Below are 72,089 nucleotides of genomic sequence, written 5' to 3'. Positions count from 1 at the left end.
CTCATGTACAGTCCCCTCCCAAGCTCTCTCTCTCTCTCTCACACACACCATTAAGTGGTATTTATCTAATGATGATATCAGCAAACTTTCTCCTAGATTTTCAGCTCTTTGGGGAAGTGTTCTGCAATGTTCTGTATCTGGCTATTAATTGTATATTTTATATAGTTTACCTGCTGCATTCTCCCCATCTGCACATACATCAGTATGAATTATGTGGTCCACTGAGACAGACAGAAGATCTTTCTCATACAGTATAATTAACCTAATTTCCAATTGTGAAGGAGGTAAGGATGGTCTAAGCTGATGGTGGGAAGTGGCTCAGGGCATTTCAGTTATTGGAGTGGAAAGGGTGGGTTTTCCATTAAGAGACTGGGCAGTTGGGGTAGAGTGATGGGGACTGGGCAGCAATGTATGTGCAAACACTTCACCTGCTTTCCATGCAAGTAAAACATTTCCTGCAAAATGACATGTGCTACTTCTCAGTCCTTCCTAAATATGACCTCCTAAATGCAGCTGATAGTACCTGTGTGGAGAATGTATGTGTGTGTGTGCTTTTGGACATGGTTACAGGACTCCTGTTCTTCTATATTCCTCTGAGACTCCCAGCCCTCTCTCTGGTTCCTAGCATTTGTCAGGAATGGAAGGAAGATGGCTGAGGCATAGGATCTACTCATCCTTCATCTGAGACAAGGCATGGGATATCCTGTAGGGGTGTGCATTTGTATTGAACATAAATGTAAAACGCTACTTATTTTTTTTTTTTTACTTAAAAAAGTGATGAGACATAAACGATCGGATTTCCAACTTATTCAACATAGCTATGTTGAATATGTTGGAAATCGCGATTGTTGATCCAAAATAAAAATTTAAACCCCTCACCCTCCTTAATCCCCCCCCCCCCAAGACTTACCACAACTCCCTGGTGATCCAGCGAGGAGTGAGGACGCCATTTCTGAAATCCTTTGCGAGGAGCACGTGACGTCGGCGCCACGTCGGAGTAACGTGGCGTCACGTGATTCCCCGCGGGTTCGCGCCGGAACGCTCGTTCGGCCCAAAAGGAACTTTTGGCCAGCTTGGGGGGGGGGTCAGGAGGCCCCCCCCCCAATCTGGCCAAAAGTTCCTTTTGGGCCGAACGAGGATCCCGGAAGCGACCCCGCGGGGAATCACGTGACGCTGCGTCACTCTGACGTGACACCAACGTCACGTGCTCCTTGCAAAGTTGGTCAGAAATGGCGTCCTGACCCCGCTGGATCACCAGGGAGTTGTGGTAAGTCTTGGGGGGGGGGGGGATTAAGGAGGGTGAGGGGTTTAAATTTTTATTTGCACATATGGACATATACTCAACTCATTGAATTCTGTTTATGTCCATATTGACCGCAAATAGGACCCCCTTTGGACATATGGACATATGGACATAAACTTTTGCTCTGCACATCCCTAATATCCTGTACCTTCTTCTCAGATGGGGCATGAGATCTACTCTACCTTCATCTTAGAAGAGGCATGGGAATCTCCTCTACGTTACTCTCTGCTCTGGTCCATGCCACACAGAGAGTCTTCATTACATTTGGAAGTAGATTTACCTTTTAATCATATCCAAGCAGAAACCTTAGCCTGACAGAGTAGATTATTGACTTAAGGAATGGCCTCTGCTATTACTGGCATCAGTAGCATGGGATCTTCTTAGTGTTTGGGTACTTGCCAGGTTCTTGTGGCCTGGTTTGGCCTCTGTTGGAAACAGGATGCTGGGTTTGATGGACCCTTGGTCTGACCCAGCATGGCAATTTCTTATGTTCTTATGTTCTTATTATATGATATAGGATCAGAATACAGGTGTCTGTCTCCTAGGATCATTTCCGAGGGTACCTGAGTCTGAGGCTTGGGATGGGGGTAAGGGTAGTTTCTTTAGATGATCACGCTGGGACTTTGAGCATCCATGGAACAATCTAAATATGTTTCCCTGTTGCCTTTTGACATATTTTAATCTATTCTTAATTACAAGTTATCTTTATTCTGCCTGGTCAGAAAATATGAGAGGAATCATAGGAGGGAATTTCAATGGTGATTTTTACTTTTTTATTTCTGTAGGAGTGGAGAGATTTATGTGGGGTTTATTACAGGTGCTTTTAATTTACAGGAAATATTTCATGTTGTTTTATTTAATAATTTCAGTTTCTGCTTTATTGGTAGACCAAAGCAGGGACAAAATATTCGGCATAAAATTTATGAACCAGATTGTTTCAACAAACAAAACAATCCACCACCACCACCACGGCAGAAACAGGTTACAGTAAAACAACTTTACAGAGACTAAAAAGTCTATAAACTGTATTGACCCACATTGCACAAGTCAGGGATTAAAAAAAGAATGATCTCATGCTATCGGCAAGCAGATAGTAATGTACAAAGGAATAATCCAAGACCACCACTGTGTAATGAAGGAGAAGAGTGCAGCAGATCATAATTTTAACATTTCAAATATTCCATAACTTCCATTCGTAAGTCTAGTGTGGCTTATGTAAAATACATTTATAAAGTTAACTTAAACAATAAAATAAAAACAATCATAAAGCAAACATATATACCTAATAAATGTTTAAACAATATAATCACACAAGAAATAAAAAGGCTTATGATCCAACAATCCTGCCAAAGAGAATCCTCTTCTCTTGTTTTCTTGCAATGTTTAAGCTGCTGAGCACAGCTTGGGAGTGAATTCCATCATCTCCTCTGGGATGGAAGTTGAAGTCAGTATGCCCTGCAGAGCTTAAACACCTTATTGGAAAGCACCAGAGTAAGAGATTTCTTTCAGCATGCTGAGCTCTGACCAAAGAACACTTTGAATGCTAAAGACACAGGGATGGTAACTTTGCAGTGAGTGCATGGGCACATATGCAGGGATTTTAAATCATCCGGTGCTAGTGCACGCATATTTAAAATACACCTAGCATGCAAGTGTGCTTCTAATTTTAAGCAGTTACAGAAGCAATTGTTAATCACATATCTTCCTTAGGAATTTGTTGACTTTAAGGCGCACAGATAAGCAGATTTTAAAACATGTGCATGTGAAGGAAATAACCAGTTTGCCAGGCCTATCCCTAGTTCATCCAGACCCCTCTGGTTCTTCAGCCTGCACTTTTAGTAATAAACAATATATTATTTTGCACAGCTGCAGATTAATGAAATCTACAGTATATGCATTTCTAGAAAATGACACTTCTCTTTGGAAAACAGCTGTAATAACAGTGTCAGTGCTCAGTGATTTTCTGAAGAAGGAGCCCTTCCTAAAACCTTCACACACAAGATCAGCAGGAACTGAAAGTTAAGAGAGGATCTTTTTTCCTTCTTTCTTTCTTTCATTAATCTTAGGAGCATAAAGTGATATTCTGATGAAGGGGGGGAACTGCCTCTAACTCATCAGTGTCCCTTCAAACTCCATCCTACCCTGATACATCAGATCCATGTGGCTCCATCACACTTGGTACATTCAGTCATGATAAATGCATTTTATATTCTCTGGGAAAAATATATTTGTAGGAAAAAAGACACCAGTGATCTATCTTGGCTGCTCTTGGAGGGGAGGGTCTGAGCCTAATGGAAGCTTCTGAATAAAACAGTAAATTGTATCTGTTGAGATAATGCAGCTCACAGAAGGCATTAAAGTCACATGCTGAAGGATTGCTGGGGTTTCTCCTTACCTGTCCAGCAGTGCTGCCTCCTCTCCTCCACTGAGATCAGGTAGGGAGTTAGGGTACGTCAGGTGTCTTAAATGCATTAAGAAAGGGACCTAGAGAGACAACTCTGCTCAGTTCACCTGGGAAATGTAGAAGTCTCACAGACAATTAAGGGAAGTATTCTGCTGTGCCAGAGTTGTCTTGAGAGTTTAGAAGGGATTGATTCATAAGGAGAATAAGTTTTGGGTCTCTCAGTCTGACCTGCTCTAGCTCTGGTGAGGGAATATTCTGCTAGTTATAAAGAAATTTAGAAAATGTTTGATTAGGCCTTCACTTATACTGATCAATGGTAAACACTTAGGGTTCATAAATTAATTTAAATCCCTTCCTCATTTATGAAGTCCCCTCCCTGTCTTTCTCTCTCCCACTCACCAATTCCTATTCCAAGAGAACTTTTGAGCTGCCTCCTCTGAAATCTCTTCTCACAGTCCCTTCCCTGCTCTGTACCACATCCCTCATGGATCTTGTCTGTCATAACAAGCTTTCTTGTAGGTTTTGAGAAGGGTCTTGTCATGTTCTGTACTTGGTTATTATTTTTACATTTTAAACAGTTTACCTGCTGTGTTCTCTGTTCTGCACATTGATGTTCTGCACATTGATGTCTCTTTATAAATTGTAGTGAATAAAGCAGGACTCAAAGTTCCCCAGCAATGTAGGAGGGAATATTAATTGTAAAAGACCCAGGAAGAAAAACACCACATGTGACATAACAGCAGTTGGGGAGTTCAGAGGAAAACCTCAGACACAGCAAAATGGTAGAGAAGTGAACTGGTTTGTAGTCTCATTTTGAGCTTCATTTTCGGGGAACCACGGGAAACTTCATTTTTCCCGTGGTTCATTTTTTTTTTTGTGGGCTCCCGATTTTCGGGTTAGTGCGCGCTAACCTGAAATACAAATTTTTCTGAAATTTTGGAAAAATTCTTTTTGGGTTTCATTGCCTTCGGACCATGCCAAATTAGACAATTTTGTTGAAACTGTCTAATTCAGCAAAAATGAATGCACATCTCTAAAAATGGCTACCCCAGGATCCATCTTGTCCAGATGTGGATTTATTAAACAGTTTCATGAACTTTTGCTGGTTTATGTCATCAGTGGAGGTAGACAATCTAGTCTTCTCTATAATTCATCCCACACAGTCACTATAATAAAAACAAGCTTTCTTGTTTTTTAGTATGCACTCTAAAAGACAATCATCAACATAAGTCCAATGATGTTGGCAAACAAGTATTTTTATTTATTTATTTATTGTTTATTTATGATTTTTATATACCAATGTTCAATAAGCGATATCACACCGGTTTACAATAAGGTACAGTAGATATTTCCCTATCCCCTAAAGGGCTTACAATCTAAGTTTTTCTACCTGAGGCTATGGAGGATAAAGAAACTACAAAATAATAAAAAATCATCATAATGGTTTACAAAAATGAGAAGGTTACAAAACAAATTTATATGACTGTTAATAATGAGAGACAACTAGAGATGGCACTACGGATTGCACTAAGGGGTGCACAAAGGGGAGTGCCCCTTTGTTGCGCCCCTTCAGCGCGTGACGCAAGGAGTGTGATGCCTGGTGGCATGGCACCGTTTAACGGACCGGGACTATCTTCAATGATATTGGTGAGGCGGGTCTCCCAATCAGGAATCTCTCGTCGCCATTCCATCTCAGTTCCTGATGTAAATCTTCTTTTTCCTTTTCTCATTGCTGTGAGGTGTTTCAGGGTGCTCATTGATGGCAGGTGGTCTTCCTGTGTGCAAGTGCTTGGTGGCATAGCGCCGTTTAATGGACTGGGGCTGTCTTCAATGACGTTGGGGAGGCGTGTCTCCCGATCAGGGCTCTCTCGTCGCCATTCCATCTCAGTTCATGATGTAAATCTTCTTTTTCCTTTTCTAATTGCTGTGAGGTGTTTCAGGGTGCTCATCAATGGCGGTGGTCTCCCTGTGTGCGAGCGCTTGGTGGTATATGAAACTATGTGAACCCACAACACCCCCAACATCAACTAATGTTTCAGTACTGTTCTTTATCAGGGGGAATATAAAAGCAAACTTATCAGGCTATATGCTTCTACTTGGATGAGTGAGATGGGACTTGGATGGTCCCATCTCACTCACTTCATGAAAAGGAATCCAATGTATATATAGAGAAAAGAGATCTTAGAAATGCCAAGCCCTAGTGTCATTTATGGAAGGTGCCTTCTAGCTCGACATGTTGAAAGAGAAAACAATAACTTTATTCAAAATTTCTATGGACAATGTCATATAAGAACTGATAATATCACATTTCTAAAATGATAGAATCAAACCACCACTTAAAACTATAGATATACCAATAAATCTAGGTTTGTATTCAAATCAAAAGGGTGAACAGTGTGAAGGCAATGAATCCATCATTGTTCACATCATTGATCATACTATCTAATGGCATGGCAGTAGATTGTATGATTCATTCATAAGGGCATTGTTGAATCGGAGGTAGACCCTTGGGCTGAGGTGGGGTTGATGCAACCTGAAGGCAAGGACTTATGGGTCCCACCATTGGCAGATGGAGTGGGCTGACAGGCAGAGGCCACTGGAGCTTCATCTATTCCAGCCCTCGTTTCCCACGGATTGAGCCTTTGGGTTCTGGGCCAGCAGGACTTAGGTGGGCCTCGAGGTAGGATAGTGAGAGAAGCTGGTTCAGCACAGAGATAGCAGGCGAGGGATGGAGTAGTCCTACTCTAGACTGGGTAAGGTTCTGGAAGCTCTAACACCAATGAGACAAAGGCAGACTGGAGGTGCTCTAGCAAAGATAGGCCGAAGCCTAGTAAGTCCACGTTCAGGGAGTAGGCAGAAGAGCCATCCAATGGTAGGTTTGAGCCAGGGCCGGTGGCAATCCAGGGGCTGTTGATATATGGGCAGCTTAATATGGAGACTATTGCTAAGACTTTTGTCCACTCACCTTACCCAGAAGCCTTCATTGTCTGTGGCCTACCTGCAACTCTGGCCATAGAAAAATCTTTAACTGACCTTAGATTCAAGACTTTGGAAGACATCTGGAATACATTTAGGCTCCTCAAAGCCTATGCTAGAAGGTCATGAAGTTACAGATGGCAAATGGCTGAGGCCACATTCTCAGGCTACCGTCTCCAATTGAGGGGCCCAACTGAAATCAGAGTTTCCCAATGCCCCATGAAGATGGAAAACAGATTGGAAAGATTGACATATTGAAGAACAAAGAACCTTAGAAGATTGCTACACACATCTGGCAAAAGCAAGGCAGCTATTTAAGGGGGGGGGGGGGGAGCTTAACTTGGGTGGAGAGGTTTCAGGTTAATGTAGTTTTTAGTTTATTCTATTTCACTATGTCATACTGCATAAGTGATTATTAGAGATGTGAATCGTGTGCCAGATCATTTTAATGATCAAATTAGGCTGGGGGGGGGGGGGGGGAGAATCTGATCGTTAAGATATGTGAATTGGAATTGTTTCCGATTCCAATTCACATCGCTAATTTATTTTTTAGGGAGGCCAGCGCGCTAAAAAAAACCACCCCCACCTGACCCTTTAAATCGACCCCACCTTCCTGACCCCCCCAAAACCTTTTAAAATTACCTGGTGGTCTAGGGGGGCCTCGGGGAGAGATCTATGGGGGCCTTGGGGAGAGGAGAGATGCAGAGGGGCCTCGGGGAGAGATTTCCCGTTCCCAGGCATCAGCTGTTCTAAACAAAATGGTGCCGATGCCCCTTTGCCCTTACCATGTGACAGGGTATACGTGCCCTGTCACATGGGGCTGATGAGTAAAGATGGCACCGGCCATCTTTACTCATCAGCCCCTATTATACTATACTCTATAATAGGGGCTAATGAGTAAAGATGGCCGGCACCATCTTTAAAGATGACACCGGCCATCCAGTGCTCCTACCATGTGACAGGGGCCGGCCAATGGCACGGATACCCTGTCACATGGTAAGGGCAAAGGGGCATCGGCGCCATTTGTTTTTAGAACAGCTGATGCCTGGGAACGGGAAATCTCTCCCCGCGGCCCCCCTGGATCTCTCCTCTCCCCAAGGCCCCCCTGGATCTCTCGCTGAGGCCACCCTGGACCACCAGGTAATTTAAAAGGTTTTGGGGGGGTCGGGAGGGTGGGGTCAATTTAAAGGGTCGGGTGGGGTTTTTTTTTAGCGGCGCGGGCCTCCCTAAAAAAAAAGGTCGGGAGGGTGGGAGAGGCTAAGGGGGGTCGATTTAAAGGGTCGGTGGGTTTTTTTTTTTTTAATCGGGCCATCGGCGCCATTTTAATTAGTGGCAGCCAAAATGGTGCCGATGGCCCAAGAGCAGGAGATTGCGCCGGGACCCCCCCACTGGATCGCCAGGTAATTTAACATTTTGGGGGGTTCTGGAGGGTGGGGGAGGATAAGGAATTGGTTTTAAAGGGTCGGGGTGGGTTTAGGGGTTGTTTTGGTGTGCCGGTTTTCCCACCCTCCCCCAAATAATTCCCGTGCCCTATTTAACGATACAATACAAATGCCCCTGACGATAAATCGGGGGCATTTGTATTGTAACATGCACTCTAATGATTTAGGACAATATTAAAATTATCTGACGATAATTTTAATCATTCAAAAACGATTCACATCCCTAGTGATTATCATCATAGGCTCATAGGTATCTTTGTACTGTTTAAACCTATAAAACGCAGCCCTCACAATATACTAGGAGAGAGACAGGTGCTAATGCTCTACCTGTGTTGTAGGTCTGGCTGTCTGTATCTCCCAAGGATATGCAATAATAAATTTATATTTGTTCCTACTAAATTCTGTGTAATATCCTTGTGTCCTATATATGCAGAGAAGTGCTGTTACAAAGTGAGGTGATTTATACATTTTGGAGACTGCCCGAAGGGACTTAGCAATAGCTGAGGCTATTGTTATTTTGCTTAGTGTTGCATTGGATTCTGGTGCACAGGGTCTGAGTCCACACTAAGTTCTTGGACATCTAATTTGATTTTAAGTCCAAAGGGCAAGTATCCAGACTTAAGTGTTCTGGAGGAGCATTGTTGGAGAAGTAATGCCCGGAGGACACTGAGCCGAAAAGACGAGGCTTAAGGAAGTTTTCGCACTGACCCTGGTGGTATGCATATGATGAATCCATTTTTGTAAGTATGTTCATCAATCTTCAATGATCTGTGTATCTTCTTTTTATATATTTTTTTCTTTGTTTGATTGTTTGTGTGCACATGTACAGTATATAGTGATTGTGTGTTAAATCTCAAATCAGATATTGTGTCTTAGTTATGGCTTCTGTTTCTGCCTTTGTTTCCAGTGGAAACACTGAGAGGAGAGGGTCACCTTGCTGGTGGCTGAAAGGAACTTTGGACATTGACTTTTTTAAAAGTATTGGGGCAAAGTTAACTATTTGGGAATATTATTTAGTGAGTTTGTGCCTTTAATAGTCATAAAGACAGTGAATAAACAAGTTAGACTGTTTGCATTTTTAAATAGTCAGTCAATAAGGTAGCAGTAGGTAGGCAGCGAATAAACAAGTTACACTGTTTGTATTTTTAGTCAGTCAATAAGGTAGCAGTAGGTAGTGTGTTTATTTTTAAAAGTCTGCAGAACTGAGTGTTCTCCAGACTTTTAAAGAGCTGAGTATTTGTATTTAATACTGAGTGCTTGTATTGAAAAAAAAAAACACCCCCCCCCCAAAAAAAAAAAAAAAAAGTAGCCAAAAGCTAGAAATAAGCTTGGAGCAGTATATACCAAAGTAAAAAAGTTGAATAGTTCAGCTCATTTACTCACCTTGGAAAGGTATTGAGGTACTGTGATTGGGTTTGAATAGGGACCAACATTTGTTAATCAAGGGAGCAGTGAGTCACTCAGGCTGACTAACTGAAGTTAGTCTGTATTTCCCAACTCTCCCACCCCTCGCCCACCCACCCATAGCTCATACCTTAATTTATAGGCAGGTGCCACTTTCACAAAAAAACCCAAAAACATCAACAAAAACTTTATTGAGAATTCGATCAGACCCCGGAAGGCCACTACCAGACACATAGTGAATTCACTAATACATTTAAAGAAAGTTAGACACATTCCTAATCCCATAGCAACCTAAAACTTAACTAGGAACTGATAAAAATTGAGATGAAGGCAGCAGTCCAGCAGCAAGAAAGGGGCTTCCCAGTCTTTTGCATCGAGTGTCACATGTATGATTTTTTACCCACCGGTGAGAAGTTGTACATGTGCATGCGATGCAAAGAGCTCCTGGCTCTCAAAGAACGAGTCCGATCACTGGAGGCTAGAGTGGCAGACCTGGAGGAGGTGAGGCAGACAGAGAGGTATATAGATGAGACCTTCAGGGACATAGTAGTCAAGTCCCAACTTCAGACTGGCAGCCCTGGTGCTGCCTTGGAGGAAGAAGGTCTCATGATGGGAGAGCACCAACCAGGTGTAGCAGGAAAGGATCCTGTAGCAAGGACCTGCTCTCCAGGTGATGCATTATCCTTTCGCACTGAGGATATCTCCCCAAGGCCTACTGCCCAGGAGGGAAGGGTTGGGTCGGCCGTCATAGTTGATGATTTGATTATTAGGAATGTAGAGAGCTGGGTGGCTGGTGGGCATGAGGATCGCCTGGTAACATGCCTACCTGGTGCGAAGGTGGTGGACCTCACGCATCACCTAGATAGGATTTTAGACAGTGCTGGGGAGGAGCCGGCTGTTGTGGTACATGTGGGCACCAACGACATAGGAAAATGTGGGAGGGAGGTTCTGGAAGCCAAATTTAGGCTCTTAGGTAGAAAGATTAAATCCAGAACCTCCAGGGTAGCATTCTCTGAAATGTTCCCTGTTCCACGCGCAGGTGACCAGAGGCAGGCAGAGCTCTGGAGTCTCAATGCGTGGATGAGACGATGGTGCAAGGAAGAGGGATTCAGTTTTGTTAGGAACTGGAGAACCTTTTGGGGAAGGGGGAGTCTCTTCCGAAGGGATGGGATCCACCTTAAACAAGGTGGAACCAGACTGCTGGCGCTAAACTTTAAAAAGGAGATAGAGCAGCTTTTAAAATAGAACAAAGGGGAAAGCCGACAGTCGCTCAGCAGCGCATGGTTCAGAGAGAGGTATCTTTAAAGGATACTAATGATGCATTAGAATTAGGGCATCCCGACAGTGAGGTTCCAATAATTAGAAAAGTAGTCCAAGTGCATGTAACTAAAAACTCACTTGAGCTAAAAAATTCAAACTTATCCCTATCAATTAAAAAGCAGAATGAAAATACAAACAAAAAACAAACTTTGGAATGTTTGTATGCTAATGCCAGAAGTCTAAGAAGTAAGATGGGAGAATTAGAATGTATAGCAGTAAATGATGACATAGGCTTAATTGGCATCTCAAAGATATGGTGGAAAGAGGATAACCAATGGGACAGTGCTATACCGGGGTACAAATTATATCGCAATGACAGAGAGGAGCATTCGGGAGGAGGTGTGGCGCTTTATGTCCGGGATGGCATAGAGTCCAACAGGATAAACATTAGAGATGTGAATCGTGTCCTCGATCGTCTTAACGATCGATTTCGGCTGGGAGGGGGAGGGAATCGTATTGTTGCCGTTTGGGTGGGTAAACTATCGTGAAGATCGTTAAAATCGTGAGCCGACCCCCTAAAGCCCACCCCCGACCCTTTAAATTAAATCCCCCACCCTCCAGAACCCCCCCAAATGCTTTAAATTACCTGGGGATCCAGCGGTGGTCCAGAACGGCGGCGGTCCAGAACGGCCCCCTCAATTGAATCCTGTTGTCTTCAGCCGGCGCCATTTTGCAAAATGGCCGCCGCAAAATGGCGGCGGCCATAGACCAAAAATGATTCGCCGCAGGAGGTCGTTCCGGACCCCCGCTGGACTTTTGGCAAGTCTTGTGGGGGTCAGGAGGCCCCCCCAAGCTGGCCAAAAGTTCCTGGGAGTCCAGCGGGGTTCCGGGAGCGATTTCTTGCCGCGAATCCTTTTCCGTACGGAAAATGGCGCCGGCAGGAGATCGACTGCAGGAAGTCGTTCAGCGGGGGTTCCGGACCGCTGCTGAATGACCTCCTTCAGTCGATCTCCTGCCGGCGCCATTTTCCGTACGGAAAACGATTTGCGGCAAGAAATTGCTCCCGGAACCCCGCTGGACTCCCAGGAACTTTTGGCCAGCTTGGGGGGCCTCCTGACCCCCACAAGACTTGCCAAAAGTCCAGCGGGGGTCCGGAACGACCTCCTGCGGTGAATCGTTTTTGATCTATGGCCGCCGCCATTTTGCGGCGGCCATTTTGCAAAATGGCGCCGGCTGAAGACAACAGGATTCAATTGAGGGGGCCGTTCCGGACCGCCGCCATTCTGGACCACCGCTGGATCCCCAGGTAATTTAAAGCATTTGGGGGGGGGGTTCGGGAGGGTGGGGGATTTAATTTAAAGGGTCGGGGGTGGGTTTTAGGGGGTTTTAGTGTGCCGGTTTACCTGCCCTCCCCCTTCCCCCGATTTACGATTTTTTAACGATAAATCGGGGGAATTGGTATTGTATCGTGGCCCTAACGATTTTTGACGATTTAAAATATATCGGACGATATTTTAAATCGTCAAAAAACGATTCACATCCCTAATAAACATCCTGCATGAGACTAAATACAAAATTGAATCTTTATGGGTAGAAATCCATTGTGTGTCAGGGAAGACTACAGTGATAGGGGTATACTACCGTCCACCTGGTCAAGATGGTGAGATGGACAGTGAAATGCTAAGAGAAATTAGGGAAGCTAACCGAATTGGTAGTGCAGTAATAATGGGAGACTTCAATTACACCAATATAGACTGGGTAAATGTATCATCGGGTCACGCTAGAGAGATAACGTTCCTGGATGGAATAAATGATAGCTTTATGGAGTAATTGGTTCAGGAACCGACGAGAGAGGGAACAATTTTAGATCTAATTCTCAGTGGAGCACAGGACTTGGTGAGAGAGGTAAAGGTGGTGGGGCTGCTTGGCAATAGTGATCATAATATGATCAAATTTGATGTAATGACTGGAAAAAGAGCAGTGTGCAAATCCAAGGCTCTTGTGCTAAACTTTCAAAAGGGAAACTTTGATAAAGTGAGAAAAATTGTTAGAAAAAAACTGAAAAGAGCAGCTACAAAAGTAAAAAATGTCCAAGAGGCGTGGTCATTGTTAAAAAATACCATTCTAGAAGCACAGTCCAGATGTATTCCACACATTAGGAAAGGTGGAAAGAAGGCAAAACGATTACTGGCATGGTTAAAAGGGGAGGTGAAAGAAGCTATTTTAGTCAAAAGATCTTCATTAAAAAATTGGAAGAAGGATCAAACAGAAGAAAATAGGATAAAGCATAAACATTGGCAAGTTAAATGTAAGACATTGATAAGACAGGCTAAGAGAAAATTTGAAAAGAAGTTTGCTGTAGATGCAAAAACTCACAGTAAAAACTTTTAATAATATATCCGAAGCAGGAAGCCTGTGAGGGAGTCAGTTGGACTGTTAGATGATTGAGGGGTTAAAGGGGCACTTAGAGAAGATAAGGCCATCGCGGAAAGATTAAATGATTTCTTTGCTTCGGTGTTTACTGAAGAGGATGTTGGGGAGGTACCCGTAATGGAGAAGGTTTTCATGGGTAATGATTCAGATGGACTGAATCAAATCACGGTGAACCTAGAAGATGTGGAAGGCCTGATTGACAAACTGAAGAGTAGTAAATCACCTGGACCAGATGGTATACACCCCAGAGTTCTGAAGGAACTAAAAAATGAAATTTCAGACCTATTAGTCAAAATTTGTAACTTATCATTAAAATCATCCATTGTACCTGAAGACTGGAGGATAGCAAATGTAACCCCAATATTTAAAAAGGGCTCCAGGGGCGATCCGGGAAACTACAGAATGGTTAGCCTGACTTCAGTGCCAGGAAAAATAGTGGAAAGTGTTCTAAACATCAAAATCACAGAACATATAGAAAGACATGGTTTAATGGAACAAAGTCAGCATGGCTTTACCCAGGGCAAGTCTTGCCTCTCAAATCTGCTTCACTTTTTTGAAGGAGTTAATAAACATGTGGATAAAGGTGAACCGGTAGATATAGTATACTTGGATTTTCAGAAGGCGTTTGACAAAGTTCCTCATGAGAGGCTTCTAGGAAAAGTAAAAAGTCATGGGATAGGTGGCAATGTCCTTTCGTGGATTGCAAGACAGGAATCAGAGAGTAGGATTAAATGGGCAATTTTCTCAGTGGAAGGGAGTGGACAGTGGAGTGCCTCAGGGATCTGTATTGGGACCCTTACTTTTCAATATATTTATAAATGATCTGGAAAGAAATACGACGAGTGAGATAATCACATTTGCAGATGACACAAAATTGTTCAGAGTAGTTAAATCACAAGCGGATTGTGATAAATTGCAGGAAGACCTTGTGAGACTGGAAAATTGGGCATCCAAATGGCAGATGAAATTTAATGTGGATAAGTGCAAGGTGATGCATATAGGGAAAAATAACCTATGCTATAATTACACAATGTTGGGTTCCATATTAGGCAGGAGATGACTTGCATTTTGAAAGGGTAAATGCATCTGTCAATCCTTGTTCAATCCAGTCTGACTATAGATGAGCTAAGACGGTTTGGAGAGGTTCTTAAGCTTCCAATATCTGAAAGTGTAGAGGAGGAAGGAGACAGTGATAGCACTGAGGAGGAAGAGGACAAAAGCATATGGAAAAAGAGAAAGGGGAAAAAGAGCAGGCTAGGAAATGATTGTTGTAGAAAACAGCCATCCAGACAATGCAAAACTCAGGGATGTGTTATTATACATGTAGGAGCAGATGAGAAGAAAGCCTGTAGAGATGGAAATGGAGACCTGATCATGTTAGTCCAGAGTTTGCATAAACAGATACCAAAATAAATAGTGGCTGAGAGTGAAGACAGTTGTTATTATGTGGATCAATGGGTGGATAGTTTAGCCAAGTGGACTGAGGGAATGGGAGGAGATATGTCCCCTTATCAAGACAGGGCTCTTTATCTTCCTGAGATATGAATGTAGCCCGCCAGTATATTAGAGGTCCTGTTTATAGTCCCGAGGGTGGCTGTCTCGGGGACTATTTAGTTATTACCTGCCTTACCAGCAGGGCAGGGACTTTACTAGTTGTTATCTTTCTTACCTCACAAGAAGTTCCCAATTTACTAACTGAGGCATATGGCACTCAGAGGTTTCGCTGCGCAGGCTGGTTTGTTATAGAAAACACTCACAGTCTTTATATTTCTCAATAATACTATTTATTATAGAAAAGCAAAGTAAAAGGCAGAAGAAGAATTCAGGAAAGATACAGAGTTTCCTGGGAGTGACTTGTAGCATCTTAACAGTAGAGATGTGCTTCGTTTTTTTCTACCGGGTCGTTTTTTGACTCAGATACTTCGTGGTAAAATTTGGGTTTTCTCATTTAGTTTTTTTGAAAAACGAAATGAGGAAACCCGAAACCGGCCCAAAAAACGAAGCGGGAAACGAAGCTAAAACAAAAACCCACCCCAAGCATTTAAATTCATTTTAAGACATTACATACAAACCCCCCCCCCCCCACCATCCCGATCCCTCCCCAAGACTTACTAACATCCCTGGGGGTCCAGCGGGGTCCCGGGTTCCATTTGTCCCTCTGTGCCCGGTGTGCTACTGCAAGCCGTGCTCCTCAAAATGGTGCTGAATAGCCTCTGAACTACCATTTCACAGGGGCTACCGGCACCATTGGTCAGCTCCTGTCACATGGCCATCGGCACCATCTTGTGCTCATACCATGTGACAGGGGCTGACCAATGGCGCCGGTAGCCCCTGTGACATACTATGGGCAAAGGCTATTGGAGCCATTTTGATTCCTGGCAGCCGACAACGAAATCGCTCCTGGACCCCTGCTGGACCCCCAGGGATTATTGGCAAGCCTTGGGGGGGTCAGGAGGCCCCCCCAAGCTGGCCAAAAGTCCCTGGGGGTCCAGCGGGGGTCCAGGAGCGATCTCCTGCACTCGTGCCATCGGATGCCAGGAATCAAAATGGCGCCGATAGCATTTGCCCATACTATGTCACAGGGGCTACCAGCACCATTGGTCAGTCCCTATCACATGGTATGAGCACAAGATGACGCCGATGGCCATGTGACAGGGGCTAACCAATGGCACCGGTAGCCCCTGTGACGTAGTAGTTCAGAGGCTATTCGGCACCATTTTGAGTACGGCTTGCAGTAGCAAACCGGGCACGGAGGGACAAATGGAACCCTGGACCCTGCTGGACCCCCAGGGATGTTAGTAAGTCTTGGGGAGGGATCGGGATGGGGGGAGGATGGTTGTATTATACTTAATCTTAATGTTTGGGGTGGTTTTTAATTTTTAAAAAAAATGTGCCCCTCTCCCCGCGCAAACCTGAAAAATGAAATTTCCCCGAAGTTCGGGGAAAATCCTTTTTGGGTTTCGGGGTCCCCGAACCACAACGAATTAGGCAATTTTGTTGCAATTGCCTAATTCGTGATAAACGATTGCACATCTCTACTTAACAGTGACACTTCAAAGCCTGCTCAGTTTTCAAGTTACACATTACATTCTTATATACAGATTTTGCTAACAGTGTCTGATTTTTGTTTTGGGATGACTTCCTTATTTGGATTAAACCTTTTACCTAAACTAATGATGTAAAAGTACCGTTATCTTGGTACGCTAGGCCTTGAGCTGGCTCCACACAAACTGCTTGCGTCTCTCATGCAAATACTATTAAAAACAAAAACACATTCCTTCTCTTGTGCAAAACTGTTCCACTAATTTCATTATTTAGTTATTTAATCCAGGTTATCTTCATTCCCCTCTTGAAGAATTAGCGCTACTAATTCTTCATCCTGAATTGCCCGTACCTGGCTGTCTTAGGTTGCCCAGCACTGCCCATCCTAGTGATGGGCTCACCAGATCTTACCCGTCTTTGCCTTAGCATACTATTGTTACCACCAGGTTTTTATAGGGGATTATGGATTAGGAGCACATGGCTGTACTTATTGGGTTTGCACAATGGTATTCTGAGAGATAGGGAAAGGCATCCTTGGTCGGAGTTACAGGCATGAGCAAAGGCATGAGACACAGAAACATAAAAAATAATATTAACACCTAGAGAACCAGGAAAAGAGTCCCATCTGCACTGTTAATCTTCCCTCAAAATACTCTGAACTGTTTAAAAATAGTGCATAAGCCACCCTGTGCTGCAAGCATATAATCTAATACATGGAAACAATAGTAAGTCAACAGTTTGTTGCAAAGCTTTCACTACATGCACTACTGATTGCAATCTTCTAGTAGCCATTCCTAATTCCAGCAGCTATTGTGGGTTGAACAAAAGGTAACCATTACTAAGTGCATCTAATAATACTGATTGCAATCTTTGAGCAGAGGGGTAATACATTCTCATCTAAGCAAGGGAAACACATTTAGAGCAAAACAAACACAAAGAGAAAATCAGGCAAAAAGTAGCAACAGTTCATATAATGATGGGTGCAGGTGCAGGATGTCCTCTGTGGCAAAGGTATGACTTCTGTAGTAAAGGCATGATTTCTGTGGCAAAGGCATGGAAAAGGCTTGATGGGATGATTTCTGAAAATCAATGGCGTATTCATTTCTTTCAGTGTGGTGCATTTCTTTGACATCGAAGCATAGCCTCTTAATTCTTTATTAAGTGAGATATGTGTGTTTTATGGATCAAAAAAATCTAATATGAGAGATTCAAATTCAAATTAATTAATGAGACGATTTCATCATGACTATAACTCTACTATTATTAATCTATATAATGTTTTCCACTTTATTATTAGATAACAATGAATAGTCAGAACCAGAAACAAATTAAGTGTAGACATTTAAATAAAAACATATATTTCACTCACAGCATTCTTCAGGTGTCAGGACATATACATAACAGAAAAGACAAAAGACAAACAATGAACGCATATTTTTTAGCTAAAAAATTAAACCAAAAAGTGTTTGGAAAATGTTTGGCAAAAAGTGTGAAAAATGTTTGGAAAATGTTAAAATGTTTTGGAAAATGTTTGGATCGATCTAGTGTAAAACAAAAATCAGAATTCTGTTTAGAAATGAAAAAGAAAATACACTGGAAAATTTTCATCTTCACATCTCTCATGGCGGGAAGGCTGTCAATCTGGAAAATATTAAAATCTGGTATACAGCAAAAAAATAAAGGTAATGATTAAAGTGAAATTTTTACTCTTTAACCTTGGAGAATCAATTCTACTATACAATTTAATAAAATCAATCTGGATTTGCAAGAAAAAGGCTTGAGGGGGTTGCTTTAGATGTACCAACCCCTATCAGTGATTGCTTGCCAAAGAATAGGAATCATAACTTTTTCAATGTCTCTCTGTACTTTCAAAACAATCTCAATTCTCTGTCTTTGTCCCATAATTACCATTCACAACTCTGTCTTATTCACATCTCAGTTCTCTTTCTTTTCTCCCATAATTCACATTCACAACTCCATCTTATTCACATACGCACACCTTTTAAACAACTTCCAATAATGATGCTCTATTTAAACAAACAAAACTTATTAAAAAAAAACCAAAAAAACTTTTCAACTCCGCTCTTCCTGTACTGGCAAGACACAGATTTTTTATTCACTGTAAATTAAATTAAACTTTCTTGCTAAATTATGGCTATTATTATTCTTAATATCCTCTGTTTATTTTCTCTTGAGAAATGCTGTTCTGCATTCCTACACCAGCCCTGGCTCACACTCTTTCTTTCTGTTGTTAACCCTTAATTGCCTTTTGAACTTACTTGCTCTCTGCTCTCGTAAGGGGGGGAAGGGATACTTTTGGAAGACAAAACTTATACTTAGTACTGCTTGTAACTTTCCTGTATCTTATGGAATAATAAATTTAAATGTAGAATGCTTTAGGAAAAACAGTTTACCAACTTAAAGCTAACAGTCAGTAATGAAACAAGAATTCAGCGAAAGGTAAATGAAAATATAAGACAGATTACATATGCATATAAGATAAGCATCTCAGTTGTTGAATCTCGTCATTAATAAAAGCTTTACATTTGATTCACGCTTTAACTCTACACAAACTGCCTGCTCTGGGCTTCTAGTTTTTTTTTGTTTGTTTTTCCCACTACTAAGATAATTGAATTCCTAAGGATGGGCTATGGGCTAGCATAACTGCTCCTGTAGCTATGAAGGGAAAAAACCCCCCTCTAAATCTATTAAGGGCTCTTAGCGGGAGAAAACGTGTTCTCCTCTCTGCATCCCCAGGGTTTTAAATATATCTTACTTGTCTGTTTATGACACTCATGGGAGAAGTATCCTTGTTTGCCACAGTGCCAGCAAATCAATTTGGGGTTTCTCCTCTGAGGTGATATCCAAACAGGGATGGGGTGCCGTCGCTCCCCTCCATGTTGGCTAAAGCCTCGAGGTGGTCTTTTATAGGGGGTTTCGTAAGGAACAGCAGGAGTTGTGGTAGCATTATGCTGTTGCTCCTAGGATATCTCAGATGCTGTAACGTGATCATCTGCTATAGGGAGAAAGGGGACATCTCGGGGCTGGAATGTATTAGCTTGCTTTTCATAGCAATTAATAATTTGTGCAACCGGTGTGGGCGTTTGAGCCACTGGCGGGAAGGGGGCAGCTCTCTCTGAACAAAAGTGTATTATTTTAAGTAAGGAATGCGAAAGATAACAAATCACTAAACTAATAAGTAGAGTGCATAATAAAACAAAATTGAAACTTACCCCAGTGATGTCAACTGTCATTTCAGCAGCAAGTTCAATAGCCGCCAAACAATCCGAATCACGGCACCAATATGTTTATAGTCCCGAGGGCGGCTGTTTCGGGGACTATTTAGTTATTACCTGCCTTCCCAGCAGGGCAGGGACTTTACTAGTTGTTACCTTTCTTACCTCACAAGAAGTTCCCAATTTACTAACTGATGCTTATGGCATGCAGAGGTTTCGCTGTGCAGGCTAGTTTGTTATAGAAAACACTCACAGTCTTTATATTTCTCAATAATACTATTTATTATAGAAAAGCAAAGTAAAAGGCAGAAGAAGAATTCGGGAAAGATACAGCGTTTCCTGGGAGTGACTTGTAGTATCTTAACAGTGACGCATCAAAGCCTGCTCAGTTTTCAAGTTACACATTACATTCTTATATACAGATTTTGCTAACAGTGTCTGATTTTTGTTTTGGGATGACTTCCTTATTTGGATTAAACCTTTTACCTAAACTAATAATGTAAAAGTACCGTTATCTTGGTAAGCTAGGCCTTGAGCTGGCTCCACACAAACTGCTTGCGTCTCTCATGCAAAGCCTGTTAAAAACAAATACACATTCCTTCTCTTGTGCAAAACTGTTCCACTAATTTCATTATTTAGTTATTTAATCCAGGTTATTTTCAGACCTTATAGGGATCCTGATTGGGATGATCACTATATGAATGCTGGCTTAATGGTATGGGAAAAATATGAAAAACAAGCAGGGGCTGAAGCTACACAGTATTCCCTGTTGTTAGGGAGATGTAATGAGCGGGGTCAGGTCCTTCCTCATTATACTCCATGGCAATTTACTGATCTGACTAATTTAATCCTGCCACCTTTAACAAAAGGTGCAAGTGCATGGATTCATGAGTTTGAAATACTAACCAGTGGACTGACTCTAGCCATAGGAGATATTAAAGCGTTATTAGCTAGACTCCCTGGAATTGATGTAGATACATTGTCTAGACAGGCTAGAATGAGGGAAATCACATTAGCTAATTCAGAATATGATGGTAATCCTTTTAATCACTTTCGTCATAATGTTTGGGAAGCTTTACGGAAAAACTTCCCTACACAAAGAGATTTATCAACCCTTATGTCACATGCATGGGATGGTAAATCTGATATCAGGCTGCATGTGCAAGCAATGCAGGAGGAATGGTTTCAGCAAATGGAACAGCCAATTGATCAGCCTGGTATGTTACCGCTGTTTTACCAAGCATTAAGGAAAACTTTACCAAAAGGTGTTCAGCAAAAGTTAGATCAGGTTGTAGGGTTAGAAAGTAAATTGTGGCCCAGAAATGTTCCTTAATATATGCCACTATGGTGATTTGTATGTTAGGGAGAAAGGTAAAGGAGCTGATGATTTGACTAAAATCCAAACTAAATTATGCTCTATCTAGATCGAACAACTAAGTAAACAAAAAGATGGAGAGATAAATAAGGTGACTGGGACAGTGGGAGTTAATGTTGTGATCGTGGACCCTTGGGCTGGTTGGGACAGAGGATGGAGTGCTGTAGAGGTCCACAGTAAGTGTCCCAACCAGGAGGCAGTTCGGGGACTCGGAGCAAGCTGAGATACTGGACTAAGGTGAAGTCCTATGCGACCAAGGACTCTGTAACCCGAGGAAGGATGGACGACGTTGGGCCCTGGTGATTGAAGAGCTGTTTAAGCCACGGTAGTCTATGCAGGGGCGGAGTGACCCATCTTTCTTGGCCACGAAGAAAAAGCCTGGTCCTGCCAGGGACTTAGATGGCCGAATGAACCCTCGTTCCAAGTTCTCCCTAATGTATGCAGACATAGCTTGAGTCTCAGGAAGAGACAAAGGATATACCCGACCTCGTGGGGGTGTGGTACCAGGCAAAAGGTTTATCGCACTATCGAATGGGCGATGTTCGGGGAGAATCTCAACTTTCTCCTTGGAGAAGACATCATGAAACTCCTGATAGTGCGGAGGCAGCACCAAGGGAGTCGTCAGGAGCGGCACCTGGGCTCGAAGCACCTTAGTCAGGCAGGAGAGAAAGCAGGTCGGCCCCCAGGAAGTCACCTGGAGGGAGTCCCAATCAATGACAGGTGAGTGTTTCCGAAGCCAGGGTATTCCTAGAATGATTGGATGCATAGATTTCTCCAGAATGAGGAAGTAGATCTCCTCCTGGTGCAGAACGCCAGTACGTAAAGTGAGCGGTTGGGTGCACATAGAAATGGTTCCTGGAAGAAGTCCTCCCTGGATGGAGGAAATGTGAAGCGGAGGAGTTTGGGGTCGTACCCAAATCTGGAGTTGCCAAGCTAACTCCTGAAGGATGAAGTTATCTCCTGCGCCAGAGTCAATTAGGGCCTGAGTCTCAAACTCTCCCCCTGGGAGAAGCAAGGTCACCAGGATGAAGCACGGGGAGTCAGTAGTGGTATGACCTAGGGGGAGCTCCCCACTAATTCCTAGGTCTGAGCGTTTCCCGGGCGCTCACTACACTGGGCAAGGAAGTGACCTCTTCCACCGCAGTACAGGCAAAGGCCCAGTGAGCGACGTCTCCTTCTTTCCTGCTGGGAGAGAGGTCCTCGACCCACCTGTATGGGTTCAACGTCTTGGGTTCCAGAAGAGGCTGGCTGGGAACTTCCCTGGTGGGACGGAGCGGGTCCAGAGACGGCAGGTCTATGAACTGCCCTCCTCTCTCGGAAGCGACGCTGGATGCGGCGGTCCACCCTGCCGGCCAAGTCAATAAGTTCATTCAGATCATCCAGAAGATCGCGGACTGCCAGTTCATCTTGTAATCTTGGGGAGAGACTCTCCAAGAAGATACTATGTAAGCTGTCGCTTCCCCATTTTAACTCTGCAGCGAGAGTCTGAAACTCCATGGCATGTTCCGCTAGGGGCCGATTGCCCTGTCGCAGCTGGAGCAACTCGGAGGCAGCCTTGGGTTTACGGGCGGCCTCATCAAAGACTTGCCTAAAAGCAGAAACAAAGTGGACCAGATTGTTCAGGCGGGAATCCTGGCGTTCCAGGAGATTGGAGGCCCAGGCCAAAGGTTTCCCATCCAGTAGGGAAATAATATAGCTGGTCTTGACTCTGTCAGTAGGAAACTGAAGCGGGAGAAGGTCAAACCGAATGTAGCACTGGTTCAGGAATCCTCGTCAGCACCCTGCGTCTCCTGAGAACCGTGAAGGTGCCGGCATCTGGACAGGGACGGTAGCTGCAGCGAGGGCCCAGCTCCGGACAGAGTAGAACTGGCAGCAGTGGCTCCACTGACGCTGTCGGCTAAGGCTTGTACCGTTGCCGTCAACGTATCGAGACATGCTTGCTGTTGTTGTAGCCTCTAGGCTATACCGGGATGGCCTTCAAGCCTGCAAGGTCCGCTGGGTCCATGGCCTTGCAAACTGTTGTGAACATGGACCCTTGGGCCAGTTTGGACAGAGGATAGAGTGCTGAAGAGGTCCACAGAAAGTGTCCCAACCAGGAGGCGGTTCGGGGACTCGGAGCAAGCTGAGATAATGGACTAAGGTGGAGTCCTATGTGACCAAGGACTTGGTAACCCGAGGAAGGATGGACGACGTTGGGCCCTGGTGATTGAAGAGTCTTCACCCTGGAGACTGCCACTCCCCCGGGAGGAGCCCTTAGGAGTCCAGCCGCTGGGACTTTTGGAGATTCACCCTGGAAGCTGAAGCCCCCCCAGGAGGAGCCTGTAGGGGCCCGGCCGCTGGGACTTAGGCGAATCTTCGGGGCCGGTGAATACCAGGAACCAGAAGAGCAGCGAAGACCAAAGTCAAAGTCCAGGAACGAAGCCGAGTCAGAACCAGGAGTCGCCGGAGGAACCAAGCCAGGGATGAGGCGGATTGGAGTCGTGGACGGAGCCGGGTCAGAACCAGAGGTCGGAGGGTGCCAAGCCAGAGACGGAAGCTGAAGACGGAGTCGTGGACGGAGCCGGGTCAAGCCAGAAGTCAGAAGAGAACCGGAACCAAGAGACGAGGCAGAGGAGAGTCAGAAGTCAAGCTGGGTCAAAATGAAGAGCAGTCCAAGAACACAGCAACCAGAAGACAGACCTGTGGGACCTCGTTGCAAGGCGAAGAAGGAACCAGGAAGCAGGGCTGAAGTAGTCTGGGCGTCTGACATCATCCAGGGACGGCCCAGAGGTTTTCCCGCGCTGGCCCCTTTAAATCCCCAGCCCCTGCGCGTGTGCGCCTAGGGGGCGGGGCCAGCCGCGGCGAAACACCGGCGTCTCCCTCGAGGAGGGAGAGCCATGGCAGAGTCCTGAACAGGCACCAATGAGTTCTTCTTCAACCTCCACAACAAATTAGGAAACCTCCAGATTTCGTGGTTTTTTTGTGCGGTTGCCTTCTGTGGTCCAGCCCTTTAGTCTGACTGGCCACTTAGATGGCTTCCGTGTTTTATTCTTCAATTTTTATTCACAATATTTTAATGTGATTTTCTGCATTTTTTATTTTGTGCTGCTCAATTCCCATGTGAGGGTTTGTGCATTATTTCCCCGGTGCGCGGTTCGATCCATCATTGTTTATTCCACTTATCTTAAATTTATCCAATTGCCGCCGCTGTTAAGATAGGACCGCTTCCGCTTGCCCAACACTGGCCATGTTTCGGCAGTGGTCTGCCTGCTTCAGGGGCCTCGGGAAGGGATTTCTTAATCGCGGAGTCTCCGTCAAAAATGCACTGGCGTTTTAATATTTTTGTAATTCATTCATCAATGTGAGCAGTGCCTTCACGCTTGAGTTCTTGGCAGCCCAGAACGACCTCGGAGGAGGTAGGGGACCCGGGGTACGGCCCGGGGACGTAACAGTTGAAGCATGTCCAGATAAGGAATTTGAGTCAGAAATATGACATGGACAGGATGGGTGTAATGCCTGGTATCCCCAGAATCAATTAATAGGTACAGTAATTATACCTAGAGGAAATAATACCCATGGCAGAGGGATGTTGTGAGGCAGGAGAGGGACAGGTGGACGAGGAATGTATGGGAGTCCGTCACAAGGAGCTGGGAGCAGACCTGATAGAAGAGCAGGAGTAGATTGCTGGTATTGCAGAAAATTCAGGCATTTCGCACATGAGTGCAGGGCTAATCCTGATAGAAACAGTGCTGGTGGTAGAGGGAGACAAGGAGGATTTCCTCACTGGGACCCTGCAAATGAGATCCAGAGGTATAGAGCAGGAAATGGGTATAACCAATTACTTTTAAGAGTGTTGCAAATTAGGGCAGGAACAGCAGATCCCATGTTGACAATATATATTAACAAACCTACCTTTCTATTGGATTCAGGGGCAACCAAATCTGTGATTACCAGACTTCCTGAGGGTGTTGCATTGTCAGATGAAACTATTTGTACTATAGGATTTAATGGACAGAATAAGCTAGTACAGAGAACAGAAAAAACCCATGTGCAGTTAAAAGGAAAAGAAGTGATGAGTAAGTTTTTGTATGCTCCAGATTGTCCAGTAAATTTGCTAGGAAGGGATTTGTTACAAGCCTTAGAAATAGAACTTTTATTTGCACCAAACTCCTCAGCACTACATTTAGCTAGACAGTTTGTCAATCTAACACACAGACAGGAACAGTTTCCTCATGTGCCTACATCAGTATGGGCTATTGAAAAAGACCCGTATGGTAAGGTACAGAGTGTAGACTCTGTGGAAATCCAATTAAAAGCAGGTTATATGGGCCCTAAGTGTTGTCAGTACCCTTTATCCCAAGAAGCACAAGAAGAAATTAAACCAGAAATTGCATCTCTTCTTAAACATGATATAATAGAGCCTAGTGGGTCACCATTTAATAGCCCTTTGTTCACAGTTTTGAAACCTTCTGGGAAATGGCGATTAGTGCAAGACGTACGTGCGCTTAATGAAATGGTAGTAGTAGAGTATCCTAATGTTACAAATCCAGCTACTATTTTGCAAACTGAGCCATTAGGAAAATGGTACATGGTTTTAGATTTGGCAAATGCATATTATTGTGTGCCACTTGCTTTGCAAAGTAGGGAGTTAACTGCTTTCCAATACAATAAGCAGAGTTATCAGTGGGCTAGATTACCGCAAGGTTATGTAGAAAGCCCTTCTATCTTTTCTAAAATCTTGTCTCAAGATCTTCAGGCAGTTTGTACCCTTCCAGTGGGTGTGTCTCTGATCCAATATGTGGATGACATTGATTTCAGCATCAACCCATTCTGCCTGCATGCAAGCCAGTGAATTGCTGTTGCACACATTAGCACAGCAGGATATAAAGTGAATTCTGACAAAGCACAAATCTGTCAGTCACACGTTTCATTTCTAGGATTGAATCTAGGTATAGAGGGTAAGAACATTGGTTGTGCACTGCATGAACAAGTGTCAGAATTGGCAATTCCTCAAACAGTAAAACAGTTAAGAGGTTTATTAGGTCTGATGAATTTCTGTAGATTATGGATTCTCGCTTTTAGTACAAAAAGCAAGTTACTGAGATGACATCTTAAAGGCAGCCCAGCTAGTGATGATAAATTGACTTTAACTGAACAAGATCTGGAAATATTGCAGGACTTAGTGCAGTCAGCATTAAATGCTCCTAGTTTGGCTCTTGTTGATTTAAATTGTGCAGTCAATTTGTGGGTGTATCATGGTTCTTAAGGGTGGACAGCAGCTGCATCTCAGCATGATAACATAACTACCATTGTTTATTTTTCTGGCACCTTTGGGGTGGTAGAACAAGGAATTTCAGACTGTGAATTAGGGATTGTAGCTTGTGCCAAAGCTATATGTAAATTGCAGTCACATGTGCCAAGCATTCCAATTGTATTACACACTTTTCATGCAGTTAAAACACTTATGGGAGATGCCCATTTTTCATTTACCACTTCAAGGCTTGGTAAATATTCAGCCATATTATTGACTTCTACAGTGTTACATAGGACCATTACAAATGCTTCCAAATTTAATTTTCTCCAGGACCTTCTAGAGGGAGCGTCTGTGATTCCACATACTTGTGGAATAACTGTGCTGCCCTTACCTGATAAAGTTATTTTATCTAATGAACCCCTAGTAGAAGGAGATTTTGCTTTATAGATGGGTCCTGTACAAAAGCAAGCCCAGGGTTTACTGCTATTCAGTACAACTCTGCTGATCAAGTACTCTGATGTGAACAGTTTTCATTACCACTGGGAATGTCTGTACAGGGAGCAGAATTGTGTGCTGTCTCATGGGTATTAATGCATTGTGCACAGATGCCTTTGACTATTTTTACAGATTCACATTATATATTTTCATCTATTAATGAGCATCTAAGAAAATGGAATAAGAGATGATTTATCTCCACTTCTAGAGAACCTCTTTCACATGTACAGTTATGGGAATTAATTGTATCATGTCTACAGGAAAGAGGAAAGAAAGGATTATTAACAGCTATTTGTTGGGTGAAAGCCCACCATGCTAGTGATATGTGGATCTATAGAGGAAATGCATTGGCGGATTGTGCAGCACAAGAGGTTGCTCAGACAACTTGTCAGCCAGTAGTAAGGGAATTAGTGCAGACTAGAGCACAAAGGGAAACAGGATTATGAACAGTTCAGCAATTGCAGGAATCAGCAACAGCAGAAGAGATAGTGAAGTGGAAATCTGCAGTCTGTACATTCACTAAGAATGTGGGCTGGGTGCATCCAGCAGGAATGTTGTGTTGTGCTTTGAATATTTTAAATCTGGTGTTACACAAAACTCATTGGCCACTACTAACAGTGCCCATGCAATGTATATTCATTTGTCTCAAAGTATATGGGCTCCAAATTTACAGAGCCTTTGTTCGCAATTTGTGACCAGATGTCCAATATGTGCTACTGCAAATCCCTGTTGAGGTGCAGTGACCCCTAATGGACATATTCCAAAACTACAGGGACCTTATTTAGAATGGCATTGTGATTATACTGATATGATCCAATCCTGTTCTGGCTATCACTATCTACTGTGTGTCTGTCCATATACCCAATGGCTGGAGGCCATACCCTGTAAAGCAGAAACAGGTACTTGTATGGAAAAAGCATTACTGATCCACATTATACCCAGATTTGGGGTACCAGTGAAAATTGTGACATATAATGGATCACATTTCAGAAATGAATTAATGCATGTGTTAACATCAGATCTGAACATCATATGCCATCATGTATCTGTGTATAGACCAACCTCAAATGGCTTGGCAGAGAGAATGAATGGGATTCTTAAAACAGAATTAAGACAAATGATGTTGGCTTATGAGCAAAATTGGTTCACTGCCTTACCAGCTGCTCTGATGGCAATCAGAATGAGCCGAGTGAGATCTATAGGACTCACTCCTTTTGAGCTGTGTATGGGCAGAGCTATAAATTTACCCCAACAAGTTGAGTATCAGAAACATGCTAAGGTACCAGATAACCTGTTTGTTTTCCTTAAAAATCTGCAGGATGCAACTCAACAAATATATGCTGCCAGAGCTAAGCAATCCAAAGTGCTAGAACCTTCAAGGGTGTATGCAGTAGGAGATTTAGTCTATTGCCGCGACTTTACCCACCGAACGTGGAATGATCCGGTGTACACTAGACCATACAGAATAACAATGTTAACTCCTACAGCTGCTTGCTTAGATGCTGACACTACCTTCACACACTTAGCTGACTTGAGGCCGTGTCCAAGCACAGAGGCTACTTACTGAGACTTTACTTTTTCATATCTGCTTCTGCAACCTCACTGGTTTGAACTGACTTTATTTTATTCTGTAGGATTCTTAATAAGGACCTTTTTGTTCTTTGAAGGACTGATTTTTGAACAATTGAAGTATCATTTAGTAGGTGCATGTTTTCTTTCTTTATTATATTTTAATTAGAAAAGTTATTAAGTTTGCTAATCAATATTTTTGTTTTCTTCCTAATAGTTCCATTAGATTCATTGTTAGTGGTAATAATTTTTAGAAATCATGTATCTATCTGTCTTCTCTTTACTTTTTTTCCATCCTTTCTCCATTACGCTTCTTTCCCCTGACCTTTTACTTAATTTCTCATTACCCACACATACACCTTTTTCTACCAATATGTGTTATCAATTAATGTATAAACATTCTATTACATCATACCCTAACACTCCTTGTATCGCTTGTTCTCAACATTTCCATACCACTCAAATGGCAGGTTTTGTTCTGACAATACCACTATCTCTTTCAAATGTTTCCTGCTATTATCATGCTCTTGCCTGTCCAATTGCTGGTACTCCAGCACAAGACTCTTCCATTATTTCTTCTTCTGCAGCTTGTTTTTATGGTAATCACACCTTTGGAACTCCTTATTCTATTCCCCCTGCTTCTAACCATAATCAACACACTAAATTTGTTGTTTCCCCTTCTACTATGCTTTCCTTGTGGAATGCATCTCTTCTTAATGAGACTTCCCCTCCTTGTTCTCAGCATTTACTCCATCAGCTTAGTTATTTTACTTATGCTTCTAGAGAGAGAGAGAAAAATGGACTATTTGTGGAACTTCTGAAGCACCTACACTGTGTGTTTCTCCTATTCCTATACCCCCTTCACCTACCTGTACATTTTCTCATTTTGCTTCTGTTGTCAATACTTGGCCATCTCCTTTTCCAGGCCCTTTGTTTCATACTGTGCTTACCCATTTCCCCTTTTGTTTTTCACAAAATGGTACTGGACCTTTTTTAGGTATCTCTTCTTGTGATACTGTCTATCATGCTATATATTTAGAATTTGGTTCATAGCCTCTCATGGATGTTTTCTGACAATGTGGTATTTCTGGCTATCCGTTTCTTCCATTCCGATGGTGTGGTACTTGTGCTATGGTGATTTTAGCTGCTCCTGTGTTTATTTCTCCCCTTTTTTTGTTCTCACCTTCTGTATTTTCAAATCATGCATGTTGTTCTGCTTATCTTACTCCAACTGATGTACATGATGAATTTAAACTGTTTAGTCAAACTGAAATATTTTTTGCTTCTTGGCTGACACCTGGTGTCCAAGCTGCTGTAAATGCCAAATGGATTCAGACTATCCATTATCAATTTATGCAGTCTGTTAATTTAATTACTGCTGGACTTAATGCTATTAATGCTGAATTTTGGGCAACTGCAGTCACTGCTCAGCAGAATTGTCTTGCCTTCGATTCTATTCTTGCTTCAAAGGATGGATTCTGTGTTATCATTGGCACTGCATGTTGTATCTATACTCCCACTGCGGCTTATGAACATAACATGTCATATGTTTTTCAACACCTTCGCAATCTGTCTCATATTATGTATGCACAAGGTGGTATAAATCCTGATGCTGACTCTTGGCTTGACTCGCTATTCTCATTGCTTCCTTCAATCTCTTGGCTGCGTAAGTTACTGTTTTCTGTATTTGCTATCTTCTTTATACTGATTTTTGGCTGTCGTTTTCAATGTTCTTTCTCTCTTCTATCATATATTTGCACTCCTCCTTCTCTGCTACATCTATCTACTTCTATCCCTAGTTCTCAGTATTTATTTATTTATTTATTTAACAGTTTTATATACCGACCTTCATAGTAAATAACCATATCGGATCGGTTTACAATTAACAAGAATAAAACTGGGGTAACTATTCAAGTAAACGAAAGATAAACAGTAGGTAGGAATGAGTCAAAGTTACAATCAACAGGGAAGAGAACTTGGAAGCTTGCAACAAGCTGGAAAGAAGATAAGGCAGGAAATAAATATGAAGTGATACCATAGGGCATACGGGTTAAAGCTTAATGGTGCTTTAACCTGGGAGAGTCAGAGTCCATTCGTGAGTATAATCACCATAACTGGTAAGCGTGAAGGACAACTAGTGATTGTCTGGTGGGTCGGCGAAGGCTTGGTGAAAGAGCCAGGTTTTAAGTCTTTTTCTAAAAGTTAACAGGCAAGGCTCCACTCTGAGACTTGAAGGGATGCTATTCCAGATAGATGGGCCAGCTATCAAAAAAGCTCTGTCTTTGGTCATCGAGAGGCGTGAAGCTTTAGTAGGGGGAAATTTCAGGGTGCCTTTGAGAATATCTCTAGTTGGTCTGTTAGAGGAGTGGAGTTTGAATGGGATTTCCAGGTCGAGTTGAAGATGATGATGGATAGTTTTATGAATTACGGTGATTGATTTGTATAGAATTCTGAAATTAACTGGTAACCAGTGTAGGTTCCTGAGGATGGGAGAGATGTGTTCGCTGTGGCTGGTACTGGTCAGCAATCTCGCAGCCGCATTTTGTAACATCTGCAGTGGTTTGGTAGTGGATTTGGGAAGGCCTAGGAAAAGAGCACTGCAGTAGTCTATTTTGGCAAACAGTAGCGCTTGGAGGATTGTCCTGAAGTCGTGGAAGAATAAGAGTGGTTTAAGTCGTTTTAGAATCTGTAATCTGAAGAAACAGTCTTTGGAGGTTGTGTTGACCATTTTCTTAAGGTTTAGACGATTGTCTAGTATTACCCCAAGGTCTCTAACCTGCTTGCAAGTAATGTGAGAGATGTGTGGAGACGGTGGGGAGATATTGATTTCATTTGAGGATATGTGGAGCAGCTCTGTCTTGGAGGCATTAAGAACCAGGTTTAAACTGTTGAGTAGATTAGTGATGGATAGAAGGCAGTTGTTCCAATGGGTGAGCGCTTTTGAGATTGATTCTGTTATCGGTATTAGAATCTGCATGTCGTCTGCGTACAGATAGTGAATTAGGTTGAGGTCTGTTAACAGTTGGCAGAGGGGGAGGAGGTAAATATTAAAGAGGGTAGGAGATAAGGAGGAACCCTGAGGTACGCCAAGAGTTGATTTAATTAGGGGTGACTCTTTATTGTTGATTTTGACTTTGAAAGTCCTATTGCTGAGGAAGGACTTGAACCAGTTGTGGGCAGATCCAGAGATGCCGATATCTGTTAGGCGATCCAGCAGGATGGTATGGTTGACGGTGTCAAATGCCGCCGAGATGTCCAACAGGACCAACAGAAAGGAGTGTCCTTTGTCTAACCCCATGATAATATGGTCAGTAAGTGAAATGAGAAGGGTTTCCGTGTTGCGTGATTTACGGAACCCATATTGCGATCGGTATAGGATCTTGTGGTCTTCAAGATATTCAGAAAGCTGGGTGTTTACCAGTTTCTCCGTTAGTTTGGCAACAAATGGGAGGTTAGAGATGGGTCTGAAATTAGCTGGTACATTAGGATCTAAGTTGTGTTTCTTGAGGAGGGGCTTGAGTGAGGCGGTTTTTAGACTGTCTGGGTAGCTTCCTTGCGTTAGAAGGCTGTTTATGATGCCGGTCAGAGGTCCTGAGATCACATTTGGGATGAGAAGCAGGAGTCTCGATGGGATGTTATCAGCCGGATGGCTTGATGGTTTCTGCCTTTTTAAAAGGGATTCAATCTCTTTAGTGGAGATTGACTCGAAACTGTCAAATTTGGGTCTAGTAAGAGACTGGGGATTCTCACCTGGCTTGGGAGGTGTAGTATTTGAAGGCAGGAGGGCGAGTGTATTTAAGATCTTCTGTTGAAAGAATGTAGCGAGCTCATTAGCCTTGGAAAGAGCTTGTTCGTCTGGAATAGGTGGGGGGGTAGATTTGGTGATTTGTGTCACGTAGGCGAATAGGGCCTGGGCATCATATTGGAAATGGTGTATTTTGTTTGCATAGTATTCCTTTTTTTTCTGTAGAATGGCGGTCCTGTAGTGATGTAAGAATCCCTTGTATGTAGAAAGGGTAGAAGTGTTAGGAGTTTTTCGCCATCTGTTTTCCTTATGGCGTAAGGTCTGTTTCATTTGTTTAAGTTCAGCGCTGAACCAGGGTTGATTTCCCTTTTTTGTTGGGTTGATTGATTTGGAGACTAAAGGGCACCATTTGCTTGCGACCGCTTCTGTAATATTTTGCCAGAAGGATAGGGCTGAGTCGGGGTTAGCTAGGTCTAAGTTAGAAAGTTCTTTGGAGAGCTGATCGCTGAGTGTATCCGAGGGACATGCTTTCCTAAATTGAATGGTGGAAAGGAGTGGGGCGGTGTGTGTCTGTTTGTGTGTGGAGAAGGAAGATTCTATCAGGAAATGATCTGACCAAGGGATTGGGGTACAAGAAGGTTCTACTGTGCATGTGAAATTGGAGTTGATGAATATTTGATCCAGAGTGTGTCCAGCTTTATGTGTGGGGCTGTTGATGGTCTGAGTAAATCCCATAGCACTGAGGGTGGTGAGGAGGGCTTCGCAGTTTGCAGAAAGAGGTGTTGCATTTGTATGGAGGTTGAAATCCCCCATGATCATTGTCGGAAGGTCTGAGTTAATATGTTTCACGATGGATTCTATGAGGGGTGATGGGTCCGTTTCTAGAACTCCCGGGGGAGCGTAGACTAAGAGTATTTGTAGATGTTTTGACTTGACTAGACCCATTTCCAATTTGGACTTTGTCTTGATTGAGAGTGCGGTCAGTCTGAGTTCTTTCTTGGAGGCTAGGAGGAGTCCACCTCCTCTTTTTTTGTGTCTATGGAAGGTGAAAATGTCATATGTCTGGATGGGTAGTTGGTTGGTTAAGGCTATGTCCGAGTTTTTTAACCAGGTTTCTGTGATGGCACAGATGTCTGGGTTGGAATCCAAAAGGTAATCATTGAGGATATGTGTCTTCTTAGTTATGAAACAGTTCTCCTTGCAGAGACTCACCCATTATAAACAGTGTAGTAAGAATATGCATACTTTCTTCTTTAATGATTTTTAGTTCTCTCCTATCTTTATGCTAGTTATATTATTATGTGATTTAATAGTATGTGATTGGAAGTAGTTCTTTTATAAAACTATTCTATACTTTGTCTCTTCTTTCTGTTTAGCATACAGACAGTTTTGTTTTCTATTATGCTCTCTCTATACTTATTAAGAACAAGTCCTTTCTATTTAGACTATTAGTTTAAATATGGTATTTCTTCCTTATGCAATGTAATCTCTAGTTTAAGATTAACGTTATGATATTATTATCACACTTGCAGCTCAACTATAGAGATGGATGATCTCTATTGTAATTTAGTTTTAATGTTATTGTTTGATTAACTAGTGAATGCATATACTTATATGAATATCACTTACACCAATTAGGAATCTAGAGGGACACACATACCTGTTCTCTATACCTGATAAATACCAAGGTTAGTTGCTAGGAAACACTTTTAAGCCCCCTTTTCTATGACCTATCGTCACGGACCTGTTGGCATGCCACTCTTGCCATTTGAAGGTGGCACAAGAGGGAAATGATATATGGGCAGGCTAATATGGAGACTATTGCTAAGACTTTTGTCCACTCAGCTTACCCAGAAGCCTTCATTGCCTGTGGCCTACCTTCAACGCTGGCCATAGAAAAATCTTTAACTGACCTTAGATTCAAGACTTTGGAAGACATCTGGAATACATTTAGGCTCTTCAAAGCCTATGCTAGAAGGTCATGAAGTTACAGATGGGAAATAGCTGAGGCCACATTCTCAGGCCAAATTCTCAGGCTACCGTCTCCAATTGAAGGGCCCAACTGAAATCAGAGTTTCCCAAAGCCCCATGAGGATGGAAAACAGATTGGAAAAATTGACATATTGAAGGACAAAGAACCTTAGAAGATTGCTGCACACATCTGGCAAAAGCAAGGCGGATCTTTAAGGGGGGGGGGGCTTAACGTGGGTGGAGAGGTTTCAGATTAAAGTAGTTTTTAGTTTATCCTAAGAACATAAGAACATAAGAAAATGCCATACTGGGTCAGACCAAGGGTCCATCAAGCCCAGCATCCTGTTTCCAACAGTGGCCAATCCAGGCCATAAGAACCTGGCAAGTACCCAAAAACTAAGTCTATTCCATGTAACCATTGCTAATGGCAGTGGCTATTCTCTAAGTGAACTTAATAGCAGGTATGTCATACTGCATAAGTGTTTATCATCATAGGCTCATAGGCATCTTTGTACTGTTTAAACCTATAAAACGCAGCCCTCACGATATACTAGGAGAGAGACAGGCGTTAATACTCTACCTGTGTTGTAGTTCTGGCTGTCTATATCTCGCAAGGATATGCAATAATACATTTATATTTGCTTCTACTAAATTCTGTGTAATATCCTTGTGCCCTATATATGCAGAGAAGCGCTGTTACAAAGTGAGGTGATTTATACACTGTGGCTGAGGTCTGATCACGGAGATAGTTAGTAACATAGTTAATCAAAATTGAGGTTAAATCATACAGAAGTCAATAGCATAGTCAGGCGAAGTGGAGGTCTGGGTCTGGAGATAGGCAGTAGCATAGTCAGGCAAAAGGAGGTCAAAATCTGTCTAATCACTGAGGGACACTGTGTGAGTGGTGGCTTTTCTCCGTGGGCATTGTGGAGAGGCCTGACGAGTAATGGCATCAGGACCAGGAATGCTGGAAGCTGCAGCAGGGCCAGAGGCACCAGGAGAGGCCCGAGGACAGAGCTGGCGGGCCACCGCTGCCAGCAAGGAGGAAACAGAGGCTGGAGTCATTAAATAAAGGTGAGAGGGCCATGCTGCGGGTCTGCTGCGGCTGGCACGCATAACAGGCATCTCTTTAGGATATTGCCGAAATGGATTGTTCATAGCAAGGTGTGTAGAGTACCCAAATGTTTTCTACAGAGTTGGGTGATAAGGAGTTGTATGATGATAAGGAGCTCTTCTTTCCCTCTCCCCTGCACTGAGATGCAGGATGTACACAGATCTACAAGGGATATATGCAGTAAGTGTGTACCAAGGACAAATGTAAGGAGCTTTATTAAAGGTTAGAAAAAAATCACTCAAAACAGAGTGAGCACATAAAAACACAACAGTATTGCAGATTTACAAACCTGGTAAGACAACCAGAAGTCCAGTGAGCTCAACCATCTTCAAATTGCATTTCTGCCCCTCCTGATGTGATAATCCTGGGGAAAAGGCAATTTCTACAACGAGAAAATATTTCTCTTGACCCCAAACAAAGCAATAATCTGAAATCCCAGGATCAGCTGCTCCCCAGAGTCTGAGCACCTCAACATACCTACCATGTGGCAGTCTCTCTCCTAAAGAGGGAATAATTTGGCAGCACAGTAAAAGTGAGAGATTTCAATTACCCCAATATTGACTGAGTAAGTGTAACATCAGGACATACTAGACAGGTAAACTGGATAGAATAAATGACTGCTTCATGAAGCAATTGGTTCAGGAACCAATGAGAGAAGGAGCTATTTTATATCTAATTCTTAGTGGAACGTAGGATTTGGTGAGAGAGTTAATGGCGGTGGGGTCACTGGCTATAGTGATCATAACATGGTCAAATTTGAATTAATGATGAGAAGGGAGACAATAAGTAAATCAAGAGCTCTAGTACTAAACTTTCAAAAGGGAAACTTTGATAAAATGAGGAAAATAGCAAAGAATGAAAAGTGCAGCTGCAAAGGTTGAGTGTACAACAGGCAGGGACATTGTTTAAAAATACCATCTTAGAAGTGAAGTCCAGATGTATTCTACCCATTTAAAAAGTGGAAGGAAGGCCAAAGGCTGCTGGCATGGTTAAAAGATGAGTTGAAAGAGGCTATTTTAGCAAAAAGAACTTCCTGCAAAAATCAGAAGAAGGATCCATCTGAAAAAAATAAGAAAAAGCGTAAGCATTGGCAAGATAAATGTAAAACATTAATAAGAGGCTAAGAAAGAATTTGAAAAGAAGTTGGCCTCAGAGGCAAAATCTCATAATAAAAGCATTAAAAAAAATATTTGAAGCAGGAAGCCTGCAAGAGAGTCAATTGGGCCATTAGATGATAAAGGGATTAAAGGGGAACATAAGGAAGATAGATCCATCATGGGTGGTGGTGGTGGTGGTGGTGGGGGGGGGGGGGGGGGGGGGAAGGGGGTTACACAATTATTGAGTTTCATCTGATTGCCTTCCGATGCTCTTTCCTCCTGCAAGGTATCCCAGTCTGAAACGGAGGCCCTTCACTTTCCACCACCACTGAGACTCAGAGCCCGATATTCAAAATAGTTTCTCCAAGTAAATTTGGACTTATGCAAACAACTCTCAAGTTTTAAAGATCCCGCCACTCTCAGCAGAAACATTCTGGCCAGGTAAGTCATTTCCAGCTTTTCAGGGGCATGGGTAAAAGTTATTTGACTAGCACCAGTATTCAGCAGTAGCCAGATAATCTTAACTAGCTAAATCTGGTCAGGTAAATCAAATTTTATTTCATGTATTCTTGTATTTTTTTACCCATCCCTTTGCAAAAAGCATCTGGAATGGGGTACAAAATTATTTAAAAAAATTAACAAAGAACAGCACGATAACTCACAACCAAAGACCCTACAATCCAAAGAGCGTTGTTGCCAAACATTGACCCAGTGTGACCCAATTTAAAGCCCTACATTTATGACAAGAACAGCCTGTCTTTCACTTTACATTTAAAGGACTAAAGATCACGTCCCTGCCTAAGATGAAAAGGAAGCTTTTTCCAGAGAAAGGGAACCACCTTGGAGAAAGGCTGATTCCTTGTCTCAGCTTTGAAGACTGGCCAAAATCAGGACAATGTGCTCTAGCAGCGGTGCTCTCAGTCAGTTAATGTCCCTTCATCCCTTCCTGCAGTAACCCTACATGCAGTGTTCTACAATAAACCCACCTAGCACCAACTGGAGCATAGACTTAATGGAAAGGTGGTGCTGCTGGTGTAAGTACTAGAAATTTGTTCTCATTCCCAAAGAAATGTGTGCATGCAAAGACTCCCGATAAGCATTCTATAGAAATATTATCCTGCATGTTGGACTGCTCACAACTGCACAGTGACTGCTAACTCATCCCGTTTCCCTTTTCCAAGGCATTTCGAAGGGAGACACATTAAACTTTACATTTAAGAGTCACTTTTACCTCACTGACCTTAGAAAGTACCCCATCTAGGCTTAGTGGTGTCCAGTATCATTGTCTCACCCAACATTGCAGTGGAAAGTAGAAGCTTACAGTGGACAAATGTTTGATAAATTATGTACCAGGGATGTATACAATAAGTGAGTGCCAATTACAAATATAAAGAACTTTATTAAAGGCTGAGAAAACACAATAGGATTAGAGAGACAGCAAGGCTACCAGATCTCAGTGAGCCTAATTTTCTTCAAGTTGGGCTATTTCTCACAAAATAGATCATGTTGGGTTCTAACCAATGTCTCCTGTTAGATGTATGGGAAATGAATGACACATTTCTCCCTACCAGGCATGCCCCAGCCATACTGTGGTTTAAATCATGAAAGGTCCATAATCTCTGGGAACCTTGGCCCAGTGCTGTTCAAGCTAGGGCATAGCTAATAGGAAAAAGGTATTAATGGTCTCCCATGCATTAGGGAACTTTGATTATATCTCTTATGAGTGATGTCCCATGGAGCTGTATCTCTCAATGATGATGCATGTTGGGTTGTATATCACAATGGTGATATCATGTGCAGGTGTATTTCACAGAAGCAATGTCACTTGTGGCTGTCACTGCAGGGATATCACATGAGGCCATATATATCACATTGGTGATGTCACAGTGCTGTAAAACTGGCAGTATTGATATTATAATGGGTGTGTACAGGACTGAGAATACTGATCCTAGAAAATGAGGTCTGACCTTCCACAGGGTTCTCACCAAGATTATTTCTGGATTATGAATGAAAAATCTCTCTAAATTTTGCTGTGTCAGCACTGCAGGACCCTTTTTTTCTATTTTCATCCAGTTCCTTTGTATTTGCAGCTCATTTGGAACCAGGAATGGGATCATGGTACTATGATCTTTCATTCACAACTCTGCAGGATTATTTTCCCCTCTATTTTATCACATCTCCTTTCCTCCCCAGTGTTCTTAGTCTGGTCATTGCAGTGACAGTCCTGGACCGAGGGCCATTTACCAGGGCTCTTCCAGAACTCTGCTTTCATGATCCCCAAATCCAGCCACCTGGTGTCACCCTTGAGCAATGACCACAACTTTCTCCTCCAGGGGGATGTGAATGCTGTTACAGCCACATCTACAACTCTAGCTGAGCTGGGGAGTAAAAGACCCAACCCAAGGATCAAACCAGGGACCTTCCATTTCTCTTTTAAAGGGAGAATCATCTTGCACCCAACTAGAAATTGAAATCTCCTGTATTTGATAACCTGCTATGATTTATCACATGGTCTCACAATCTACTTCCCATGAATTTCCTCAATGCATTTTTCACCTCCTTATTCCTCAGACTATAAATGATGGGGTTAAGCATGGGGGTAACTGATGTATAAAACACAGACAAGAATTTACCCTGTTCCTGGGAATATGTTGAGCTGGGTCTCAGATACATGCAGAATAGTGACAAATAATAAATGAAGTACACAGTGAGGTGGGAGGAGCAGGTGTTGAAGGCTTTACGCTTCCCTTCCGCAGAGCGGATCCTCAGAATAGCTGAGATGATGAAGATATAAGATATAAAAGTCAGAAAGAAAGCAGGCATTTCCATCAATGCAACTACAACAAATAATATGGTTTGTGTGATTGTCGTGTCAGAGCAGGAAAGCTTTAACAGTGGCAAGAGGTCACAGAAGAAATGATTGATCACATTAGTGGCACAGAATGAAAGGCGGGTGACAGAAGAGGTGATCATTTCAGATGGTAGAAAGCCGATGATCCAGGAAGCAGCTGCCAGCAGGACACAGACTCTCTGATTCATAATGAGGGAATAGCGCAAGGGGTGGCAGACTGCAGCATAACGGTCAAAAGCCATGGCGGTAAAGAGAAAGTCTGAAGTGCAACCAAAGCCTATGTAAAAATAGAGCTGTGCAATGCACCCAGCATAGGAAATGGTCTTCTCCCTGGAGATGACGATCCCAAGCAGTTTTGGGATGATGTTGGAGGTTCCGCAGATGTCTATGATTGACAGGTTACTGAGGAAGAAGTACATGGGGGTGTGGAGGTGGGGATCTCCACAGGTGGATGCGATGATTACAAGGTTTCCCAGCAGGGTGATCAGGTAGATGAGCAGGAAGACCAGGAAGAGAGGAACCTGTAGCTGAGGGTTATCAGAAAGTCCCAGAATAATGAATTCCTCTACCATCGTCATGTTTTCTACATCCATTATCCTGTGTGTATAAAAAGACATTAGAAATGATTGTTAAGTGCAGATTTTTAAAACCCCACTAACTACTTATACCATTAATAGAGCTCGAAACAATGTTGATTATATATAGTAGATGTGTGAATCGTGTGCCCTATCATCTTAACGATCAAAATCGTCTGGCAGGAGAAGAAAATCGTGTTTGGCACGATTTTTTAGTTAAAAAATTGTTTTTTTCGATTAGTGCACACTAACCGGGTGTTAGTGCGCACTAACAGAAAATGATACAATTTGACACTTTTCAGGGCAGTTAAGGTCAGTTTAGGAATGAATATGTATTCCTATTGGCTGCCCTCTTATTTATTCATGTTACCAAGGTTCCCACTGACAATATATGGGGGATGGGAAATGGAAACAGTTGGTAGCTTGACAAAAAAAGTAATGTGATCAGTCAATGTGACTAGAACTTGTGCCCTAACCCTGATACCAGGGGTGTTGTGATCTTCCTGCACACAGTGCCCTATCCCTGATACCAGAGGTGTTGTGATCTTCCTGCACTCAGTGCCATATCCCTATTAATACCAGGAGTGCTGTGATCTTCCTGCACACAGTGCCCTAACCCTGATACCAGGGGTGTTGTGATCTTCCTGCACACAGTGCCCTAACCCTAATACCAGGGGTGTTGTGATCTTCCTGCACACAGTGCCCTAACCCTGATACCAAGGGTGTTGTGATCTTCCTGCACGCAGTGCCCTAACCCTGATACCAGGGGTGTTGTGATCTTCCTGCATGCAGTGCAATATCCCTAATAATACCAGAGTGTAGTGATCTTCCTGCACACAGTGCCCTAACCCTGATACCAAAGGTGTTGTGATCTTCCTGCATGCAGTGCCCTAACCCTGATACCAGGGGTGTTGTGATCTTCCTGCACAAAGTGCCCTATCACTGATACCAGGAGTGCTGTGATCTTCCGGCACACAGTGCCCTAACCCTGATACCAGGAGTGTTGTGATCTTCCTGCATGCAGTGCCGTAGCCCTGATACCAGGAGTGCTGTGATCTTCCTGCATGCAGTGCCATATCCCTGATACCAGGGGTTTTGTGATCTTCCTGCACACAGTGCCCTATCCCTGATACTGGGGGTGTTGTGATTTTCCTGCATGCAGTGCCCTATCCCGGTTACCGGGGGTGTTGTGATCTTCTTGCACACATCCCGGTATCAGGGATAGGGCACTGCATGCAGGAAGATGACAACACCCCTGGTATCAGGGTTAGGGCACTGTGTGCAGGAAGATCACAACACCCCTGGTATCAGGGATAGGGCACTCTGTGCAGGAAAATCACAACACTCCTTGTATTAATAGGGATAGGGCACTGCATGCAGGAAGATCACAACACCCCTGGTATCAGGGTAGGGCACTGTGTGCAGGAAGATCACAACACCCCTGGTATCAGGGATAGGGCACTGTGTGCAGGAAGATCAGAACACTCCTGATATTAATAGGAATAGGGCACGGCATGGAGGAAGATCACAACACCCCTGGTATCAGGGATAGGGCACTGTGTGCAGGAAGATCACAACACCCCTGGTATCAGGGATAGGGGCACTGTGTGCAGGAAGATCACAACACTCCTGGTATTAGGGTTAGGGCACTGTGTGCAGGAAGATCACAACACCCCTGGTATCAGGGATAGGGCACTGTGTGCAGGAAGATCACAACACTCCTGGTATTAATAGGGATAGGGCACTGCATGGAGGAAGATCACAACACCCCTGGTATCAGGGATAGGGCACTGTGTGCAGGAAGATCACAACACTCCTGGTATTAGGGTTAGGGCACTGTATGCAGGAAGATCACAACACCCCTGGTATCAGGGTAGGGCACTGCATGCAGGAAGATCACAACACCCCTGGTATCAGGGTTAGGGCACTGTGTGCAGGAAGATCACAACACTCCTGGTATTAATAGGGATAGGGCACTGCATGCAGGAAGATCACAACACCCCTGGTATCAGGGATAGGGCACTGTGTGCAGGAAAATCACTACACTCCTGGTATTAGGGTTAGGGCACTGTGTGCAGGAAGATCACAACACCCCTGGTATCAGGGTTAGGGCACTGTGTGCAGGAAGATCACAACACTCCTGGTATCAGGGTTAGGGCACTGTGTGCAGGAAGATCACAACACTCCTGATATTAATAGGGATAGGGCACTGCATGCAGGAAGATCACAACACCCCTGGTATCAGGGATAGGGCACTGTGTGCAGGAAGATCACAACACTCCTGGTATTAGGTATAGGGCACTGCATGCAGGAAGATCACATCACCCCTGGTATCAGGGTTAAGGCACTGTGTGCAGGAAGATCACAACACCCCTGGTATCAGGGATAGGGCACTGTGTGCAGGAAGATCACAACACCCCTTGTATCAGGGATAGGGCACTGAGTGCAGGAAGATCACAACACCCCTGGTATCAGGAATAGGGCACAAGTTCTTGTCACATTGACTGATCACATTACTTTTTTTGTCAACTACCAACAGTTTCCATTTCCCATCCCCCCAACCATCACCTCAGTGGGAACCTTGGTAACATCAATAGATAAGAGGGCAGCCAGCCAATAGGAATACATATTCATTCCTAACTGACCTTTACTGACCTGGAAAGTGTCAATTTGTATCATTTTCTGTTAGTGCGCACTAACGGGAGTTAGTGCGCACTAACTTGGGGTTATTGCGCACTAACTCCCGTTAGTGTGCACTAACATGATTTAACGATTTTTAACGATAAATCGTTAGAATTTCTATTGTATTGTGTTCTTTAACGATTTAAGACGATATTAAAATTATCGGACGATAATTTTAATCGTTGAAAAACGATTCACATCCCTAATATATAGATACCCATTGTCAGTCCTATAATGCTTATTTAACATGTGTCTTAGTTATAATCCTTGAGGTCAGTGCATGGAAACCTATTATAGTATTTTCCTTAACATTCAGTAAAATAACTTTTTTGGTATCAACTTTTTATATCCACAGCAATGATAATATTTCCAACTCTATGAATATCTCTTATGATTTGATACTCAATACTGATATTTATGCATCTTGCTCCATTATTATGCACATTTCTGATTTAGTAACTGAGGCTTTGGATGTTCATGTTATTACAGCACATGAAGTCCAGTTTCTGATAGAACCACATTCCCACATGCCTACTTCCTAAAGTCCATACATCGTTGATCAACCTTCGGGGAGTCCTATTGTTTCAGATATAGGATCTCTTTTAGAATCTTTGTTCTACTTTGTTCCACTATTTTTTGAGTCCATTAGTCCCCTAAGCTTGAACCTATGTGTGTGACTCTGGGCATTTGATCACATTGATTAATCATTTACTATTATTTACATCACATATTCTTTTTGTAACCATGGATCTTCAATCCTTGCATACAAATATTCCCCAAAACGAGGCTATCTCCATTGTCCACACTGCATATCAGACTTGACCAAACATTCTGAAAACTCTAATACCCTATTTGGTGACATTTATTTGCCTAGCACTGACACATAACTTCTCTTTTAATGGGACCATATACCAACATATCAAAGATACAGCAACGGGGTCCACCATGGCCCCTGACATTGCATGTTTGTATGTCACTGATTTCAAGACCAGAACATTGCATTATTCAGTTTTTTTGACCCTTAATTAAAATTTGGCTGCGTTATATCGATGATACATTTTTAATCTGAGAGGGCACTGAAATTCAGTTTTACATGTTTCTAGACTGGCTGAACTAATATCTCTTTTATAGATGGCCAGGTTTTCACATCTATCTATAGGAAGCCTATGTACAAAAACACATTATTAGCATATAAAAGCTGTCATCCATTACACCATCGAGATAACATTCCCTTCTGCCAGTTCTTTGATTTATGCCACCTCTGCACTACCTGGGATGAGTTTATTAACCAAGCACGTGTTATGTTTCAGAACATTTTGCAATGTGACTACCCTAAGAAAGAGGCAGCATGGATTCACCAGGGGAAGATCCTGTCAGACAAATCTGATTGACTTTTTTGACTGGGTAACCAAGGAATTGGATCAAGGAAGAACACTCAATGTCATCTACTTGGATTTCAGCAAAGCTTTCGATACGGTTCCGCACAGGAAACTGGTGAATAAAATGAGAAGCTTAGGAGGGAGTGCCGAGGTGGTGGCCTGGATTGCAAACTGGTTGACAGACAGAAGACAATGTGTGATGCTAAATGGAACTCTCTCTGAACAGAGACTGGTTTTAAGCGGTGTACCGCAAGGATCGGTGTTGGGACCGGTCCTGTTCAATATCTTTGTGAGCGACATTGCGGAAGGAATGGAAGGTAAGGTTTGTCTATTTGCGGACGACACTAAGATCTGCAACAGAGTGGACATGCCGGAAAGAGTGGAGAGAATGAGACGGGATTTAAGGAAGCTGGAAGAGTGGTCGAAGATATGACAGCTGAGATTCAATGCCAAGAAGTGCAAAGTTATGCATATGGGGAGTGGAAATCCGAATGAACTGTATTTGATGGGGAGGGGGGGGGGGTGGAAATGCTGATGTGCACGGAGCAGGAGAGAGACCTTGGGGTGATAGTGTCTAATGATCTGAAGTCGGAGAAACAATGTGACAAGGCGATAGCAAAAGCCAGAAGAATGCTGGGCTGCATAGAGAGAGGAATATCGATTAAGAAAAGGGAAGTGATTATCCCCTTGTACAGGTCCTTGGTGAGGCCTCACCTGGAGTACTGTGTTCAGTTCTGGAGACCGTATCTACAAAGAGACAGAGACAAGATGGAAGCGGTACAGAGAAGGGCGACCAGAAAGGTGGTGGGTCTTCATCGAATGACTTATGAGGAGAGATTGAAGAATCTAAATATGTCCACCCTGGAAGAAAGGAGGAGCAGGGGGTGATATGATTCAAACTTTCAGATACTTGAAAGGTTTTAACAATCCAAAGACAACGACAAACCTTTTCCGTAAAAAAAAAAATCAGCAGAACCAGGGGTAACGAGCTAAAGCTCCAGGGAGGAAGACTCAGAACCAATGTCAGGAAGTATTTCTTCACGGAGAGGGTGGTGGATACCAGGAATGCCCTTCCGGAGGAAGTGGTGAAGACCAGAACTGTGAAGGATTTCAAAGGGGCGTGGGATAAACACTGTGGATCCATCAAGTCTAGAGGACGTGAATGAAGAGGGGGTGGCTCGCGGGAATGAAGGCTACTACCTAGAGATAATACCCTTATTCAATATACATACACACGGTTAATGTGGCTCCAACATTGCTCTAAGCTGCAACGATAAGAGGAAATGTGGAAAAAAAAAAAGGATTTGCATTCACAAAAAAGCGGGGTTTAGCTTGCTTGTTACGGCGGTTACTACCCCCAAGCCAAATAAGCCTGATACATTACTTTCAATGCATATCTAGTATAGCTCTCTGCTTCAATGGCAGGGGAGAAGGTCTGATACTTCACTTTCAACGCATAGCCAGCATAGCTCTCTGCTTCAACGGCAGGGGAGAAAGTCTGAAATTTCACTTTCAATGCATAGCTCTCTGCTTCAACGGCAGGGGAGAAAGTCTGATACTTCACTTTCAACGTATAGCTCTCTGCTTCAACGGCAGGGGAGAAAATCTGTTATTTCAGTTTCAATGCATAGCCAGCATAGCTCTCTGCTTCAACGGTAGGGGAGAAAGTCTGAAATTTCACTTCAATGCATAGCTCTCTGCTTCAATGGCAGGGTAGAAAGTCTGATACTTCACTTTCAACGTATAGCTCTCTGCTTCAATGGCAGGGGAGAAAGTATTTTACTTCACTTTCAATGCATAGCCAGCATAGCTCTCTGCTTCAATGGCAGGGGCAATGTAGAAAAGTGTATTTATATATATAGACAACAACCAACAAGGACTAAATTACATAGTCGAGTAAACAAAAGCATGGGTGTAGCTTGCTTATTGAGGCAGTTACTACCCCTAACTAAGCTATATATTCAATTAGATGCAGTTCCAACACTGCTCTCTACATTAATGGTGGGGTGGAAGGGATATAAATCTAAAAGGTACTAAGAGCCAAGCGTAACAAGTAAGAGGGAAAAAAAAGTGCATAGCTTGCTGGGCAGACTGGATGGGCTGTTTGGTCTTCTTTTGCCGTCATTTCTATGTTTCTATGTTGTCAAAAGAGCCTTCAAGCAATCACTTTATGTCAATTATGACTTGCTTTTGTTATGCTCCGGCTTGTGGACCCTTGGCCGATGAGAGGGTGGTATACCTATCGGAGGACCCGTAGTCTCTCTTGTCGGGTGGCGAGGCAGAACAGGAGGCAGGACCAGCTGATCCTTGGCACTGGAGACTGAGATGAACACGGAGGCGATGAAGAGATGAGAGAAGGCGCTGTGTCTTCACCACTGGTGGTATGCAGTCCCCCAGGGAGGAGCCCGTAGGGACCGACCGCTGGGACTTAGGTGGACCTAGGGAGGTCAAGATAACGGTGCAAAGGCCAACTGGAGCTTCGCCCTGGAAGCCCGCGGTCCCCCCAGGAGGAGCCCGTAGGGACCCGGGCCGCTGGGACTTAGGTGGGCCCTTGGAGACTGTGGTCTTGAAGGAGTCCTAGGTCAGGTGCCAGAGGGTCGACGCTCACCAGTCCGAAGTCGCGTACCAGAGAATCACCGCTTGCCAATCTGAAGTCAGGAACCAGAGAATCACCGCTTGCCAATCCGAAGTCAGGAACCAGAAAGTCACTGAAGCCAATCCAAAGTCAGGAACCAGGAATGTCAAAACGGAACAAGATCCAAAGCTCGAAGACTCACCGAAGCAAGCAGACTAGACAGCGCTGGGGACATTGCCAAGTCGAGGAATGAGCAGAGGAAGTCTACCTTTATACTTCTTCTGCTCCAGCTCATAGGGAACAGCTGAGCCTGGTTAAAGGGATTATGTCCCTTTAAGGCTAATGAGGAGGCGCAACCTCGCACCTAAAGATGGCGGTGGCCATCTTTGATTTTGTCCCGCAGAGGAGAAACGCCGCTGGACGCCGCGAGGGGGGAGCAGGACAGCTCCCCCTGCAGTGGGCAGCTCGGGAGGCCATGCGGGAGCGACGGCCAGGATCGGAGCCCTCCCCCAGGGCTCCCGCAGTGCAGGAACGCTGAAGCTAAGGTAGGGGGCCGTGGTCGTGGGGTGCCATGACCGCGGAACACAACAGCTTTTAGTCAAAGCAAAACAACAAAGAACACAGTGTAGGTCCTTGAAATCAAATCAAAACGCAAAAGGCACCAACAATATTACTTGAAAAAACACACTTCTGGCGCGCAAAGAAACAATCAATGTATGAATACAAAAAATTATTGATAAAGTAAGAGCCGCATCTGCAAGCCTGACAACGTGTTCAACAAATTGAACCGTCCAGTCTTTTCTTCATTTGCGGATCTTACCCGGCTAAACAGCCTGATGTAGCTATTGTGGGCTGAGCAACCTATAGAGATTTGGTAAATCAATTGCTTTATGAATAAATAGTCATTAATGTACTTAACCAGTATCTCAATGTCCCGTTGCTGTGTATACACATTGATTGTTTCTTTGCGCGCCAGAAGTGTGTTTTTTCAAGTAATATTGTTGGTGCCTTTTGCTTTTAGTCAAACCATTTCCTGCCACCGAGGATGCTGTAACTTGCATTATGCCCTACTCTCCAGCTAGTCGATACATATGTGCAATTATCCCTCGCAATTGGTTTTGCTTGCAACCACATCCGGTGTTCCAGAAACACCTATGATTTGCTTTCAAATGTGGATGCAACCTACGTGATCTGCTTTTTTCTTCTGACCTTGTAACCAGACTCTCTATTGTTCCTACCCCCGGTGGGCATGCTCCTTATGGCCACTGTAAAGCCTGCCCTCCTTCTTTAACTTTATTTCAACATCCTGTGTCTAATCAACTTTATTATTGTGTTTTACATCCACTTGCTCCACATCTGGAGTTGCTTGCATCATTTTATGTCCCTGTCCACTTCTTTATGTGGGCAAAATTATTCCCACATGCATATTTGAACATTGCTTCCGCCTTCCACTACATAAAAACAGTGCACCATGAGTCAAACATTGGCTATATTTTCAACATGCAATTGAGGATTTACAAATTTTTCTGATTTTGGTGTTTATTCGTGCCCCCACGGTGGAAACTTCTCTTGGAGATTAATTCAGCAAGAGCAAAGATGGATCCATACATTGACAATGTCTCCCCACATAGTAACTTAGTAATGACGGCAGAAAAAGACCAAAATGGTCCATCTAGTCTGCCCATTAGGGGTGTGCATTTGTTTGCAACATATTGGCAATCCGCAACATATATGTCATATTCGTTGTGTTCGTGGGGGTCACGAAACATATGGCAAACAGCCATGAATACAACGTATCACTAACAAATAAACCCCCCATCCTCCTGACCCCCCTGCAAGACTTGCCAAAAGTCCCTGGTGGTCCAGCGGGAGTCCTGGAGCGATCCCCTGCACTCGGGCTGTTGGCTGCCGGTATTCAAATTGGTGTCGAAAGCCTTTGCCCTTACTATGTCACAGGGGCTACCGGTGTCATTGGTCGGCCCTTGTCTGGGGGGGGGGGGGGGGGGGGGAACCCTGACAGTACAATACACATCAGTGAAGACTTGATGTGATTTGGAATGAGGAAAGATACACAAAGATGAGATTACTACAATATTGCCCTAGCTTAATAGCACCCAGAGAGTGCATCAAGCTAGGGCAAGAGTACAGTGTAGAAATTGCATCTTTGTATACCTTTCCTCTTTCCAAATGACATAAAATCTTCACTGATATGTACCATGGTGATTATACATCTGCCTGTGCATGTAAAACTGGCCCCAAAACCCTAGACCACCACCAAAATCTCACCTTAATTTACTAGATGACCCTCCTCTAGTGATATAAGTAGATTATTAATAGTTGTACCACCTTAGTGGTTCTCTCTCTCTCAAGTTTACAATAAATATCACAAATTCCATTTCAGGCTAAACACCTGAAAAAAAAAAGGTGTAATTATTTCTAGCATTATACTAGTGCACACAACATTAAATGTCCCTCATTTTCTTAAACCCCTCCCCTTTGACAATATTTGCATATGCATCTCACATTGCAATAAATAATGCATTTTGATGAATGACCCCGTTTGTTTGTTGTATCTGATAGATAGTTTTCAATATCCTGAATATATTTTTGCAAATATTTATTGGTAAAATCTTTAGTCTAACTTTTTAATTTTAATTTTTTAGTTTCTATCAGATTTGACACAATGTTTACCAAATTTTTTAATGTCCAGAGTATTTCTAAAAGTCCAGATAAGCTGATGGGGTATTTATAATGCTATTTGTTTATTGTTTATTATTTCAGATGTCCTATGTCCATTTTTTGACACTTTACTTCTGTATTTTATTATGTTGTTAGATTACCTCTTGTCACAGTTCTTGCAAAACACGGTCCATGTCATGGGACCTTTCACCTGTATGCAAGAATTTTGGGCTATATGTTTACACCCTTCTCATTTCTTTGAATAAAGCTATTACAAACACTTGATGAACTGTATGGACATTTATAATACTTTTATCTTTCCACATTACCTATTGATTATACAGATAAAGAAGGCCAATTAACCCAAGAAAGACAATATTTAGCCCAAACACCCCACAACCAGATCATATGTAGTTAGATCCAAACACATAAAACAAGGCAAAGACACAATAAAACATTAAATTAAATAAATAAACACACACAAAAAAAAAGCAAAGACACAATAAAACATAATGATACATAAATAAAAACTAAAGCATACAAAATCACCAGGACCAAATGGTATCTACCTCAGAGTTCTAGAAAAACTAAAACCTGAAATTGTTAACCTGTTACTAGTAATCCATAACCAATCATTTAAAACAACCATGATTCCTGAAGACTGGTAGGTGGCCAATGTAATGCCAATTTTTAAAAGGGTTCTAGAGCTGATGAGGAAAACTATAGACTGATAAACCTTATATTGTTTATTTTATTTATTTATTTATTTATTTAAAAAAACTCTTCTATACCGTTGTTAAGTTAGATAACCATCACAACGGTTTACAGCAAGGTACGATAATGAAAATGAGGGTTATATATTACAAATTAAACATGTGCCATTATAGTACGGTAACAATTTAATACAAAAAACTATGTGTGTAATTTAGGCTTGTCTGTTGGGAACATATTAGGCGGTTTGAATTTAACATTAATATGCATTTGTAGGTTACAAGTAATAAGTTCTAGTTTGGAGCATCCTTATCAATCAACTGGATTTCTCCTTCTCTTTATCTTTTTAAAAAGCTTATTTAAAAAGCCAGATTTTCAGATTGGTTTTGAATATTTTCAAATTTCTCTGCAGCCTTATCTCGAGTGGCATGGTGTTCCATAGCATGGGGCCAGCCAGTGACAGTGCTCTTTCCCTTACTTGCATGAGGCGGGCTGTTTTGACAGAGGGGACAGTTAGTAGAGCTTTATTAGCAGATCTCAGGTTTCTTTGCGGGACATGTACGCGCAGTGCAGTGTTAAGCCAGTCATCTTTTTCATCGTGGATTAGTTTGTGAATTATGCATAAAGCCTTATATTGAATTCTTTGTTCAATTGGAAGCCAGTGGAGTTCAGCAAGTGTTCCTGTAATGTGGTCATTCTCTTTTTTGCCAGTCAAAATTCTAGCAGCTGAGTTTTGTAGTATTTGCAGTGGTATTGCTGTTGGATAAAATGGTAGCAACCACTCTTATAAACAAAATCACTGGACAAATTGATAGACATGGAAAAAAACAACATGGTTTTAACAAAGGGAAGTCTTATCTTACCAATTTTTTAGATTTTTTTGAAAGCGTATATAAACATGTAGATAAAGGTGAGCCAGTTGATATATTGTATTTGGATTTTCAGAAGGCATTTGAGAAATTCCCCCATGAGGAGATTCCCTCATCAGGAAATTAGAAAGTCATGGGATAAAAGACAGTGTCCTATTATGAATTGGTAATTGGTTAAACGTTCACAAACAGAGGGTTTGACCAAATGCCAGTTTTCCCAATGGAGAAAGATCATTAGTGAAGCAGGGATCAGTACCAAGACCCGTGCTGTTTAACGGGTTCATCAATAAATAAATAAATCTAAAAAAGGGAACAACAGGTGAGGTGATCAAATTTACAGATGATACAATTATTCAAAGTTAGTAAAAAAGCAGCAGATTGCAAGGAACTGCAGAAGGACCTTGGGAGACTGGCAAATGCAATTTAATGTAGACAAGTGCATAGCAATGTATGTAAGGAAATATAATCCCAACTACATATACATATACATGATGCTGGGTTTTGCTATTAGAGTCAGTACTCAGGAAAAGGACCTTGGAGTTATTGTGGACAATACTTTGTAATCCTCAGTTCAGTGAACAGCGATAGTCAAAAAAGCAAATAGAATGATTGGAATGATCTGAAAAGGAATGAAGAATAAATTGGAAAATATGATATTGCCTCAGTATTGAGCCTTGGTGCAACCACACCTTGAGTACTGTGTGCAGTTCTGGCCATTCCCATCTCAAGAAAGAGAGCAGAACTAGAAAAGGTGCAGAGGAGGGTGAAAAAAATGATAAAGGGGATGGTCCAGCTCTCCTATGATGAGAGGCTATGCAAGGTATGGCTCTTCAACTTGGAAAAGAGATGGCTGAGAGGGGACAGGAGATAAGTTTATAAAATCATTAGTGGGGAGCAACAGGTAAATAAAGGACAGTTATTTACCCTTTCAAATAATACTAAAACAAGGGGACTCACCATAAAACTAACAGCCAGCAGATTCATAACAAATAGTAGAGATGTGCATTCATTTTTGATGAATTGGAAAATTTCAACAAAATTGTCCAATTCGACATGGATCGGAGGACCCGAAAAATGATGGGGTTTTCCCCAAAATTTCAGGGAAAACAATTTTTCGGGTTAGCATGGGGGGAGGAGCACATGTAGGAGCACCACCATCATGACCCCCCCCCCAAGACTTACTGAAAACCCTGGTGGTCCAGCGGGGGTCTCGGGAGTGATCTTCCACTCTTTGGCCATCAGGCCTGCCAGGAATCAAAATAGCACCGATGGCCCTTTGCCCTTACCATGTGATAGGGGCTACCAGTGCCATTGGTCAGCCCCTTTCACATAGTAGGAGCAATGGACAGCCGGCACCATCTAAGAAAATGGTGTGGGCCATCCATTGCCCCTTCCATGGATGGCCCACACCTTTGACTTTACCTGTCACATGGTAAGGGCAAAGGGCCACCAGTGCCATTTTGATTAGTGGTAGCCAATGGCCCAAGAGGGAGAGATCGCTCCAGGGGCCCCACTGGACCACCAGGGCTTTTAGTAAGTCTTGAGGGGGATCGGGATGGTGGGGGGAGGAGGATTGTAATTAAGTACATTTGAAAGGTTGGGGTGGGTTCGGGTTTTTTTCGGTCCGTTTTGCTGAAAAAAAAAATATAGGAAAACAAAGTTTTTCCTAAAACGCCAGACTTGAAGACTGATCCAATAACTTAAAACTAAACACATCTCTAACAAATAGTAGAAAGTACTTTTCCATTTCAAGCTGTGGAAACTGTTTCCAGAGGATGTGATTAAGGTAAGGTGAGTTTTAAAGAGGTTTGGACAACTCCCTAGAGGAAAACTCCATACCACATTATTACCCAGGGAAACTAAAGAAAAGTATTGCCAACCCTAGATGTGAATAACAGGAATTGGATCTATTTAATGGGATCTGCCAAGTACTTGTTACCTGGAGACAGGATGCTGGGTTTGATAGACCTTTTTCTGACTCAGCATGGCGTTTCCCATGAGGCACAGGAAGATAAAGTGGCTCCCTTGAAATCTCATACAGAGACTCAGTAACAGAGACAAGGAATAGAGCTGAAGCAGAGGGAGATAATTTTAATTTCTCCAGGGTCAAACAAAGAGTCAGTGACAGATCTGGAGACTAGAACTCAGGGAGAGGAGAGAATGAATTAGAATGAATAGTTGTGTGAGGGAATGTGTTGTTGCAGTTGATAAAACAAAAAAAATATAGGAAACATGTAATGTTTTGGTAATTAAGATTCTACACAAAACATTCTCACATTAATGAACTAGACACAGAGGGGTAGATTTTAAAAGCAATGAGCATGTAAATCCTGCTGGATTTACGCATGCAGGGCACTTGCGTGCGCCGGCGGCCTATTTTGCATAGGCCGCCGGCGCACGCAAAGCCCCGGGACATGCGTAAGTCCCAGGGCTTTTCTTGGGGGGCGTGTTGGGGGCATGATGGGGCAGTGTGGCATTTGGGGGCGTGTCCGGGGGCATGGCAGCAGTCCGTGTGAGGGGCCGGAGGCGTGATGGTGGTCTGGGGGTGGGGCCGAGTGCTCCGGCACAGCGGCCTGTGCCGGGGCAGGGAGCCCGCGACACGCGCAATTACACCTGCCAGAGGCAAGCATAACTCAACAAAATAAGGTAGGGGAGGGGGATTTAGTTAAGGCTGGGGGGTGGGTTAGATAGGGGAAGGAAGGGGAAAAGTGGGGGGGGGGACGGACAAAAAAAAGTTCCCTCCAAGGCCGCTCCGAGGCTATGGAGGTAGGCTGCATGGTTCGGCGTGCGCAGGCTGCTGATTTTGCGCAGCCTTGCGCATGCTGACTTCAGATTTTAAAAGATATGCGCGGCTACACGCATATCTTTTAAAATCCAGTGTACTTTCATTTGCGCCGGTTGCGTGAACAAAAGTACGCGCATGCGTACTTTTAAAAAATCTGACCCAGAGGGTATCTTCTTAACTGTCTGTGTATAGTTCATTAATGTGAAAATATTTTGTGTGTATTTTCAGTTGAATCACCTCACTTGCCTTTTTTTCCATTTGGTTTGCCATAAGAGTAGCCATTTCTCAATTTATGTGGAAAACTGCCTTTACAGTAGATACATACAGGAATAGTTTTCCTCTCTATTTCAAGAACCTTCATTCTTTGAACATAAATCAAATACTAATGATTCTAATAAATGGTGAGATCTTGATTCTCCTCATTGAAATTTAGTTTGAACTGAACCATATGTTAGTACATCAACAGAATATTGGAAACAAGAAAGGATTCCTCTTAGGCTACAGGTTTTGAAATCAGCTAAGCTGTTCCTTGAAGATAAGACCTTTATAAAGAAATAGAATTGAATTCTTAAAAGTTCTCATGAGATCTTATGATCTTGATCATTGATATGATTAAAAATGTAGCTATTTCATTAAAGGTGCAATTGGATCTAAGCCTTACAGAATTAAAACATCAACAGCTATAAACTTGTTTGATAATCAATATCAAGATTTACAGAAATCAATTGATCATTTCTGAAGTGAATTAAAAATATTTAAGGTAGCCAATTTCAAACAGATGTAAATAATTATAGCAAATAGAGATGTGAATCGTGTGCCCAATCTCCCGCTCTCGGGCCATCGGCGCTATTTTGGCTGCCACTCAAAAATGGCGCCGATGGCCCGATAAAAAAAAAAACCGCCCTGACCCTTTAAAAATGACCCCTTAGCTTCCCCCACCCTCCCAAGCCCCCCAAAATATACCTGGTGGTCTAGTGGTGATCCCGGGAGCGATCTCCCATTCTCAGGCCGTCGGCTGCCACTCATAAAGATGGCGCCGATGGCCCTTTGCCCTTACCATATGACAGGGTATCCGTGCCATTGGCCGGCTCCTGTCACATGGTAGGAGCACTGGATGGCCGGCGCCATCTTTACGATGGCGGCAGCCATCTTTAAATACGGCGGCGTGGCCATCTTTAAATACGGCGGCGGCATTTAAAGATGGTGCCAGCCAGCCAGTGCTCCTACCATGTGACAGGGGCCGGCCAATGGCACGGATACCCTGTCATATGGTAAGTGCAAAGGGCCATTGGCGCCATTTTTATGAGTGGCAGCCGACGGCCTGAGAACGGGAGATCACTCACGGGACCACCACTAGACCACCAGGTATGTTTTGGGGGATCGGGAGGGTGGGGGAAGCTAAGGGGTCGTTTTTAAAGGGTCGTGTTGGGTTTTTTTTTATCGGGCCATTGGCGCCATTTTTGAGTGGCAGCCAAAATGGCGCCGATGGACCGAGAGCGGGAGATCGGTCCCCGTGCCCCCACTGGACCACCAGGTACTCGTAAAAAGTTTTTTGGGGGGGGTAGGTAAGAGATTTGTTTTAGAGGGTCGGGGTGGGTTTAGGGGGTTTTTTGGTATGCTGGTTTTCCCTGCCCTCCCCCCTCCCCCGATTTACGATTTTTCACGATAAATCGGGGGAATTTCTATTGTATCACGACTCTTAACGATTTTTGACAATTTAAAATATATCTGACGATTGTTTTAAATTGTCAAAAAATGATTCACATCCCTAATAGTAAAGGATCCATCTACCTATGAATGTGCAAAAAACAAGCTTGTAGAGACACATTTGAATTACTATCAAAAATGTCATTGGGCAATGAAGATAGCAATTATCCCTCTAGTCCTTGTTTTTTAAAACACAAAGGAGACATCAAAAAACAGAGAATATAATGGTAAGATTGGAAGGGTCATGGTTCATCCCAAAATTGGATGAGATTGTGCTCTTGTCTCAAGAAGAATCAGTATCAGTGATCATTAATCTGTCTGAAAAAAACATTTGGGGGTAGATTTTATAAATTTACGTGCGTGCGTACATTTGTTCGTGCGCCAGGTGCGAACAAAAGTACGCTGGATTTTATAAGATACTCGCGTAGCCACGTGTATCTTATAAAATCCGGGGTCAGTGCGTGCTGCCTGTTCGATCCGAGGCCGCTCCAAAATCAGAGCGGCCTCAGAGGGAACTTTTCTTCTGCCTCCCCTCACCTTCCCCTCCCTTCCCCTCCCTAACCCACCCCCCTCTCCGGCCCTATCGAAACCCCCCCTTACCTTTGTTGGCAGATTTATGCCTGCTGAAAGCAGGCGTAAGTCTGCGCGCGCCAGTGGGCTGCTGGCGCACCATCACTTGACCTGGGGGCTGGTCCAGAGGCCTCGGCCATGCCCCTGGGCCGGCACCACGCCCTGGACCCACCCCGAACCACCCCTGACACGCCCCTGACACGCCCCTGACACGCCCCTCCCCCGCCCCTTTTACGAAGCCCCGGGACTTACGCATGTCCCGGGGCTGTGCACGCGCCGGCGGCCTATGCAAAATAGGCACGCCAGCGCGCGAGTGCCCTGCGCGCGTAAATCTGGCCGGATTTATGCACGCAGGGCTTTTAAAATCTGGCCCTAAGTGATGTAGAAGAGAAGGTTTTCTCTTCAGTTTCTCCTTTGTGCCAAGAAATTGGTTCATTCAGCAATTATCTCTCAAGATAGTTTTTTCAGATTCCATACCCAGGGCATCCACCAATTCTGTCAGACCCTGTTCTACTTGGACACCACCTTGTCCTTTGGATCTAGTTGTAACTATTTTTAAATCTTTAGTTTTGCGAGATGTTCTAGAGTCACAGAAGCACTTTCAATATAGCAAGTTAGGTCTGAATGAGAGAAGAGCTTTAGAATCCTTATCTAGGGAAAAGTCTAAAGCCAGCAGACAAAGGCAAAGCTATTGTTATACAAGAATGTGAACATTATGTTCAAGAGGTAAGAAACATTTGTCTAATTAAACAAGCTATAAATTATTAACATCAGATCCTATAAGTCTTATGAATATTACAATTAAAGAGATCATAAATTCTGCATTTCAACTAGGCTTTATTAATCATCAGAATATACATTTCTGAATAAACAGCACTCTAGGATCCATGCTATATATGTTTTACCAAAGGTTCATAAAACATTATTGAACCCCCCCAGGAAGGCCTTTTATTGCTGGAAATGACTTTATATTGGAACCTTTATCCATTTTTGTCAACTGGTTCTTAAGATCCTTCTTGCCACAGATGTCTTCATTTTTAAGAGATTCTTCTCATTTTATTATTTTGTTAAATAAGTCATGAAGGTGTAACTGAATGGTATCTGGTCACAATGGATATTAATTCCCTATATATTAGCATAAAGTGCAGAATTAAGAGTTGTCTGCAATTCAAGAAGCATTACAATCTGAAAGAAGACCCTTCCTGGTGTCTACTGATTTCATTTTACAATTAGCAACTATTGCCTTCAAAGGAACTATTTTTACTTTTAAAGGGTTTATATACCAAGAGATATCTGGCAAGGCTATGGGTGAATGTATGGCTCCATCATTAGCTAATCTGTACATGGCCTCTTTTGAAACAACATGGATTGAACAGAGTCTATTTTTAGAACATATTCAATTTTGGAGAAGATTTATCAATGACATCTTATTATTATGGGGCAGTGCTCTGAAAGATCTGAAATCCTATCACAATTGGATCAATTTTTGTAATGAAAATATCCATTTTACCATCCAATATGGACATGACAGTATTTCATTTTTGGATCTTAAAGTATATGAAACCAAAGAAGAAAGGGGCTGATGCAAAACAGTGCACTCAGCTGGGCGCACTGTTTAACCTGCGATGGGACACACATTTTGGAAATGCGTCCACAGCCCTTCCTGCTATAAGGGTATTAGAGCATCCACAACATGCATCCAATGTGCTGTGAAACTAAGAGCACAGAGCAGCCATTAATTTCTGAGCAGTCCAAAAAGTTATACAGAAAAGAAGAAAATACCGCTTTTCTGTACATCCTCCGACTTAATATTATAGCAATAATAAACTCAAAAGTTTAAAAACATTTTTTTTAAAAGTGCTGGGGGTCAAGTTAGTGAAATAGATGCTCAGTTAATGAGAATCCATTTTCCTAACCCGTGGCTGTGCACTAGTTAGGAAAACAGACACTCGTAAAATTGAGCGTTTGCTTTCCTAACCTGTGGACAGCCATCCTCTCCTGGGCACCTGCTGCCAAGGAGATGCTAGGGTGCACAATAAACCCTATTGCCTCCTTGGCAGATTGACCCCCTCCTGGGTGCATTGTACACCCAGGAGAGTGCCTGGCTGCAAGATAGGTCAGCAGGCACTCAACACTGAGTGCCCACTTTCGGAGCACTTTTACTGCATTGGCCCCCAAATGTACATACTACTTTATTTAGGAAAAAGACACACCAGAACTCTCTTTTGCATTATCACAGCACTCATTTTCATTTACTGAGAAATAATCTTCCAGTATCACATTTTTTCAGAATAAGAAGGAACTATAGGGATATCAGAAATTGTAAAGAGAAATTGAAGATTCTATGTAAAAAACTAATTGGAAGAGGATATCCATTTTCCAATACAAATATGTTATAAAAATAAACTGCAGCACAGGGAGACAAAGGGGTAATATTCAGCACCTGGCCAGCTTGAAAAGTTAGCCAGATAACTTTGGTGGGTTATTTAGCTATGCAACCACTCCACTGAATATAACCAAGTATCTAAATGTTAGCCAGATAAGTTTATTAGGATAAATTTATAACTAAATGTATGACACAACCAGAGTTAACTGGATACATTAGCTGGATAATGAGTTATCCAGCTAAATTTTAGCTGGATAGGTGGAAGAAAAATTCAAAAGTTGGTATTTAGTGTTATGTTCTGTGGCTCGTGGGATCACACCCTGAACTGCATCTCTCACTCCTGGTGCCACAGACCTGGCAATGTGGCCTCAGATGCCATGAGCTTCTCTTTGTGGCAGGAAGCCACTATTGCTGATGCTCCCTCCTGCTCCTTAGGATCTCGCACACCCCTCACTCCCCAATATAAAGGGCTTGGAATGGAAAAGAGCCACAGCACCGATCGATGATGTCACGCTCTTCAGCCCTATAAAGAACCATTGTAGACTGCTTTTGCTTGCCTCAGAAATAGGTCATCTACACCGTGGTATAGTGTATGTTCTGGCTTCATCCTGCATTCCTGTTCCTGAATCTGCCTCTGCCTCTTCAGTCCAGCCTTGTTTCATCCTCTTCAGTCCAGCCTGTTCTGTATCATCTCCTCTTCTTCCCTCAGACCAACCTTGGTAGTGACCTCAGCCTGGACTCTCGTTACTCTTGCCTGCCACCTGCCATTGACCTTATTCTGGACTTCATACCCTTGTCTGCTGCCTGTCTCTGACCCCAGCCTGGCCCTGGATCTTCTCTTCTGCCTATGCCCCAGAAACAGCAACCCAAGTCTGCCGGACCCCAGAACCTGAAGGCACAACCCAAGGGGGCAAAGCTCCCATCCAGTCTCTGCACCTGTCCACTCCAACAGCTGGTGGTGAGGATCTACGGGGTTCCCCTGTAGTTTGAGCCAACTTCACCCCAGCACAATACTAACATTTATCTGGCTAAATTCTGCTGAATACAGACACCAAAGTGACTTCTCCAAGGTCATAGAAACAGTGGCAGAGCCAGGGATTGGAACTGAGGCACAGGGAGATAAACTTCCACAGCATTACACATCCAGAGGCAGAACAGGGGATTAGAACTTAGTTCTTTTGATTCTTAGTTCACAGCTCTAACATCAGAACACACAATATATTTTAGTGAGATATTCAATTACATATTTCCAGCTTACTCAGATTCAATTTTATTTCTCTCTTCAAACAGGCTCCATTCATCCCCTGGAACATCTCATCCCTGCAGCTCCTCTCCATCACATTTGGTAGATTCAGTCATGAGAAACACATTTTACATTCCCTGTGCAAAAATATATTTTTAGGAGAAAGGACACTAAGGTGATCTATCTTGCCTGATCTTGGCTAGAAAGGTCTGATTCTAGTGGAAGCTTCTGAATTAAACAATAAATTGTATCTGATGAGAGAACACAGTTCATAGAAGGCATTGAAGTTGCATGTTACAGGATTGCTGGGTTTCTCCTTACCTGTCCTGAAGCGCTGCCTCCTCTCCTCCAGTGTGGATCAGATGAGGGCAACTCGGGTGTCTTAAATGCTTTAATAAAGGGAAAAAATTGGGTTCTGACCATGTGGGAAATTAAAAACTCTCACAGGCAATTAAGGGAAGATTTCTGTGCAGTGCCTGAGCTCTCTGGAAAGTTTAGAAGTAATTGATCTGTGGGGAAAATAAGGTTTAGGCTCTTATTCTTCTCTATTCCAGCTGAGTTAGGGGAATCCCCTGTTAGTTATAGAAGATTTAAGGAGGTTACACCTGAGCTGAGCTTGCATTGATCACTGGTCAACATTTGGGGATCATAAGTCCATTTAAACCCCTTCTGCATTTACGAAGTCCCCTCCCAAATTCTCTTTTTCTCACTATTATGTGGGATTTATGTAATGATATATTCTCAAACGTCCTCCGAGATTTTCATATCTTTGGGAAAGTGTCCTACCAAATACTGTATCTGGTTATTATTTGAATATTATCAGTTGTATTCTCCCCATCTGCACACTGATAGCTCTCTTTATGAGTTGTAAAGTGGTAACCATAGTTTCCCAGCAATGAGGGAGATAATTATAATAAGTTGTGGAAGATCCATGGTGACATGACAGGAGATGTAGACCTCAAAGAAGAACCTCAAGTCCAACAGAATGGCCGCCCAGTGTCCATTCTATCTGGATGTGAATTTATTAAAGGAAATTGTTTCATGACCGCTTGTTGGTTTATGTCATCGGTGGCATCACTGGTACATGAAATGGCTTCATCTGTAGCTAATACATTTCAGGTTATTGTATTATAGGGATGTGCATTTTGTTGTTTTTTCTTTTCAAATGGATTTTATTTATTTGGTTCTTGCCCATTTATTATTTATTTTTGTTTGGTTTATTTATCAACATGAAATAAACATTATATTGAAGAAAAATAAGAAATACCTCCCTTCACCACCATCCCCTCCTTACCCCCTTCGATGTGGCAAGAGTGGGCCCCATTCACTTCAGCCCCTGCTGTTCCAGACATGCAATGGCTCTGTTCAACTTTGCAATGGGTGCCATGTTGCTGTTAGAGATTTAGGCTTTATGGCCGTAAAACATCCTGGCAGGCTGGTGCCATTTTACAACCACATCCTGAGGATGCTGAGTACCTGGGGTGTGCTCTTTCTCATATCTGTCTAGTAAGCCACATAGAAAAGTTAAGCAAAGACCGGAAAGTTGAGGGGTACTGCAGGGAGGCCACAAGTCATCAGAGGTACTGGCAAATATTACCTGTTATTTCCTAGCACACAAACAGAACAATACAAGAAATTTTGGATTTTAAAGAATTAGTCCATTTTTGGTTCATTCCATTTGGAACAAACTGAAAATTGTATCATTTGTATTTACCCATGCTGTAAAGTGAATGCATATTTCTAATCTTAAATAATTTTTTATTTGATTTTAAGCATCTGCTAGGATGCTTAAAATCATGTGTCTCTTAAACATAGGACTTGTTTAGTAGCAGATGATATGATCTGTTCCTAAGAGCACCCTATGGTCTTTCCATATCTCCTGCAGGTAAGGCTATGTGTGAAGGGAGAGAGCAAATTGCAAGAATTTTAGGACAGGAACTTGCGTGAAAGAGTAGCCTAATGTCATAATGCCTATGTATCGCTCCATGGTGAGACCACACCTTGAATAGTGTACAATTCTAGTTGCTGCATCTCAAAAAAGAAATAGTTGCGATGGATAAGGTACAGAGAAGGGCTACCAAAATGATAAGGGGAATGGAACAGCTCCCCTATAAGGAAAGACTAAAGAGGTTAGGACTTTTCAGCTTGGAGAAGAGACGGCTGAGGGGGGATATGACAGAGGTGTGCTCCCTCCATGTGACAGGGGCCGGCCAATGGCACGGATACCCCGTCACATGGTAAGGGCAAAGGCCAACGGCGCCATTTTTATTAGTGGCAGCCAATGGCCCGAGAGCAGGATGTCGCTCAAGGGACCCCCACTGGACTACCAGGTACCTGTAAAATGTTTTTTGGGGGGTAAGGAGGGTGGGGGAAGCTGAGGGATTAGTTTTATAGGGTCGGGGTGGGTTTTTTGTTTATCGCTCGGGCGCAGCCGATAAACAAAACCGCGATCGGGCCGGACAAAAAAAAACCACAATGTGAATCGGAACTGGAATCCGAACTGATTCTGGTTCTGATTCACATCTCTATTTAAAATCATGAGAGGTCTAGAACAGGTAGATGTGAATTGGTTTTTTACTCTTTTGGATAATAGAAAGACTAGGGGGAACTCCATGAAGTTAGTGAGTAGCAGATATAAAACAAATTGGAGAAAATTCTTTTTCACTCAATGCACAATTAACCTCTGGAATTTGTTGCCAGAGGATGGAGTTAGGGCAGTTAGTATAGCTGGGTTTAAAAAAGGTTTGGATGGGTTCCTGGAGGAGAAGTCCATTACCTGCTATTAATTAAGCTGACTAAGAAAATAGTCACTGCTATTACTGGCATCAGTAGCATGGGATATTTGTATTTATTTATTTAGTGATTTTTATATACCGCGGCACGTAAGAAGATACATCACCTCGGTTTACAATAAACAATAAATTAGCAACAGGCTTTACAGACAACAGGTTTTACAGACAGTAAACAATAAAAACAGCAACAGGCTTTACATAAATAACGGATTTCAGGGGTACAGAATATAACTCATTTAACTATTAAGAACAAATGGATAATATAAATCAAAAACGACGCAGGAGCAAAAACAGGCAATTAACCTGTTAAAGTCCTATTCCATTAGTTAATGCCAAGTCACAATTATTAAACATAGGGTGAGCGGGTGTAAAGGGAGAACGGAGAAGTTAGCAGATTGCAACAAAAATAGGGGAGAGGAAAAGGAACAGGGAGCTAGTGAAAAGTAAACAAGAAAACGGCATTTCAGATTAATCGGTGATCATTGCGTGAAAACTTGTTCGAATAACCAGGTTTTGAGGTTTTGTTTGAAAGTCTTATGGCAGGTTTTGAGACGCAAGTCCATGGGCATTTTGTTCCAGATGTTGATTCCAGCCATGGAGAAGGAACGGTCTCTTGTGGTAATGTGTTTGATGTGTTTAAGAGTAGGAGAGGCAAGTTTAGCTTGGTGGCTATTTCTTATTGGTCTATTAGATGTACGGAATATAAAATGATCGGAAAACCATTGCATCTCTTGGTTATGGATCGACTTATGAATGAGGGAGAGTACTTTAAATGTAATCATGTAAGCTACCGGAAGCCAGTGCAGGAACATGAGAGCTGGAGTGATGTGTTCATGTCGGCAAGTATTGGTGAGTAAGCGTGCTGTAGCGTTTTGTAGCATCTGTAATGGTTGAATTGTGTTTTTAGGAGACTTAGTAGTAAAGCGTTACAGTAGTCTAGTTTCGGCAGTATTGTGGCTTGTAACACTGTCCGGAAGTCATGTGAATGTAAAAGAGGTTTAATTCTTTTTAGCGTATGTAGCTTGAAGAAACCATTTTTGATTGTGGCTGAGATGAAATTATTTAAGGAAAAGTGATTGTCAATCATAACGCCAAGGCTGCGGACTTGCTGCAAATGGGGATGGTCTGATGTTGAGAGAGGGGTGGTGTTAGAGGAGATGTTCTTGTGTGGAGTGATGAAGAGTTCTGTCTTGGTAGTGTTTATTGCTAGACTTTATTGATAGACTTAGTTTCTGGTACTTGCCAGGATCTTATAGCCTGGATTGGCCACTGTTGGAAACAGGATGCTGGGCTTGATGGACCCTCGGTCTGACCCAGTATGGCAACTTCTTATGTTCATATGGTTAGAGCAGTGGGGTGAAAACCAAAGACTCAACATTTAACCCTGATGATTTTTATGACCTTTGGCAAGTTGCTTCACCCTCCATTGCCTCAGATACAAACTTATATCATAAGCCTCCTGGGGAATGAAAATATATACAGTACCTGAATGTAATTTGCTTTGAGCTACTAATGAAAAGCCGAGAACTACAACATTCAAACTTGTGCTTGTAACTTGTCTTGAGCTCAGACTTAGAAAGGAGAATAATTCATTCCAAATCCATACACAATGCACATACACAGGGTTAGTTTTATCTTTGCAGGTTCTCCTAATGGGCTGATTCTGAGAACTCCTCTGTGTAAATACCCCCCCCCCCCCACACACACACACACACATCTTTTACTAGGGGCCACCTTCAGACACTGCAGAGCACTCTCCAACTCAGTGCAGCTCTGGGATTCATATTCTGCTGTGGGGGACAGGATAAGCTATAAGACCTAAGGAATCACACTCCTTCTCTTGAAAGAAGAGACCACACACCAGGAATTGTGTTCCAAAGCAAAATTGATTATAGTGAAGGCAAAATAAGCAGCCCAGAAGGTCAGACATGCAGAAAGAGCTCAGCAATGCAAAAACTTGTTTTCTTATACAGGATGAGAAGAACGACAAGGCTAGGACCTATCACTTGCTCTCCACAAGGCATTAAATCCTCTAGAAACCATCAGTGGAAAACAGAAAGTCTTCCTCTTCCCTTGTGCATAAGCCTCATGATGCCATATTATCACTGGAGAAGTGCCTTCTTCCTTCCAGCTCAGGACTGGACCTGCTCCACCTCATGCCACCCTTTACAGTGAGGATATGTATGGGGGAAGGCTACTCAATAATTTAATTTTCTGTGATTGCCTTCCAATGCTCTTTCCTCCCCCTGCAGAGGATCCCAGTCTAAGATGATGACTCTTCTTGTTTAACCAATATTGAGGTCCTGGGAGGTCAACATTCAAAAGGTTTTGCCTAAGTGAATTTTGAGTTATGCAGATAAACATCAGTTTTAAATATCCCATCTTTCTCAACAGCAAAATTCTAGCCAACTAACTCAATGATAAAAAGAGCAAGGATGAGGGGCATTTCAGAGGAGCGGCAACATTTTATCCAGCTAGCACCAAGAATCTTACTTAGCTAAATCTTTAAATCACAGTTTATTTCATATTTTGTTACCCATCCCCTTCAAAAAACACCTAGAATGGGGTATAAAATGATTAATAAAATTAACAAAGAAAAATGAGAAAACTCACAACTGAAGATGCCACAAAATCCTCCTGCCCTAGCCTGAATGCTCTCTAACAAACCCCTCCCAAAAAGATCCCTCCTGATTATAAACCTTCCCTCCTTCGATGTCCCTGCTCGACTGACCCAAGAGCCTTACTCTCAAATAGTGACCCAATAGGAGCCAGTTTAAGTCCATCTTAGAATATAGCGCAGGCCATCCATTGCTCCTTCCATGTGACAGGGGCCATCCAATGGCACCGGTAGCCCCTGTCAATGGTAAGGGCAAAGGGCCACTGGCGCCATTTTGATTAGTAGCAGCCAACAGCCCGAGAGGAAGAGATCGCTCCTGGGACCCCGCTGGACCACCAGGGCTTTTATTAAGTCTTGGGGGGGGGGGGGGGGAATCAGGATGATGGGGGGGGGGAGGTTGTATTTAAGTAAATTTGAATGGTTGGTGTGGGGCATTCTGTTTTTTTTCGGTGAAAAGAGCCTCCAGGATTTCATTCTCAGAAATGCTTCCTGTTCCATGCACAAGATACCAGAGGCAGCCCAAGTTCCAGAATCTCAATGCATGGATGAGACAATGGTGCAGGGAATAGGGTTTTAGATTTGTTAGGACCTGGGGAACAGTCTGAGGAAGGGGGAGCATATTCCATGGGGATGGGTTCCACCTTAACCAGTGTGGAACCAGGCTGCCAGCATTAACATTTGAAAATGAGAGAGCAGCTTTTAAACTAGATGATGGGGGAAAGGGAAGAAGTGTAGGATACTTAACAAAACAGGAAAGTTAGAGAATCCTGATGGGTCGCAAAAAATGCTAAAAGTGGCCCAGATGCTGTTAAGTAAAGAGCAGACAAAGCAGACATATTCAAAATTACTCTTGTCAATTGATAACCAGGACAAAATTCATATTTTGAAATGTCTGTAAACAAATGCTAGAAGTCTAGAAAATAAGATGAGAGAGTTAGAATATATTTTTATTTATTTATTTAGTTGTATGTTTTTATATACTGAAGTTTAGCGATGGCCATCGCTCTGGTTTACAGATATAACAACAGTTTACATAGAAGATCAACAGTTTACATTCATACCTGTGAGAGGTGGCGCAGGCCTTCACTCCCAAAAAACAATTAGAAAACATAGGTTTATAAGAACGGGCCTGCGCATTACAAGGTAACTGTGGGAGGGGTTAAAACTAGGGAATATATGAACCAATGTATAAAACAAGATAATATATGAACCATCATTTATTTATTTATTTTATTTATTTCAGATTTTTATATACCGGCATTCGAGACAGAAGTCACATCGTGCTGGTTCACATAAAACAGGGGTGCATAGTAAACATAACTATAACAATGGTGTTGAAAAGGCAGTTACATATAACAGGGTGATAAGAACTTGGCTGAGAAGGAAGAGAAAGGAAAGGTTATTAAATTCACACAGGTAAACGATAGAAGATAAGGATGACCATGGTGTATTTGGAGATTAGTTAACCGAGTTGGAAATTAGTTAACCATGTTGGAGATTAGTTAACCATGGTATAGTTGGAGATAAGGGGTGGCTTGGAGGTGTTCTATCAATTGGCGTCCGGGAAAGCTTGTGTGAATATCCAGGTCTTTAGTCTTTTTTTGAAAGTTGAGATGCATGGTTCTGTTCTGAGATTTGAGGGGATGGAGTTCCATAAAGGTGGAATGGCTGTAGAGAAAGCCCGGTCTCTTAGTGTGCAGTGTCTGGTGGATTTGGACGGAGGTACCTGTAGCGATCCCCTGTATGCATCTCTTGTCGGTCTTGACGAATTGTGTAGTCGGAGCGGGATCTGTAGGTCAATGGGAGCCAGTTGGTTGATGTTTTTGTATGTGGTAAGAATGGCCTTGTATATTATTCTAAAGTGTATAGGTAGCCAATGGAGGCTCTTTAGAATGGGGGTTATGTGGTCCCTTCTCCTGGTATTTGTCAGAATTCGTGCAGCTGCATTTTGCACCATCTGAAGCGGTTTGGTGTATGAAGCGGGAAGGCCAAGTAGGATGGTGTTACAATAGTCTAATTTTGAAAAAATGATTGCTTGTAGAATGGTTCTGAAATCTTGGGCATGGAAAAGTGGTCCAATTCTTTTCAGCACTTGTAGTTGGTAGAAACAGTCTTTGGTGGTTTTGTTAATAGTGGCTTTGAAATTCAGGCGATTATCAATTAAGACTCCTAGGTCTCTCACTTGTGTGATTGTTGGCGTGGCTTGTTGTGCAGAGGTGATGGTGCTGTTTTCTGAGGCGATGAGCAGGAGTTCAGTTTTGCCAGAATTTAATACCAGGTTTAGGCTGGTGAGGAAGAGTTTAATTTTTTAAAGGCATGTATCCCAGTAAGCCAGAGTTTTTGCGAAGGAATCCTTAATGGGTATCAGGACCTGGATATCGTCCGCGTAAAGGAAGTGTTTGAGGTTGAGGTCGGTGAGAAGTTGGCATAACGGTATAAGGTAAATGTTAAATAAAGTAGGAGACAGGGAAGACCCCTGTGGGACTCCTACTGACGACGGGTGTTGAGAGGATACTTTGTTCTGTATCTTTACCTTGTATCCTCTATTGCTGAGAAATGATATGAACCAAGATAGAGCTGTGCCTGAGATACCTATGGAGGCTAACTGGTTAATGAGTAATGAATGATTAACGGTGTCAAAGGCTGAAGAAAGGTCCAGTAGGATCAGTAAGAAGGCTTGACCTTTATCGAGGCCCAGGATGAGGTGATCTGTTAAGGAAATGAGGAGGGACTCCGTGCTTAGTGTTTTGCGGAAACCGTATTGTGATGGGAAAAGGAGGTTGTTTTCTTCAATGTAGTTTGAGAGTCGGGTGTTCACCAATTTCTCCATAATCTTGGCTATGAAGGGGAGGTTGGCGATCGGACGGTAGTTGTTTGGGTCATTAGGATCTAGATTAGGTTTCTTGAGTAGTGGTTTGAGAGAGGCCAATTTTAGGTCATCTGGGTAAGATCCTTGCGTTATTGAGCAATTTATGATGTCTGACAGGGATTTGGAGATGGAGTCAGGAATTGATAGAAGCAATTTCGAGGGGATGTGGTCCGAAGGGTAAGAAGATGGTTTCATTTTCCGTAGTATACCTTGGATCTCAATGGAAGAGGTGAGTTCCAGGTCTTCTAAGCGGGAATTTTTGAAGGCAGTCTGAGGTGGTGTTGAAGTAGAAGCGGTGTTAGGGGGCAGTTGAGTTAGAAGTTTGCTGATTTTGTTGTTGAAAAATAGCGCTAGTTCTTCCGCTTTAGATTTGGCTTGGTTGAGAGCGATTTCTGATGGGTTTATTTGAGTGAGGTTAGAGACGTAGCTAAAGAGGGCTTTAGCGTCGAAGATTAGGTGGTGGATCTTGGATGCGTAGTAGTTCCTCTTGGATCTTAATGTATTGGATTTGTATTGGTGAAGAGTTAATTTATAGGTAGATAGAGTGATGGTGCATGGGTTTTTGCGCTATTTAGCCTCATTTTGTCTTAGCAGTAGTTTAAGCTTTCTTAGTTCTAGGGTAAACCATGGTTGCCTTTTGGCGGAGTTGGGGTGAGGTTTTTTTGTTGTTAGAGGGCATAGCTTGTTGGCTATCGATTCCGTGATGATGTTCCAAGATCGAAGCGCTGAATTCGGATTGGTGAAGTCTACTTGGGTGAGATGTGATGATAAGTGATTGCTAAGATCTTCTGTGGTGCATGTTTTTCTGTAAGTGAAGCAATGTGAGGGTAAGTGAGATGGACTGGTATCTTTTATTGAGAATGAGGAAGTTATGAGGGAGTGATCTGACCATGGTACCTTCGTGCAGGTGGGGTGCTGGACCAGTTTGATTGCTGAATTGACGAAGATAAGGTCTAACGTGTGTCCGGCTTTGTGTGTGGGTTCGTTAACTAGTTGAGTGAAACCTAAAGCGGAGTATGCTGTGAGTAAGGCTTCGCAGTTAGGTGATAATATGGAGTTGTCGACGTGCAGGTTGAAGTCACATAAGATTATAGCTGGGGCATCTAGATTGATAAGGGAAGTAGTTAATTCGACCAGAGGAGAGGCGTCTGTTTCCAGTAAGCCTGGAGGAGCGTAGAGAAGTAAAATTTGGAGTTTGTCTGACGAGAAGAAGCCAAATTCGAGTTTCGAGTCGGTGTAGGAGGAGTGTTGAGTGAATCTGAGGTCCTTTTTTGTAGCTAGGAGGATTCCTCCTCCTTTTTTTTTTTCCCTGACGTGGGATGGGGAAGAAGTTGTATGTCTCTGTGGGTAATTGGTTAATTATTGTAGTGTCTGAAGGTTTGAGCCATGTCTCAGTAATTGCGCATATATCCGGTTTCACATCGATGAGATAGTCGTTTAGTATTACTGATTTCTTAGTTAGGGAATGTGCATTGAATAGTGTTAACGTAAATAGTGAAAAGCCTAGCAGTTGGGTAATGGGAGTGATCACGATTGGAGAGAGGGATTTAAGGTTGTGGTGATTGGCGTGTCGAGATGAATGTCCTTTGGAAGGTGGACAGTGTGGGAGGATTGGGATTGGAAAGGATGGAGACATTCTTCTCAGATTGTTGGAGTGTAAGCTGGAGCGGCTGGACTGGATGCTGGAGCGGCTGGACTGGATGCTGGAGTGGCTGGACTGGATGCTGGAAGCTGAAGTGGCTGGACTGGATGCTGGGGTGGCTGGACTGGATGCTAGACTGGATGCTGGAAGCTGGAGTGGCTGGACTGGATGCTGGACTGGATGCTGGAAGCTGGAGCGGCTGGACTGGATGCTGGAAGCTGGAGTGGCTGGACTGGATGCTGGGGTGGCTGGACTGGATGCTGGAAGCTGGAGTGGCTGGACTGGATGCTGGACTGGATGCTGGAAGCGGCTGGACTGGATGCTGGGGTGGCTGGACTGGATGCTAGACTGGATGCTGGAAGCTGGAGTGGCTGGACTGGATGCTGGACTGGATGCTGGAAGCTGGAGCGGCTGGACTGGATGCTGGAAGCTGGAGTGGCTGGACTGGATGCTGGGGTGGCTGGACTGGAAGCTGGAGTGGCTGGACTGGATGCTGGAGTGGCTGGACTGAATGCTGGAAGCTGGAGTGGCTGGACTGGATACTGGACTGGATGCTGGACTGGATGCTGGAAGCGGCTGGACTGGATGCTGGGGTGACTGGACTGGATGCTGCGGTGGCTATAACAGGTTTTGGCTGTAATGCAGGCAGTAAACTCCGTAGGGCTTCAGCACGTTTACTGTCTGTTACTATAGTGTTGTTATGGCTGATGTTACTTACGTGGGTATGGGTCGGGGCCTCCTCGGGGCTATACGAAGGGGCGAGACAAAGGGGCCTGCCCCTTTGTCTCGCTCCTTCGACGCGCGGCGCTCGGCGCGCGGCGCTGGAGGTGTGAGTAAATTTAAAACCCCACAGGCTGGCTCCCGATTGGAGGCGCGGTTTGGGTGGGCAGGGCTCGGCGATTTCGGCGCGATTCTGCTGTTTTTCAAAATTTAAGTTGTTGTTCTTGCCTGGCTGAGTGGCGCGTTATCGGCACCGAGGCCGGCTGGTTGGGGAGAGAGTAGCACTGACCTTCCCCCGGCAGGGCTCAGCGCCGATCGCGCAGGCCTTCCCCAATCGTGGCTGCAAGGCAGAGGAAATGGCGCCGGACGTCTCAGTAAATTTAAAACCCCACAGGCTGGCTCCCGATTGGAGGCGCGGTTTGGGTGGGCGGGGCTCGGCAATTTCGGCGCGATTCTGCTGTTTTTCAAAATTTAAGTTGTTGTTCTTGCCTGGTTTCTTTATTTATTTATCTTTATTTATTTAGAGTTTTTCTATACCGGCATTCGTGATTAGAAACCACATCATGCCGGTTTACATACAACAAGGGGGTGTGAATGAAAAAACGGAACATAAACAAGTGCAAAGAGATCAAAAGTTACATTACAACAAGGGTCTTATAACTGGGGAGAGAATTAGAAAAAGAAAACCGAGCAGTTAGTATTGAATTATTTACATTATATTGTGAATGTCATCTAGTATGATGTCTCGTGATATAGCACTGAATGGGGAGGTAGACTTAATTGGCATCTTAGAGACATGGTGCAAGGAGGATAACCAATGGGACACTGTGATACTAGGGAAGAAATTCTATCACGATGATACGATGGGTCAAATTGTTGGAGAGGTGGCGCTATTTGTTAAAAAGGGCATAGAGTCAAACAATGTGCTCATATGCTTCTAAGATGGGGGTGTGCTCTCTCTGCACCTCCAGAAGGCAGGATTAAATAAAGTTGGGAGGAGGAGGTGTGGCCATCACCTGCTTTTATGCCTTGGATGGGACAGATCTTTACTTTGTGAGTAACCTGAATGAAGCAGTAGTTGCAATCTAAGCACCTTGCTACACTGACCAGTTTGGTCTTTATCTGCCATCATTTACTATGTTACTCTGTTATCCTGGAAGGTGGGTGGCAAGGAGCTGGCATTGGGATGCCTCAGGCCTGCTACTGTTTTTTCTTCCAATATTCAATAGCCTGGTGAACATGAACATTACTTGAATAACATTATTCAGATAACTTTATCTAAGTATTTTCCGTGGCGGTTTTACCTGGATAAGTGCCATTGAATATTTGGCAAATGTTATCTGGGTAATTTAGTTCACATACACCCCCTCCTTTGCTTATTGGATGACTGAATATTGACCTCTTAAAATGAACTGTTTATATATAACACCTGCTAAGCAGCTGCTTGAAAATTGACCTCTTAGCCACGTCCCAAAAAGGCATCTCAGGTACTGATACCATCTTATTAGACCCCACTCAATAAATCATTCATAGTAAAATTAACTTATAAAATAAAGCATACAATAAATATAGCAAATTATTTAATGGAAAAATTACCTTCAATTAACTGTAGGAGTTAGATGAATCACCTTAGTCTAGGGATTTTGAAAACAAAAATCATGATCTGTAGTGTCCAGGGATCGTATCCCACATGGATTATCAGTGAAGGTAAATACTCCTGGCTCATGAAGCTGTTCTTTCCAGATATGCAGAAACCATCGGACAAGGAGGTGAATGATGGGATCAGATCTTTTTAGCTTACAGTAGAACCTGTGCAAATACTCCCCAATTTGATGATTCCTCAGACACAGACTGCAAATGCTATTAATGTGAATTTGTTTTGGCATGACTGTAAGCCTGAGGAAGAATAATTTACTGCATCTAGATCATTTCTGCACCAATTCATCGAATCGATTTTATACCTGCACTGTTCTACCTATGACAATGCTTTAAGAAGTATCCCCTATAGATGTATTTGACAAAATGGTATTCACTTTTATTAGGGTTATAATTTTATGCCTATAGAATTCTCTTTCCTAAGACCACTTTTCAGCTTTCTGTTCTGTATTCATATAGAACCATACATAGAAATGACGACAGTGAAACACCAATCGGTCCATCCAGTCTGCCCAGCAAGCTCCCATATTTATTTCCCTATACTTCTGTTTCATGAACCACCAAGTTCAGGGCCCTTGTTGGTAACTGTTTGACTGAAATTTCTTGGCATCCCCTGCCACTGATGATGCAGAGAGCAAAGGTGAACATAAGGCTTAAAGTTAAAGGTAGTAACCACCGTATC

General features: G+C 43.0%; 1 protein-coding gene across 1 annotated transcript; it reads right to left on the bottom strand.

Annotated features, from left to right (window-relative positions):
* Window positions 1-21,955: 21,955 nt before the first annotated feature.
* On the bottom strand, window positions 21,956-39,543 carry LOC115077738 (olfactory receptor 1019-like). Its single transcript, XM_029580026.1, has 2 exons — window positions 38,618-39,543; window positions 21,956-22,463 (listed from the first exon to the last, which is right to left on the bottom strand). The coding sequence occupies exons 1-2, from the start codon at window positions 39,541-39,543 to the stop codon at window positions 21,956-21,958; spliced, it is 1,434 nt and encodes a 477-aa protein (XP_029435886.1).
* Window positions 39,544-72,089: the final 32,546 nt, after the last annotated feature.

Source organism: Rhinatrema bivittatum, chromosome 16, assembly GCF_901001135.1.
Source record: "Rhinatrema bivittatum chromosome 16, aRhiBiv1.1, whole genome shotgun sequence".
NCBI classification, from domain to species: Eukaryota; Metazoa; Chordata; class Amphibia; order Gymnophiona; family Rhinatrematidae; genus Rhinatrema; species Rhinatrema bivittatum.
The sequence above is the reverse complement of the archived record's forward strand: the minus strand, read 5'-3'. Positions and strand labels throughout refer to the sequence as shown.

Bases quoted from the DNA above. Each gene is read 5' to 3' on its own strand.
- LOC115077738 (XM_029580026.1), bottom strand. From the start codon at position 39,543: ATGGATGTAGAAAACATGACGATGGTAGAGGAATTCATTATTCTGGGA. The intron at 22,464-38,617 runs GTGAGACCATGT...TTCTGCTTTTAG, and splicing joins AAATTCATGGGAAGTAGATT to GCAAGTCTTTGATGAGGCCG.